The sequence below is a fragment of the Entelurus aequoreus genome, linkage group LG15 (genome assembly GCF_033978785.1).
Source record: "Entelurus aequoreus isolate RoL-2023_Sb linkage group LG15, RoL_Eaeq_v1.1, whole genome shotgun sequence".
Lineage (NCBI taxonomy): Eukaryota > Metazoa > Chordata > Actinopteri > Syngnathiformes > Syngnathidae > Entelurus > Entelurus aequoreus.
This window is the reverse complement of record NC_084745.1, coordinates 24733560-24805648: the sequence shown is the minus strand read 5'-3', so window position 1 is coordinate 24805648 and position 72089 is coordinate 24733560. Positions and strand designations below refer to the sequence as shown.

Here is a 72089-nt window from a genome sequence, read left to right as displayed (position 1 = left end):
CAGCTCCGGCTGAATACCGGGAGTTTGCCGGGAGAAAATCTCTGCCGGGTGGTTGTCGGGAGAGGCGCTGAATACCGGGATTTTCCCGCTAAAAACGGGAGGGTTGGCAAGTATGCGTGCCTGGTAAATAACTTTAACAAATAGAACATGCTATACGTTTACCAAACAATCGGTCACTCATGATCGCTAAATCCGATGAAATCTTCTTCCTTGTTGTCGCTCCTGATATGCGCCGCTAGCGTCCTTTCTTTCTGCTGCTCGGTCGCCGTTCTCTGCTGCATATTTCACTACGTCCAGCTTGTAATCTGCAGTATATGATTCCCTTTTTGGTGCCATTTTTGTTCAGCCCTTCTCAGTTTTTATAAGTTACCGCCAATGTTGAAATAATCAATTTTAATAGCTACCGCAGTAGCATATAGCATATAGCAGTTAGCATCCTATGACCCACAATGCACTTCTGCCATGACCCTGCCCCGCCAAATTCTTATTGGTTGACGTGTGAGTGACGATTGCTGACATTTGCTTCGTCTTTTCCGTGAATTAGATAAATAATATTATTTGATATTTTACGGTAATGTGTTAATAATTTCACACATAAATCGCTCCGGAGTATATGTCGCACACACAGCCAAACTATGAAAAAAACTGCGATTTATAATCCGAAAAATACGGTTTACATAAATATTTTTTTAATGATATTCATTTTTAGTTATTAGTTTTTAGCTAATAGGTACATGTGTGGACGCCTTAAAGGTGGTGTTTTCCTCAATCCTCAGTGCCATACAATGTCTTGTTATTGTCAATGGTGATGTGTGTGCGTTCGTTGTCTTTTTTTCCCTTTTAACATGCTGATGCAACAAAAGTGCAAATCAAGTTTAATTGACTGATTTAATTATTTTCTGAATACGTAGTCTATATATTTATAGAAACATGCAGACATAGGTTGCCCATTTCTGTCCCTCGAGGTGGAATAATTATATCAAAATTAATGCTGTTAAAATGACATTAAAACAATAACATTAGTAGCCTAAAATTCTTCCGACATATAAAATATGCATATAATGATGAATAAATCCTAGGGATGTAACAGTGTTGTAGATGCCGCCGTATTGCGAATTCAAAGTCTTCACAATATTGTTGTGACGTGTAATGACGTGTACTTGTTAAGTGTAGTTTTTTTTTCTGACGCTTTAGTGTTGGCCGGGTCTGAAAATCAACTATATCTCCCAGAGCCCTCTGAGCAGCGCCGTAAGCAGGAAGTGAAGTGTGTTCGTACTTGTAGTACAAACCCCGTTTCCATATGATTTGGGAAATTGTGTTAGATGTAAATATAAACGGAATACAATGATTTGCAAATCATTTTCAACCCATATTCAGTTGAATATGCTACAAAAACAACATATTTGATGTTCAAACTGATCTTTTTTTTTTTTTTTTGCAAATAATCATTAACTTTAGAATTTGATGCCAGCAACACGTGACAAAGAAGTTGGGAAAGGTGGCAATAAATACTGATAAAGTTGAGGAATGCTCATCAAACACTTATTTGGAACATCCCACAGGTGAACAGGCAAACTGGGAACAGGTGGGTGCCATGATTGGGTATAAAAGTAGATTCCATGAAATGCTCAGTCAATCACAAACAAGGATGGGGCGAGGGTCACCAATTTGTCAACAAATGAGCAAATTGTTGAACAGTTTAAGAAGTTTCTCAACCAGCTATTGCAAGGAATTTAGGGATTTCACCATCTACGGTCCGTAATATCATCAAAGGGTTCAGAGAATCTGGAGAAATCACTGCACGTAAGCAGCTAAGCCTGTGACCTTCGATCCCTCAGGCTGTACTGCATCAACAAGCGACATCAGTGTGTAAAGGATATCACCACATGGGCTCAGGAACACTTCACAAACCCACTGTCAGTAACTACAGTTTGTTGCTACATCTGTAAGTGCAAGTTAAAACTCTCCTATGCAAGGTGAAAACCGTTTATCAACAACACCCAGAAATGCCGTCGGCTTCGCTGGGCCTGAGCTCATCTAAGATGGACTGATACAAAGTGGGAAAGTGTTCTGTGGTCTGACGAGTCCACATTTCAAATTGTTTTTGGAAACTGTGGACGTCGTGTCCTCCGGACCAAAGAGGAAAGGAACCATCCGGATTGTTATAGGTTCAAAGTTGAAAAGCCAGCCTCTGTGATGGTATGGGGGTGTATTAGTGCCCAAGACATGGGTAACTTACACATTTGTGAAGGCGCCATTAATGCTGAAAAGTACATACAGGTTCCGGAGCAACATATGTTGCCATCCAAGCAACGTTACCATGGACGCACGCCCCTGCTTATTTCAGCAAGACTATGCTATGCCAAGCCACGTGTTACATCAACGTGGCTTCATAGTAAAAGAGTGCGGGTACTAGACTGGCCTGCCTGTAGTCCAGACCTGTCTCCCATTGAAAATGTGTGGCACATTATGAAGCCTAAAATACCACAACAGAGACCCCGGACTGTTGAACAACTTAAGCTGTACATCAAGCAAGAATGGGAAAGAATTCCACCTGAGAAGCTTAAAAAATGTGTCTCCTCAGTTCCCAAACGTTTACTGAGTGTTGTTAAAAGGAAAGGCCATGTAACACAGTGGTGAACATGCCCTTTCCCAACTACTTTGGCACGTGTTGCAGCCATGAAATTCTAAATTAATTATTATTTGCAAAAAAAAAAAAAAGTTTATGAGTTTGAACATCAAATATGTTGTCTTTGTAGCATATTCAATTGAATATGGGTTGAAAAGGATTTGCAAATCATTGTATTCCGTTTATATTTACATCTAACACAATTTCCCAACTCATATGGAAACGGGGTTTGTAGATAATAGGAATTCTTTTTTTGGACAATTCCTGAAAACGTCATCAAAATCTGTCAATAACTGTTTGAGGTATGTTGCTAACAAACAGACAAACCCTGGCAAAAACATAACCTCTTTGGCGGAGGTAAGAAAGTCTTCGTTCTGCAAAGCAAAGCGCGCCACTTTAGTATTGAGCGTTTTCAAGGCGACACAGCCAGCCGGTCATGTCACACCGCAGGGAGGGACATCACCAATAAAAACTGTACACCGCGGGAAAAACGGGCAGAAGGCAAGGTACATCCTGGACAAGTTGCCACCTCATAAAACGTCACCCAGAAAATATATTTGAAGCCAGCGAAGCCAAACCTCATTTGATGCTGAGTGCCAAGCAGGGAGGTAATGGGTCCCATTTTTATAGTCTTATATGCAAAATACGATAAGGGTATCGCAACTGGCTCACCTTTACAGGTACTCGCCCCTGCACCATCTGTGAGCCTGTGGCCTCGCTCTCTTCATCTCTCCTTCCATCAAGGCACCGGCGGGACTCTGCATGGCAGGGACGTCCTCCTCCCTGAGCCAAAACTAAGCTTGACCGCATACCTCAACTGGACATGAGTTGGTTGGCATCAGCAGATTCTCAAATGGGCACCCCCCGTCATCAACGTTTCGTCGAATTAAGCCCATGACGCTTCGGAGGGGCTCGACGGCAGATCCAGCGTCCTGGATCTACCCCCGCTGAATGCCACCCAACTCTATGTCCCTAGTCCTTCAGTAGGTCGGCTCTGCCATCGCACCTTTCTTTGTAACCAAATCCAGCGCGATGCTTCCTCTGCCCTTTTAGTGATGTTGGCTACCAGCCGCTTCCTAGCCAGCCCCTCGATCCCTAGCAGTCCGAGTGCTCTCCAGAGCGACCGCCCCGCAAAGCCTCTACAGCCCACCTCCACCGGTAGGTTCCAGGCCTTCCATCCATTGTGCTGGCTCTCGAGGATGAGGGTTTGGTACTTCTTGAGCTTGCGTTCGTACGCCTCCTCCATCCTCTCTTCCCAAGGTACTGTCAGCTCGATAAGCACCACCTGTTTGGTTCCTCTAGACCACAGAACAATATCAGGTCTCAGGGTAGTGTGGGCTATCTCCTCTGGGAATTTGAGCTGCTTCTTCAGGTCGGCCCGCATCTCCCAGTCGTTTGCTGTGGCCAGAACTCCTTTGTTCCTCCCTCCTGCTGCTGCGCTTTCACCTGCCCTGACGAAGTGGATGAAGCGTGGCCCATTAGAGAGCTGCCTTGTCCTCTTCCTGGCCTGCTCAACACCTTCTGCCAGCTGAGCAAGGATCTGGTCATGACGCCACCGGAACTTGCCATCTGCTAAGCTTGAGTGACAAGAGGAGAGGACATGCTCCAGGTTAGCTATCTTCCCGCAGAGTGTGCAGCTGGGGCTCTCTACCATTCCCCAAGTATGGAGGTTTGATGGGGTGGGCAGGACATCATATGTAGAACACAGCAGGAACCTGATCCGGTAGCCTTCCATGCTCCAGATGTCCTGCCAGGTTAGAGATCTGTCTTTTACACTCTCCCATCTAGTCCAGCTGCCCTGTTTTTTCATGGCTACTGCCTTGACATACCGGCTTTCCTCCTCAGCCTTTCGGACCTCCCTCTGCACCAAGCCTCGCCGCTCCTTTGGGTCAGCTTTGTTCCATCTTGTTCTGGATGAGCAACCCAGACCAAGTCTTCCCTGGGCTACTGATCCCACAATGTCCGTGTGATGCAGTCGATCCTCCGCCTCCCTCAGTGCTTTGCTGGCTAACCACTTTCTGCCTGACCTGACGACAATGCCTGCCTGCCGTACTCGCTTGTCTTTGCTGTCTCGTAGCATCATGGCCTGGCGTGTTTTTGTCACCTTGTACTCCTCCACCACTGATGTTATTGGCAGCTGTAGCTTGCTTCCTGTGCTGTACAGTCCAATGGAACAGAAGCTTCTTGGGACACCCAGCCATCTCCTCAAGTAGGTGTTCAACTTTTTCTCCAGACTCTCAACTGTGGATACAAGTACCTCATAAACCAGGAGTGGCCAGAGCAGACGGGGGAGAACCCCATGTTGGTAACCCCAGGCCTTATACTTGCCCGGGAGGCCGCTCTTTTCGAGGGATGTCATCCAGGCTTCTGCTTGGCTAAGCATTTCTCTCACACTCAGCCGGTCATTGAGGTCTGCCCTATACCACTTCCCCAAGCACTTCACAGGTTTCTCTTGGACAGTTGGGATGATGTTCTCCCTGATCTTGAAGCGAAACTGGTCCTGAACACGCCCTTTCTTCAGAACTAGGCTTCTGGACTTTGCCGGTTTGAACTCCATCCTTGCCCAATTGGTGAGCTCAATCAGGTCCTCCAAAATCCATCTTCCTTCTGGCACTGATCTTGCTGTGATGGTAAGGTCGTCCATGAACGCTCTAATGGGCAGCATCTGGATTCCGCTTGCAAGGACTGCGCCTCGACCTAACTTCTCTGCCGACTTGACAAGAAGATTCATGGCTGCAGAAAATAAAATCACTGAAATTGTGCAGCCAGTGACAATGCCCACTTCGAGTCTCTGCCAGTTGGTGGTGAATTCTCCGCAGGTGAATCGCATGTTGAATCCGTCAAAGTACTGACGCAAGAGTTTCTGGAATCGCTCTGGTATGTGGTAGGTCTTCAAAGTCAGCTCCACTAACTTGTGGGGTATCGTTCCATAGGCATTTGTTAGATCAAGCCACAAGACTGCTAGGTCTCCGTGGTTCCTCTTTGCATCCTCGATGATCTTGGATATTACGCTGGTGTGTTCGAGACAGCCAGATACCCCTGGAATGCCACCTTTTTGAACTGAAGTATCCATGTAGCCATTATCCAACATGAAGGTGGTTAACCTCTTCGCCAGAATCCCCAGGAAGAGCTTAGCTTCCACATTGAGGAGGGAGATGGTACGGAATTGCTTAATCCCTGAAGAGTTTTCTTCCTTAGGGATGAAGCACCCCTCAGCCACCAGCCATTCATCAGCAAGGAAGTTCTTCCTCCACGCCACCGTCAGCAGCTTCCAGAGTCGTTTCCTGAGCCTTTCGCAATGCTTGTAAACATTGTACGAGATGCCGTTCGGCCCTGGGGCTGATTTTCCTCTTGCCTTCTTGAGGAAGCTGTTGACTTCTTGCCAGCTTGGTTCCTCCGCCTTAAAAGGAATAGTTGGTTCAGCTGGTTTAATGAGCCTCTCCATCTCCTCCAAAGTGTCCTCCCTCCTGGGATCGCTGTGGACCTGCCGAAGGTGCTCCTCCACCTCTTCCTTTGTTGCTTTCAACTCTCCTGATCTTTTGTCACCCAGGAGTTTCGACAGGTAGTTGAATGGGTTCTTTGTGAAGGCCACCCTTTCCTTCAACCGCCGCTTCCTGTTCCTGCGGTGACACTCAGCTCGTCGCAAGATCTTAATGCGCTCCCTCAGGCCGTTTCGCAATTCTGTGAGAGCTGGTTTCTCATCTGCTGTTGCTTCACGAAAGGCCTTCTTAAGCCTACGCAGATCTCCTCTAAGGATTGCTATCTCCTTCAGGCGTCTGTTTTCCTTGGGCTGGATGTTTACTCTGTCTTTTTGTTGTTTCTTTCCGAAGCGATCAGCGCCAATACTCCAGATTATCGAGGACATGGCCTTGAGCTTCTTTCCCACGTCTCCTGCGATCGCCGCTTCCAGCACCTGGTCGACATCACGGTCAAACATATCCCATTCTTTCCTTTCAGCTGCAGTTGGCCAGTTCACTCGCTCTTTCCGAACGCCTCCAGCACAAGTGTTCTGGCCATGCCGTCTGGTATCCTGAGTGACTTCCCTCTCACTGTGGTGCCTTGCTGCCTCCGTCACACCAGCGATGCTACTCCTGCCCCCATCTCCATCATGTGCCTGGAGATTCTGGGGACTGTGGTTTGTGTCCTGCCCCAGCCTCTCCTCCGTCTCACCAGGTTTCCCTGTGCGTTGCACATTACTTTCAGGTTGCATCTTGTGCATCTTGGTTTGGTGTATCTTGAGACCTTTCTCATTTTTGCATATCTTCCCACATCTGCAGACCCGGGATAAATCGCTTAGCTGTTCCGTAGTCGATTGTCCGTCGTTGATGGTCATAACATTGGTCTGGCCTGTGGGTCGATCATCCTCCCCCGCTCTCGCCCGACCCCGGGGGTATCTTTTAGTATACCTTTCCATAGCGATTGGTTTTGGGTTCCTCCTCACGGAGGGTGTGCTTTGGCCTGCCAAGCCTCCACACCCCTGCTCTAGTCTTTCCCAGATGTCAGCAGTCTTTCCTCGCTGTCACCGTTCTTCCTCGGTTGCCAACTTGTCTTTCCAAGTGGTCACTGGGTCTACCAGTGGTATGACTCGGCCAGGGTTTGAACTCATGACCTACCGATCTCAGTGCGGACACTCTAACCCAGACCTGGGCATTCTGCGGCCCGCGGGCCGCATCCGGCCCTTTGTACGTCCCTGTCCGACCCGCATGAGGGCAATCATAAATTACAAAATACATTTTAAAAAGTATCTATTTCGAGTGTGCAATACAACAGTGCTGCTTTTGTTTTGAAAAGCGTTATTTGTATGACTTCCGTGTGGACGTATGCTCGTGCGCGCAGCGGCAATCACAAATTACAAAATAAATTTAAAAAAACATATATGTCGTGCGTGCAATACAACTGTGCTGCTTTTATTTTGAAAAGTGTTATTTATGGGTGTATGTCCTGTTAGTGAAGGCGCACAGCGACAAGTGATGCCAGGTTATCCCCGAGACGCTAAAAAAAGAAAAGGTGATGACGAATGGCGTGTTTTCAACAAGACATGGACTGCCAAGTAAAGGTAAAGCCGTCTGCTTAATTTGTGGTACACATGTTGCTGTGTTTAAAGGATATAGTGTAACGACCTGCTGAAGTTGATGTTGTCTTCTTGAGTTGCGTAAATGAGGAGTGAGGATAAACGTGAGTGTGAAAGGAACGAGATAAGTTGAGCTGTGTTAGTATAGGTTGCTCAATATAAGTTTAAAAAGAGCGTCAGACTTGGTGTGCACTTCTTCTGGATGCTGCAATTGGTGGCAGAAGTAAAACTTTGCGCATACTGCACTGCTTAATTGTGTGCGCAGCCTGCTACATCATCAAGAGGTACGTGCCACGTGAGTAGCTCGCCGCAGAGAGAGAGAGAGAGAGAGAGAGAGAGAGAGAGAGAGAGAGAGAGAGAGAGAGAGAGAGAGAGAGAGAGAGAGAGAGAGAGAGAGAGAGAGAGAGAGAGAGAGAGAGAGAGAGAGAGAGAGAGAGAGCAGTGTCTACAGGTGCAGTTGTCACGCCAATTTTCTTCCCATCACAAAAACCTTCCTAACCCCCATTTACTTCCGAGGTCAATTCCGCTTATGTCAGTTCCTCTTACGTCATTGACAGCGATCGATAGCACTTCGTTTGACTCTTTTTTATAATACAGCGTTAACAAAACGTCTGAATTATCAACAATAATGTTGATTTAAAGTACAGACATTTAACATTATATATTAATTAATATTAGTGAAATGGTTTCAACAATAATGTTGATTTAAAGTAGTACAGACATTTAACAGTATTATATATTAATTAATATTTTTTGCACGTTACCACGAAGACAGAAGTTCGCAGCAGCGGCCCTAACACTCCGCTTGAAATGTTGCGAAGCCTGCTGGTGTTTGACATAAGTCCCCTGGGACAGATAAAGACGAATATCATCCAGTGACACCACCATTTTCAGGAGATTTGGATTTATCGATCGCTGGCAATGACGTAAGAGGAAATGACGTAAGTAAGAGGAACTGACGTAAGCGGAAATGACCCCGGAAGTAAATGGGGGTTAGGAAGGTTTTGGTGATGGGAAGAAAATTGGCGTGACAATGCACACGCTGCTTGCCATGGGGGAATTCCGCCCTCAATGAAGACTCCCAGGTTTGATGGCAAGGCGAACTGGGAGGCATTTCATCCCACTTCTGACATCAATTGTAGCGTCCAGAAGAAGTGCACACCAAGTCTGACGCTCTTTTTAAACTTTTATTGAGCAACCTATACTAACACAGCTCAACTTATCTCGTTCTTTCCACACGCACATCTATCCTCACTCCTCATTTCCGCAACAGCAACGCTTCCTCCTTCTTCGCCAATCACCTTACAGGCGTGCTACGTTCACAACAAAGAGGCGGCAGGATAAAGTGACAGAAATGGACATTTTTGCATTGTTTACACATCAGGAAGTGTTGTGTAAGAAAGTGTTAAAAATAAAACCATCAAAAGCCATTTGCTTTTGTATAAAGATAAGTTAGGTTAAATGAAAATATTATTATTTTTTATCTTACGGAATATCAAAAATCATTTAAGCCAAATTGAATTGAAATATTGTCGGTGTGGCCCTCCAGCAGTGCTCGGGTTGCTCATGCGGCCCCCGGTAAAAATGAATTGCCCACCCCTGCTCTAACCCCAAGGCCACTGAGCAAATTATATTGTTAGTAAGTTTTCTGAAAAACAGACTGATATAAAAAATGTCCTCTGTAGTGGATACTGCTTCTTGGAAAGTATAAGTTGAAAAGGCACTAAAGTGAACATTATTGTTTTACACTGGATGTTTACATTTTCACTTTAAAGACATTAAATGTAAATTATTTTTTAAGATATTTTCTTGAAACAGTGGATGTTCCTGCACAATTTTTTGCACTTAAAAATACATGTTTGTAGTAGGGTTGTACGGTATACCGGTATTAGTATAGTTCCGCCATACTAATGAATCATTTTCGGTACTATACCGCCTCTGAAACGTACCGGTCCCGCACCCCGCCACGCCCGGGTCGAAGTCATGTCGAGTCATTTCTGGTTTACGAGCAGACGAGCATGTTCAGTAGCACACAATCACAGAGTACTTACAAGCAGACACAGTGTGTAGACAGAAAAGGGAGAACGGACGCATTTTGGCTTAAAAACTAACGATAAAGGTGAAGTTATAACACTGAAACGCCCTCAGGAAGAGGTGCTTTAAGACATGGCTTGCTAGCTAGCGGCGAACGTCCATCAGCCATCGGCAGTGTTTTAGCTACTTCTAAATCACTAATCCTCGCCTCCATGGCTACAAATACAAGTATCATCCCTGCAGGACGAGGAATAGCTAAACATGTTTCACTACACACCGTAGCTCACCGGCGTAAAAATGTAAACAAACGCCATGGGTGGATCTACACCTGACATCCACTGTAATGATAACAAGTACAGGAGCGTATCTAGTCGATACTACTATGATTACATAAAATCTTCTTTTTTTAAAATTTTAATTCATATTATGTTTATAAACACATGAAATATGTCCCTGGACACATGACGACTTTGAATATGACCAATGTATGATCCTGTAACGACTTGGTATCGGATTGATACCCACATTTATGGAATCATCCAAAACTAATGTAAAGTATCAAACAACAGAAGAATAACGGATCATTACATTTTAACAGAAGTGTACATAGAACATGTTAAAAGAGAAAGAAGCAGATATGAACAGTAAATGAACAAGTAGATTAATAATTAATTTTCTACCACTTGTCCTTATTAATGTTGACAAGGTAATAGAATGATAAATGACACAATATGAATGTTGTCTGTCTATCTGTGGTGGCCCTGTGATGAGGTGGCGACTTGTCCAGGGTGTACCCCGCCTTCCGCCCGATTGTAGCTGAGATAGGCTCCAGTGCCCCCCACGACCCCGAAGGGAATAAGCGGTAGAAAATGGATGGATGGATGGATGGATGTTACTGCATATGTCAGCAGACTAATTAGGAGCCTTTGTTTGTTTACTTACTGCTAAACATATGTTTAATGTACCCTAAGATAGTTTGTTAAAATAAAGCCAATAATGCAATTTTTTTGTGGTCCCCTTTATATAGAAAAGCACGGAAAAGTACCGAAAAGTGTCAAAATAATTTTGGTACCGGTACCAAATTATTGGTATCGGGACAACACTAGTTTGTAGTAATAAATATGATTATAACATTTGAGCATTATATTTGTGTTTTGTTACAGTAAGTGTTTATCCTAAACATTCCTGACACTTAATTTGAAACACTATATAACATTTTGCCAAGTTCTTTTTTGACATACACCACAATAATACCGTAGCTTGGCCTTAATACTGTGATAATATCACTACATCTCTAATAAATATCGATTTCATCATTTAATGACAATAATGCCATGATAATACAATAAAATATAAACTTTTTTTTTATTCATAAGAATTAAAATCACAAGTTCAAGTCGTACAAATATCCGAAAAAATTTGTAATGAATACAATTGTTAGTGATAATAAATGATGGTGTTAATATTTTGAGATATCTTGTTTACTTACTGGTTCTAACAGTGGCCTTGTGGTTAGAGTGTCCGCCCTGAGATCGGTAGGTCGTGAGTTCAAACCCCGGCCGAGTCATACCAAAGACTATAAAAATGGGACCCATTACCTCCCTGCTTGGCACTCAGCATCAAGGGGTTGGAATTGGGGGTTAAATCACCAAAAATTATTCCCGGGCGCGGCCACCGCTGCTGCTCACTGCTCCTCTCACCTCCCAGGGGGTGATCAAGGGTGATGGGTCAAATGCAAATTTCACCACACCTAGTGTGTGTGTGACAATCATGGGTACTTTAACTTTAATATTGCAGGGAAAACAGTTTTAAGAGAAAAAGTTGTTTTACAGAACATAGAAAAGAACATTAGACAAAAAACATGTTTGTCCCTCAAAATACAGTACCTGTATCAAAATGGATGCTCTAAGACATTAAAACAATAACATTACAACCTAAAATGATTACTGTATGTACAAATATGCATATAATAATAAACACTCATGTCTTAATTTAATGACAAAGCGATAATAATAGAAGAAAAAAAAGTAATGCTCAAATATTGCTCAAATAAAGTCATAATAAACATGTATTCTTAGATTCATAAGAATTAAAATTTAATGTTTAAGTAATAAAAAAACATTAAAATGTGTAATTAATACAACATTCACCAAATAAAAATGATAGTCCTTGGATATCGCCTTGGATATGGTTCTAATATTGCGAGGAAAAACAATATACTATTAAGAGAAAAAGTACTTTTACAGAAACATAAAATTACAGGAAAAAAAACATTTCACGAGAATAAAGTACATCAAAAGGGTAAAATTATATTCTGTATACAGTCGTCCTTTAGCACATCATCCTTCAAAGTTTGAGGCTTTATTATATCGCAATTTTGTTTGGTTACTAAGCATATTCTCTGTCTTTTTGGTCAAAAATAAGCATTTTCAAGCATAGAAAAGGCTATTTATCTACAAATATCAATTCTCTACTACAGTAGTATTGGCCACTACAGAGCCACTACAGAACCAATCAGCGCGCACTGTTCAGTATCATGGCCACTGATTGGCTCAGCCTCAGGCAGCATTACTATATTGGATCAAAGGAGTGTAAATGTGACTAAAAGGTGTTATTTCATGTCTACAGTAGGGATGCAATGATTATAGATTTTGACTGGACTGTACAGTTATATCAATCAATGTCAATCAATGTTTATTTATATAGCCCTAAATCACAAGTGTCTCAAAGAGCTGCACAAGCCACAACGACATCCTCGGTACAGAGCCCACATACGGGCAAGGAAAAACTCACCCCAGTGGGACGTCGGTGAATGACTATGAGAAACCTTGGAGAGGACCGCATATGTGGGTAACCCCCCCCCCCCCCTCTAGGGGAGACCGAAAGCAATGGATGTCGAGTGGGTCTGACATAATATTGTGAAAGTCCAGTCCACAGTGGATCCAACACATCAGCGAGAGTCCAGTCCATAGTGGGGCCAGCAGGAAACCGTCCCGAGCGGAGACGGGTCAGCAGCGCAGAGATGTCCCCAACCGATGCACAGGCTAGTGGTCCACCCGGGGTCCCGACTCTGGACAGCCAGCACTTCATCCATGGCCACCGGACCTATGCAACTCCCCCTCCCAAGGGACAGGGGAGAAGAGGAGAGAAGACAAGAAATGGCAGATCAACTGGTCTAAAAAGGGGGGTCTATTTAAAGGCTAGATTATACAAATGAGTTTTAAGATGGGACTTAAATGCTTCTACTGAGGTAGCATCTCTAACTGTTACCGGGAGGGCATTCCAGAGTACTGGAGCCCGAATAGAAAACGCTCTATAGCCCGCAGACTTTTTTTTGGCTCTGGGAATCACTAATAAGCCGGAGTTCTTTGAACGCAGATTTCTTGCCGGGACATATGGTACAATACAATCGGCGAGATAGGCTGGAGCTAAACCGTGTAGTATTTTATACGTAAGTAGTAAAACCTAAAAGTCGCATCTTAAGTGCACAGGAAGCCAGTGCAAGTGAGCCAGTATAGGCGTAATATGATCAAACTTTCTTGTTCTTGTCAAAAGTCTAGCAGCCGCATTTTGTACCAACTGTAATCTTTTAATGCTAGACATAGGGAGACCCGAAAATAATACGTTACAGTAATCGAGACGAGACGTAACGAACGCATGAAAAATGATCTCAGCGTCGCTAGTGGACAAGATGGAACGGATTTTAGCGATATTACGGAGATGAAAGAAGGCCGTTTTAGTAACACTCTTAATGTGTGACTCAAACGAGAGAGTTGGGTCGAAGATAATACCCAGATTCTTTACCGAGTCGCCTTGTGTAATTGTTTGGTTGTCAAATGTTAAGGTGGTATTATTAAATAGATGTCGGTGTCTAGCAGGACCGATAATCAGCATTTCCGTTTTCTTAGCGTTGAGTTGCAAAAAGTTAGCGGACATCCATTGTTTAATTTCATTAAGACACGCCTCCAGCTGACTACAATCCGGCGTGTTGGTCAGCTTTAGGGGCATGTAGAGTTGGGTGTCATCAGCATAACAGTGAAAGCTAACACCGTATTTGCGTATGATGTCACCCAGCGGCAGCATGTAAATACTAAAGAGTGCAGGGCCAAGAACCGAACCCTGGGGAACTCCGCACGTTACCTTGACATAGTCCGAGGTCACATTGTTATGGGAGACGCACTGCATCCTGTCAGTAAGATAAGAGTTAAACCAAGACAAGGCTAAGTCTGACATACCAATACGTGTTTTGATTCGCTCTAATAAAATATTATGATCGACAGTATCGAAAGCGGCGCTAAGATCAAGAAGCAGCAACATAGATGACGCATCAGAATCCATCGTTAGCAATAGATCATTAGTCATTTTTGCGAGGGCTGTCTCCGTAGAGTGATTTGCCCTGAAACCGGATTGAAAAGGTTCACAGAGATTGTTAGACACTAAGTGTTCATTTAGCTGCTGTGCAACAATTTTTTCGAGAATTTTGGAAATAAACGGAAGGTGGGAGACCGGTCGGTAGTTTACCATGAGGTCAGGATCGAGGTTAGGTCTTTTGAGCAGAGGATGAATACTGCTTTTTTGAATGCTAGGGGAACAGTGCCGGACGAAAGTGATAAGTTTATAATATTTAACACTGATGGACCTAATAATACAAACAGTTCCTTGATAAGTTTCCCAGGAAGTGGGTCAAGTAAACATGTTGTTTGTTTTATCCCACTTACACGCTGTAATAATTCCTCTAATGTTATTTCATCAAAAATAGAGAGACGGTTTTGAAAGGGCGGTATCCGTCGTATATACAGTCGTATTTGTGTTAATAGAACCCAGTTGTAGCTGGGATGCATTGTCTTTAATCTCCTTTCTAATGAGTTCAATTTTCTTATTAAAGAAATTCATAAAGTCATCTGCCGAATGGGTGGAGCTACTGGGAGGAGTCCCTTGTTGGGTTAGCGATGCTACTGTACTAAACAGAAATTTAGGATCGTTTTTGTTGAGGCGGATGAGATATGAGTAGTATTTAGCTTTAGCTAAGGTAAGCATGCGTTTATAAGTTATTAAACTATCACTCCATGCTTGATGGAAAACCTCAAGTTTAGTCGCGCGCCATTTGCGTTCCAGCTTTCTACATGATAATTTATGAGCTCTAATTTCTTCTGTAAACCATGGGGTGCGCCTTTTAGGGGCCCTTTTTTGCTTTAGCGTTGCTATACTATCAATAATTTCGCGCAAGGCATCGTCAAAGTTGTTAGTGAGGTTATCAATAGAGCCGACATAATTTGGGAATTGTGCCATTACCGAAGGCAGTAGGTCAGCAAGAGTCATCGTTGTGGCAGCATTAATGTTGCGGCCGCTATAGCAGTTATTATTATTATTAGCTTGTTGACAATGAGTCAAAACTTCAAATTTTATAAGGTAATGATCGGACATTACTTTAGTATATGGAAGTATCATAACTTTGGAGGTGGTGACACCCCTGACAAGCACTAGATCTATTGTATTACCGTTGCGATGCGTGGGTTCATGTATTATTTGTGTAAGACCACAGCTATCAATTATGGTTTGGAGTGCCACGCACTGAGGGTCCGATGGGGTATTCATATGGATATTAAAGTCCCCCATTATGATTATATTGTCGGCGTGCGTCACTAGATCAGCAACGAACTCTGAGAATTCACTGATAAAGTCCAAATATGGCCCAGGGGGGCGGTAGATAACAGCCAGGTCGAGAGGTAGCGGTGTGACAGACCTCATAGTAAGCACCTCAAACGATTTATATTTATTATTTAGGTTAGGGGTAAGGTTGAAATTTTCATTGTATATTAGTGCGACACCCCCTCCCCTTTTAAGAGGACGGGCAACATGCGCATTTGTATAGTTAGGAGGAGATGCCTCATTGAGCGCAAAAAATTTGTCTGGTTTGAGCCAGGTTTCGCTAAGACCAATGACGTTAAGATTGTTGTCTCTAATGACCTCATTAACTAATAACGCCTTGGGAGACAATGATCTTATGTTTAAAAAGCCCATAGTATAGGTATTGGGCTGTTTTGACAAATTTTTGTTAAGATTATCCGTAGTAGCAATATTAACAATGTTGCGTTTATTATGCGTAGTGCACTTTAAATAGTTTCGACCATATCTAGGAATTGATATGACGGGAATTTTCCGATTGTTTGCTTGGTGCTGCAATAGACTGGACATATCATAATTTGCCACCTCAGTAGAATGCATGTCCACCTCTGACACAGACACAACAGAAAAAACATTATGTGAATTGTGTATTATTCTAAGAGAATTGCCATGCGTACATGGATTATCCAGCCTGGCGCTGGCTAGTTCTAGCTTAACTGACTCCTCACCCGGACTAACAGACATTGTAATTGCCTGTCACCGGGCTTGCTCTAGTGTAGTCAGTCAAGTGAGACTTAAATAGTAGTCTATGTTTCTAGACAGGATGATGGCGCCTTCCTGGTTAGGGTGAAGGCCGTCTCTCATCAGCAAGCCTGGTTTGCCCCAGAAAGAGGGCCAGTTATCAATAAACGTTTGTCTCTGTTGCCTACAGAAGATAGCCAGCCACTTGTTAAGCGAGACTAATCTGCTATATCTCTCATCATTGCCTCTCGCAGGCAGGGGGCCAGAGACAATTACTCGATGCCTGGACATCTTTCTGGCGAGATCACAAGTCCTGGCTATGTTTCTCTTTGTAATCTCTGACTGTCTCATTCTAGTGTCATTGGAGCCAACGTGTACAACTATATTCGCATAATTAGTGGTGCGATTAGCCTGTCGTACGTGTTTACTAGGCCTGTTGCGAGTTAGCTCCCTAAGATTAGCTTCAATATCAGGTGCTCTGGCCCCGGGGATACACTTTATTGTTGCTGGTTTGCTAAGCTTTATGTTTCGGGTGATGGAGTCCCCTATGACTAAGGTGTGGTGCCCGGTAGACTGGGGTGTAGGACTAGCTAAAGAGCTAAATCTATTATGCGTCTCAACCGGTACACCGTAGCTTGTATGCCGCTTAGGACTGCTACAAGCTGGGCTAGTTAGCTCGCTACAGCTAACGCTAGCAGATGTGTCCGCAACATCTAAAGTTACGACATTACTCTGCTCTAACTGGCGGACACGGCCCTCTAGCAGAGCCAGCCTCTCCGTGAGTAAGGTGCAAGACGCGCAGGAAGCCATTACTTACGGTGTTTTCTGTCACCGAGTGAAGTTCCTGCTGTCCTCAGGGAAGTGGTCGCGGTCTGCGGGAGTAGCTTCCTACTTACCTTCTGACCGGCGCTGCCTTTCTCCGCGCTAGCTTAGCAGCTAGCTAGCTGAGGAAAGGGTGGTGGGACAGAGATCGGGTGATTTGCAAGTTAAATAGTACCACTAAATATGTTTGAGAAATGATAAAGAAAGCTGTAGAACAATTAAAAGCACGCAGATAGAGCGATACTTAGCCTTTTTCGCAACAGCGAACAGACGGCGAGCAGTCACGCACGGTGAACCGGAACCGGTTATAATTTGAGTAATATTCACAGTTTCACAATTATTATGTATTGATTAAGTTCACAACAACAATGGTATAAAATCACATATTCCTAAAATATTTTGAAGTGTTATTATTGCTGACAATATTAGTAAATAATAAATAAACATAATTATAATTATTAATACATACATGATATTTCCTAGCAATTAATATGAGACCAACTTTATTAAACCCCCAGGGAAAATGCTACTCACTAGGAATAAATCATGTAAATGTATTATTGTAATCAACAGTCCTCATGCCTGTTAATCTACTTTATGCTGTGTTAATAACTGGAATGCACATAATGAGATCCCATGGTGTAGTGTTGTTTTTCTACAAGCTCCTGATGTTATGTTAGTGTTTTGCCCCTTGCTAGATTAATTTACAATGCCTATAGTTTATTCAACACAAACAGGAGGAAGCACTCTTTGACATTAAATGGTCCCCTGTTGCTGTTTGTTTACAATGAACTGACTCAACACATTTATATTCAACTACCTTCCAACACATTTTTTCATGAAGTAACTTGCCACTGACATAATTGAACTCTCTTACCTTTACTTTGGCGTGTAAAGCTGGATGGAAGAGGTGGGACGAAGTCATTGTTTTGCAAGTCACAAGTAAGTCTCCAGTCTTTGCCCTCAAGTCTGGAGTCAAGACAGGCAAGTCCCGAGTCAAGTCCAAAGTCAAGACTGAAAAGTCTCAAGTCAAGTCCCAAGTCCTGCATTTTGAGTTTTGAGTCCTTTCAAGTCCTTTTAACCACAGACTAATATATTTACACAGATTGTGTATGCTTTTAAAACGCTGTATTTATTTATTAAAACAAGTGCATTTGAAATTGCAGGAAAAAAAATAGTGCTGACATTGCACTTCATAACAGCACTATTAACCAGTCATTTTAAACATTTAACTCATTCCTTTACAGAATAAACACATTTGAAAAAACAAGTGCAACTGTACTTATTTGCACAAAAGTATTAACATTGTATTTCCATGGCATATTGCATTGTAACTAGTTCCACAGCAGTTTCTATTCTGTTCTTACCTTATCTCATTGATCTCATCTCATACTGTATGTGTGTTGATGTGTGCGTACACTTGAAAAACATAACAAATACATGAACATAACAATGAACAGAGTTGTACTTTTTAGATGTCAGGGCCCTATGCAATATGTACACATATTCTTAATATAGTATACATTTTAACTGACCTTTATTTGACTATGTTTGTCTTTATTTATGTGGCTAAAATACGCACTGAGTGGAGCAGATCCCCACTCCAAGATGGCGGCCCCGCGTCTTGTCAGCGCCAGTAGGCAGTAGCGCTCGATGCTGCGTCTACTTATAAGATGTCTATGGTTATAACGTTAGCAGTGAGTTTACAGCCTCACTGATTTAACTACACAGCAAATAAAAGTTACGTTACTTAGCCAATAAACGTTAGCTTACATTCAAAACTTACCGTTCTTTGTGCAACTTCAAATGTCGAACATAATTGGAAGTTGTTGCGTCTCCGTCTGTAATATTCAAACTGCATGTTTAGCATACTGAAATTTGTTTTTTGTTGACCAAGTCGTAGTTTTTATACCCGAACAAACCAACTTTGGTATAAATCTTTCTCACTGGCGCGTTGTTTGACAACTCTTGTTCGGTGGTTGTCCTGCAATTTGATTGGATAAATGCTGTGGGATGAAAACAACGCAGATCTACCGGTAATTTGATTGGCTATTGTACTGAGAGCACACACGCTGATAGACAGACACGTACAAAATGAAAGATACGGAGCGCTCCTGATATAACTTTTTAATCTTTGGGTTTCGGGGAAAGTAGCAAGTCATGTCAAGTCAAAAGGCTCAAGTCCAAGTGAAGTCACAAGTCATTGATGTTAAAGTCTAAGTCGAGTTGCAAGTCTCTTTACATTTTGTCAAGTCGAGTCTAAAGTCATCAAATTCATGACTCGAGTCTGACTCGAGTACAAATCATGTGACTCGAGTCCACACCTCTGCTGGATGGTCCATCCATCCATCCATTTTCTGACGCTTGTCCCTTTCGGGGTCGCGGGGGGTGCTGGAGCCTATCTCAGCTGCATTTGGGCGGAAGGCGGTGTACACCTTGGACAAGTCGCCACCTCATCTGGCTGGTGATCCTGGAAATGCTATATCAAATTTGGACGTATTAAACCCTTTAGCCGCAAATTTCTTTTGGCAGGTTCTACCCAAACCTGGCAAAAGTCATCTTCAGTGACTCCTTGGTCATTTTTCCCAAATACCCAAAATGTTCCCACGCTGCCGACTTTGGCTTTGTTGCTTTGTCCTGGTGCCATTTTAGCATAGCAGTAGCTAGCTAGTATCATGCTAGCACGTCACTCGATACAGTAGGTGTGTATAAGCGCGTGCGCTGCTGGTGTAACTTTGTTTTCGTTCCGTGTAGGTTTTGCCGAAAATAACGTGTCAGCATATTGTCTGCTTATAGCGAGTGAGGAGGACTGAAGCACACGGTTTTGTGGAGCCTTTGCAATTAAATAACCGTGATATTTTTAATCGCGGTCAATAGTAAAACTGGTTAATCATTACGTCCCTAATCTTGAGGGCTCTCATAATGTTAAAGACGTGTTTAGAAGGTCGTAAACAGGCGTTTTATGCTGTAAGCCAGGGGTATCAGTGGCGGGCCGTGCCACCTAGGCCTTCAGTGATGTCCGACTTCAATGATTACCTCTCAAAATACCATTATTTCAGGGTTGCAGGTTCGATCCCCGCTTCCGCCATCCTAGTCACTGCCGTTGTGTCCTTGGGCAAGACACTTTACCCACCCGCTCCCAGTGCCACCCACACTGGTTTAAAAATGTAACTTAGATATTGGGTTTCACGATGTAAAGCGCTTTGAGTCACTTGAGAAAAGCGCTATATAAATATAAATCACTTCACTTCTACACTACATAATGGGTTATTTTCTGGCGCATTTAAAAACCAATAAACCCGCATCAGCAATGAAAACATATCTTATGTGATACTGTCAGAATTTAAATTGCCAGAAACATATTAAACGTGAAAAAATAAAGAAATAGAATATCTGAACTCAATCTGTAGAACCCATTTGAGCTTCCGGGGTTGGCCGACATTGTCTCACAAGATGTAGTTTCTCTTTAAATATCCTTCTTGAAAATGGCCTTGCAAATATATGTGTTGTCTTGTCTCATCATAAAAGATGCAGACGAGGCGTGTTGGCTGAGTTCCTAAAGTTTACTCCACAGCAGACCTGGGCATTCCACATCCGGCCCTTTGTGCGTCCCTGTCCGGCCCGCGTGAGGCCAATCATAAATTACAAAATACATTTAAAAAAGTATCTATGTCGAGTGTGCAATACAACGGTGCTGCTTTTGTTTTGAAATTAGTTATTTGTATTACTTCTTTGTGGACGTATGCTCGTGCGCGATTGTGAGTGAATGTGAACAGCTGCAATCACAAATTACAAAATAAGTTAAAAAAAACATCTATGTCGTGCGTGCAATACAACTGTGCTGCTTTTATTTTGAAAAGTGTTATTTATGGGCGTATGCCCCTGTGTAACCTGTGAGTGAAGGTGCACAGCGACAAGTGATGCACGGTTACCCCCGAGACGCTAAAAAGAGAAAAGTTGATGACGAATGCCGTGTTTTCAACAAGACATGGACTGCCAAGTATTTCTTTATAGAAATTAAAGGTAACGCCGTGTGCTTTATTTGTGGTACACAGGTTGCTGTGTTTAAAGAATATAATATGAATCGCCACTACACGACGAAGCACAAGGAAAAACACCGGAATCTGTCTGATGAAGCACGTGCAAGGGAGGCTGATGCGTTGATGGTAAAACTGCAAACCCAACAAGAACTTTTAGCCAAATTTCACACCCCCAGGGATGCAGCTGTCAGGACAAGTTTCGTCATTTCTCACAAAATCGCCAGAAAAAGCAAGGCGTTTTCTGACGGAGAGTTTATTAAGGAGTGCTTATTGGACTCTGTTGCGCTGATATGCCCCGGAGAAGAGGGGTGCATTTGAGAAAGTGTAACTCTCCCGACGCACTGTAACGAGGCGGGTTGAGACCATCGCTGGAAACTTGGAGCTTCAGCTGAAGAACAGAACGGCCGACTTTGACTGTTTTTCGCTGGCTTTGGATGAGAGCTGCGATGTACGTGACACCACCCAGTTGCTCATCTTCTTACGTGGGATAACTGCAGACTTTCAAATCACGGAGGAGCTGGCAGCCATGCAGTCAATTAAAGAGACAACCACAGGTAATGACTTGTTCACATAGGTAAATGCGTGTTTGGACATGTTAGGACTGAAATGGGACAAGCTGGCAGGTGTGACAACAGATGGTTGTCCAAATCTGACGGGGATAAATGTTGGACTTTTAAAGAGGATGCAGGATAAAGTGACAGAAATTGACATTTTTGCATTGTATTATACATCAGGAAGTGTTGTGTAAGACAGTGTTAAAAATAAAACCATCAAAAGCAATCTTCTTTTGTATAAAGTTAAGATAGGTTAAATTAAATTATTATTATTATTATTATTATTATTATTATTTGTCTTACGGTATATCAAAAATAATTTGAGCAAAATGTAATTGAAATATTGTCGGTGTGGCCCTCCAGCAGTGCTCGGGTTGCTCATGCGGCCCCCAGTAAAAATTAATTGCCCACCCCTGCTCCACAGCGTGCTCATCCAAAACATCCCGCTGCCGGCATGGCTGAACGTGGCTACTGCACATGCTCTTCACTACTGTGGCATGCTGGGTAATGGAGTTCTTATGTTATAGAGCTCATAACATCACAATATATAACTGCCATTTGGCCAGCTAGAAGGCCTTACTGACAACCACTCGTGATCTGATAGGCTATCTCAAATGTCTATCAACTGTATGTCCCCGTTCACTTACAGTGCAGAGACGCCAGCATTGTTGATTCTGAAGTCTTCGGGCAGATTTAGTACAGAATGGCAACATAAGCTAGCTGAATTCTGATTGGATAAAAACTCTATAAGCGCTGGAAGGAGCATGATATGACATGGAGAATATTAATTATTTTAGATATTTAGGGAAAGTAAATAAAAAATTACTTTTATCTTTAATTATGATCATGATTTCTGGTTATGTTGGCCAGCAGAAATGGCCTTGCTGGCCATGACGGCACACCACTGAGGGGTATCAAACGTAAGTTCAGAGGGCCGGATCAGGAACAGGTTTTATCTGGCCCGCGGGATGAGTTTGCTAAGTATAAAAATGTACTTGAAATTTTGAATGAAAGAAACAGCTGTTCTAAATCTGTCCAATGGATGTCGTAATCAGTCGAGGAAAATGATCAAACCACATAAATAACATCCTGTAATTTGATTTTGATATACTTTTTTTATCTTGATAGATTAAAAATGAACACCAATGAGTTTACTGATGAGCATTATCACATCATTTATTCAGAAAATATAAAGAACGACAAATAAAATATATATACTATTAACCGCAACAGGTTATTGTAAAAAAAACAACAACAACAACAACGTTATGATTTCAGAATGTGCTTGTTCTATTTCTAAATAAAGAAAACAATCTGAAGTTGTCTTTATTTTTAAGTTATCGTGTCGTGATTTTACCAGTACGGCCCACTTGGGAGTACATTTTTCTCCATGTAGCCCCCGATCTAAAATGAGTTTGACACCCCAGCTCTAAGCTCTGAAAATATTTGATTTACGATGAATAATTTGTATTTTGCAGCTATTCATTGACCACGGTCGGGCCGGTTGTTTGGTGGGGTGGGGGGCATTAAAGCAAAGAACCGGCACAGTAAAATTCCAATATTTTCTTTTACTAGTTTTTACTGCACTTATTGAAGATAATCCTGTACACGTGAGTCGAAAGTAGATCTTTTACTGATGTTGGGGAGGCAACATTGCACCGTAGATGCGTGATAAAGTGCGCAAGGGAGCGAGGCCTTCAAAAGCAGTGAATGAATGGACTGAATGAGATAATAAAATGAAACCGCGTCGTCCCAGGGGGTCATCTTTCTCGTTTTCATGCCAGCAGTATTTGTCTTTGTCCTCCCTTCTGGCCCTGTGACGTATACCTTAAAGAAGGGCGCCTTCGTCATTTGATCGCCATCGGTGAGTGTGGGAAGTTGGGGCGGGGGGCAGGGAGATAAACTCTGAAGTCCATCATGGATATTGAATGTTTGAAGGCTTGAGGTCTGGGCCCCACGGGCAGTTTGGGAATTTAATTAACGTCAGAATGAAGAAACTGCAACAGCTCACCACCAGGCGGCTGCTGATTTTTATTTTTTTTGTCTGTCTTGAAAAGATTCCCAGTCTGCAATTTCAGGCGGGGGAAAAAGTAGTTCAAGTGAAGATAAGAGTATGCAAAATGAAGTCTGGGCTAAATGAAAAGAGAAATAAAGGCACTTATGCAAGCACTCAAGGAGCGTGTAATCCTGGAACGTCACAGTAGGGGACAACTGGCACCATCCTGTGTCCACACACTGAAGCGGAGAATGCACTTCATAAAAGAATGTATGGAATATTCATTATAGCTGTATTGCTTTAAAGATAAACTATATTAGATAGGTGCATTAAACCCATCTTTTTTCACCTCACTTATGGTTTTGATTGATGAAGTAAAGTACACTCTGCAACATAAAACATTAGCAGAAGGCAATTTGTTCTTTTAGTCGCATCTTCAGTTTCAGGGTGACCTCAGCAGCTCCCTTGCTGAACATTATGTATGTTCTAATTGCATACCTGGATCTTATTACCAGTCCATTCATTCATTACACGTGCTACACATATGAATGTGCACACGAGAAGCAGTGCATGCATATTTACGTGTAGGCGTTTTATAGAAAACAAGAAGCAAAAAAGTAAGTATATTTTTATAATAAACATTAAAGTTTTATTAATGTGAGAAAAAAAAGTTATCACTACACCCACTACTCAGGGCGGCCAAACTCCCTCTAAGTAATGTTTACATTTTCAACACCAAAAGGCAAGTATGCTTGGTAGGAAACGCTCAAATGTAAAGTAAGGTTCTACTCTTCCAAAATGGGCTAGCTTGATGTTAATTTATAATGGATTTTCCATAGGCAGGCTACAATTCCTCGTATTCCGACATAAGACTTCTTCCTGGAAGTGAAAACCAGTGGTGGTCAACAAAACCAAGATGGCTGTTGAACAACAAGCAGCGTGCAAACTATCTGAGTACAAAAGTGTCATGATCTGTTTATTTTTGGACTCCCTCAGTTCCTGTTTTGTGCACCCCTGGGTTTGTTTTAGTTGCCATGGGTGCAAATTATTATCACCTGCCTCTGATTAGTGTCCGGGATGCTCACCTGCTGCCGGGCACTAATCAGAGAGCTACGTATTCCCGTTTCTCGCCACGCTCGGCCTGGCTTCCTTGTTTGCTGAATGCAACAGTTACGTTTGGATATATTGCTGGTTCTTGATTTTTGATTCCTGTGCTAAGTTGCTACCTAAGCTTCTGCGTGCAATCGGCACGCATCCCTTTTGTTTGTTTCCTGTGTGCTTGTATTTCCGTGTATGAATTATGAGAAATAAATCATATTCTTACCTGCACGCTTCGTCTGGAGTCATCTGTCTGCATCCTGGGAGAACGACCCCGCATAAACATGCGACCCAACCGTGACACAAAAGAGGCTTAAATCTTCCTGGGCTTATATGTCAGTCGTGTCCCCAGACATATTGAACGATTGGGCTCCAGACGCCATTTTACACAGCAAGACAAATAGAAACTGGGAAAAGCATGGAGGTCTACAACTTCTTTGTGTATCCCGGATACATGTGCATCGTTTTTGGTTGCATTTCATGATTTAACTTTGCGTCTACTGATGTGCCGTTTACGAGTAACGTGTTTTTCCCTGTCTTTATCGAAGTATAACTATAGATGTCAACATTGCGTGTGTGCTGAAAGCTTCATTTATGATTGCTGCCTTTGGTAAAAACTTAACTCTTAGGTTTTGCTGACATTTGCTTTCTTTTATTTAGACTCTCCGAGCTGGTGGTTTTCGAAACACTCGTAGCAAACGTGTTAAAAGAAATGCAAATATTAAGATAATATCTAAATGGGAAATAATAAACATAAGTACCGTATTTTCTGGACCATAGGGCGCACCGGATTATAAGGCGCACTGCCGATGAATGGTCTATTTTTAAAAATATTTTTTCATATACATGGCGCACCGGATTATAAGGCGCATTAAAGGAGTCATATTATTATAATTTTTTTCTAAATTGAAAACACTTCCTTGTTGTCTACATCAGTGGTCCCCAACCTTTTTGTCACTGCGGACCGGTCAACGCAAGTACATTTGTCCCACGGACCAGGGGTGGGGGGTGGGGGGTATTTTTTTTTTTTTTTTTTGGCAGAAAAAAATACAATCTTGTGTGCTTACGGACTGTATCCCTGCAGACTGTATTGATCTATATTGATATATAATGTAGGAACCAGAAATATTAATAACAGAAAGAAACAACCCATTTGTGCGAATGAGTGTGAATAAGTGTAAATGGGGGACGGAGGTTTTTTTGGGTTGCCGCACTAATTGTAAGTGTATCTTGTGTTTTTTATGTTGATACAATTCAAAATATATATATATACTATATATATATATATATATATATATATATATATATATATATATATATATATATATATATATATATATATATATATATATATATATATATATATTTTTTTTTTTAATGTTTTAAATTATTTCTTGTGCGGCCCGGTACCAATCAATCCATTGACCGGTACCGGTACTGGTCTACATAACATGTAATGGTGGTTATTTGGTCAAAATGTTGCATAGATTATGTTTTACAGATCAACGTCAAGCCACTTTCTGACAGTCGCTTCCGGATGCGTCGTTTTGTGAGCGGTCTTATTTACGTGGCTCACCTTTGGCAACATCTTCTCCCCGTCATCTTTGTTGTACCGGTGTAGAAATGGCAACAGAGGAAGATGAATGCCCCATAAGAAGATAGAGAAAAAGAAGAAGCTTATCGACGCCGTCGGCATGGACTACAAATGCGGATGCGCGCAGTTTTTCAGGATCTATGCCGATCTCAATTACAGATCAGCAGGTACCAAAAGGTAAGAAAAGTTGCTTTTGCATAACATTGCAAAACAAAACAAGATAATATGTTTTACCTTATACACACACCATAATAATACTTGTACGTTGAAGCACATCAAACTGTGCAGCCTACACTTATCTCTTATGTTTGACTGCCATCTACTGGTCACACTTATCATTACACCATGTACCAAATAAAATTGCTTCGAGGTGGGTAAGCCCAACCAAACTTAGTCCTTACATTAGGCGCACCGAGTTATAAGGCACACTGTCGAGTTATGAGAAGAAAAAAATGATTTTAAGTGCACCTTATAGTCCGGAAAATACGGTATATCAAACAAACCTTTAACAAAGTGATCACTGCAAACTCATGCTTTTCTCGTCGTTTCGTAAAATCTTGCACTCTTCCTCCTTTTTTAATTACTTCCCCAGGAACTCTGAAGAAACGGGAACAACAGGGAATTATTTTATCAACACCTGCTTTTTATGTCTTAAACAAGTCAACTATGTTTGCAGTGCAAGATGCAATACAGTTGTTATGTCATTATTTTGTAAAGACCACACAGATCCATCACTGTGTTTCTGTTCATTAATTTCACTCAATATATCAATCTATTCATTTTCTACTACTTGTCCGTACAATAACATATACAATTATAGTAATAAAGTAATAAATAAGGTAAAATAATATTAATGTATGATATTCATGTTCATTCACAGAACATCAAATATATTTAAAAAATAATACAATCAATTAGCATATTAGGTGAGTGTGCATTTTGTAAAAAATAGGAATTATTTTTCGTGTTTATGTTACACACATTTGAGTGATGAATCGCAAGCTAGTAATGACAGCTACCAACGTATATGTGACTGTGTCGTGTGTGTATTATATAAATAAAATGTTTTTTGAGTAGATTAATATTGGCCTGTGGATTACTGGATTGCTAAAAGGCTAACTTTGTCTTGGAAGTGCAACTGCAAGGCTAATGAAACTCTAAATTTTACAAGAAACAAGATATATGTTGTGTTTTTAGTGTTTTCCTGCCTTCTCCTCTTGTCTGCACCTGTGCTTTTAGTGATTTGTCCTCGGCGAGGGGCGGACCTTGTGGCACACCTGCTCACAATTAGCACTCCGGTATTTAGGCACGTCACTGTCAGCTTGGCCTCGCCGGTTATTGTCTCCTGCACCTCCCACGTGCATGTGCCTGCTTCACTTCGTCAGTCCCGATATGTAGCCTCTCCTTATTCCTGTAATCCCTCACCTCTTTGTGTTTGCTTCCTAGCCCCCCTGAGGTAATGCGGATTTTGTGTTGGACTTTTTGCTGTGTTCAGTGCGCCCTGGCCTTTTCCCTGCCTACCACTGAAGAACCTGTTTTTGTTTGTTTATTCATGGTGTGCACTTCTGCCCCATCGCCTTTTGTTACTCTTTTTGGACTAATTAAATATTCCTCTTTTTGTAATTCAACCTTGCCTCCCATCTCTGCATCCTGGGATCCCCTCCTTGATCAGGTCCTAACAATATAACAACAATGTCATTTTATCATCAAACACTGGGGACCTTCGTATTGTGAGGCACATGCACTAACCCCTGTGCCACCGTCTGCCGAGACTGAAATTGTATTTGGAAAAAAAATGTAATAGAAGGACAAAAAATATGAATTTTCCAGAAAAAAATTATATTTCTATGAAAATGTGAAGGTAATTTTATTATACATTTTTTTAAATGACTGTCAAATCACTTTGACAAAAATAATAAAGTGCCATTTAATGAAAGCTACGGTAATTTACTATATTGCAAAAAAAGTCCTATTACTGTAATAGTTTAAGAAAATGTTTAAATGTCACACAAATGAGCTTCTATTGCAAAACAATGTTGCAATATTTAGAGATTACAGTTGTATCTTATACAAATAAAGTTGTAATAATAGTTGTAATTAAAATCATTATTATACAAAAATCCAGTTTCAGTATTACAAGAAAATTGTATAAAAATGAATAATTGCCTAAAATTATGGAAAGAAGGTTGAAGTCAAATTGGTATGGTTAAAGAGTGGATTGGCTACAGGTCTTCTGCTTTTCATCTTTTCAGTGTACCACAAAAAATATGAACAGGTATGAAGGATATTAAATACGAGACGATTCATATTTTTCATAAACTAAAAAAAAATATGAAACAAACCCAACAACAGAAAATAGCAAGCCTGACTTGCACCACACCATAATTATCCTCCTCATTAGGGAGGTATTATTCTTTCTTATCAATCTCAGTAATGCAGATTCCCTTTCTCATAATGAACCCACAATATGGCAGCGGAACTCATTAGACAGAATTGGAAATGCACACATCCATCATGTAAACACTTCTTCCTGCTGCAAAGTATCGCAACGCCGTTGCCATTTTTCACCTGAGAAACAAGGCAGGTTGACAAGAAAGGAGGACACGTGGGTGATCGTTTGTGTACTACAATATACAAGATAATTAATATCAATTAGCGGCGCTCTTCTGCACAGAGTTGAAAAAAAATGGGAGTCTATTTGTGTTGTAATCAAAGTAGACACAAAGTGTGTCGTCAGTAGTTTGTTAACAGTGTACCACTTTGCAAAAACAAGGCGAGGAAAAGCTTGTTTGCTTTGAGCGTGACCTCCTGAAGTCCCCATTTCCACTTTTCCCATCTCTAGAGGTTTGATGTTGGACGAGATTAAAGCAAATATCTGAAGACGCACATCAAGGGTGTACAAGAACTCGTGTGAAGTTAAGTGCCTCTGAAAGCAAAACCTGTAACAAGACTTCTGAGTGACTTAGTGGATGAAAGTAGTACTTATGTTTGAGACCAATGTGTAAGGAATGTGGTACTGTTTGGTGTTTTTAACTAGGCTATCTTCGATTTAAGATTATTAATAGTTCAATCTGATTCCTTTCAAATTTTAGGGCTGTGCCGATCGTTCTGCCACCGATCAGAATCAGACGGTTTTCATGAAAAAGAATGTTGCCGATTAATGCCATTTAATGCCGATTACTATAGCTCTTGAATGTAAACAAAGGTGGGCGTATCGATACAACTTGACAGTAACGATAGAGTAGTATAGTATCAGGTCGATACCACAGTGGTCCATCGTGTCAAAAGAGTGGAATTACATCTGAAAACTTTTGACACGTTGACTTCATTTGTAAGATATGCAGAACAGCTCTGAAATACGCTGTATATTTACTTTTTATTGGCTGGACTCAGCCAAAACTTCTGTTCTATTTTATTTGTATATTTTATTTGATTATTTTTAATATGGTAAATGGTAAATGGGTTATACTTGTATAGCGCTTTTCTACCTTTAAGGTACTCAAAGCGCTTTGACACCATTTCCACATTCACCGGCGGTCACTCGAACGAGTATGACGATCCTCCTGGTAGGGGTGTATCCCTTTATGGAGGATGCCTGTGCGTGACTTTGTTTTACGTAGGGAGACTGGTGCACAGACAGTCACCACACGATCCTTGACAGAAATCGGGTCAGGGTCCAGTGGCATGGAGTCCAAGACGACTGGGGACCCTTTTCTGCTGCAGGCTTCTTCCGCCATCGCAGCCGTTGTGGTAGTTCTTAAATCTACTGTCTTCCGCCTGCTCCGCCGTTGAGGTCTTCACCGTATCCCTGGCTAGGGGGCAGTTAGGTACTAGGCCTTTGCCAAGGGCCACCTGGGGTAACAGTAGTAAAGGGGTTAACCTCCTAGTGCCCCAAGACCCCATAGAGGAGTCTCCACTGCCGGATGCACTTTAAAGGCCTACTGAAACCCACTACTACCAACCACGCAGTCTGATAGTTTATATATCAATGAGGAAATCTTAACATTGCAACACATGCCAATACGGCCGGGTTAACTTATGAAGTGGAATTTTAAAATTCCCGCCACACTTCTGGTTGAAAAACTCCTTTGGATATGATTTATGCGCGTGACGTCACAAAAGCAACGGAAGTGGTTGGACCTCATCGGACCCGATAGAAAAGCCTCTTGTTTTCTTCGACAAAATTCCACAGTATTCTGGACATCTGTGTTGGTGAATCTTTTGCAATTTGTTTAATGAACAATGGAGGCTGCAAAGAAGAATGTTGCAGGTGGGATCGATCGGTGTCTTAGCGGCTAAGTACAATACGTACAGCAACACAACAAGGACTACTTACTACGCCTAGCCGATGCTTGCCGCCAAACCCACGGATGAAGTCCTTCATCGCGCCGTTGATCGCTGGAATGCAGGTGAGCACGGCTGTTGATGGGAAGATGAGGGCTGGCTGGTGTAGGTGGAGCGCTAATGTTTTATCATAGTTCTGTGAGGTCCGGTTGCTAAGTTGCTAAATTAGCCTTAGCGTCGTTAGCAACAGCATTTTTAAGCCTTACCAGGCTGAGAATTTTTAACTGTGTAGTTACATGTACATGGTTTAATAGTATTGTTGGTCTTCTGTCTATCCTTCCAGTCAGGGGTTTATTTCTTTTGTTTCTATCTTCATTTGAGAACGATGCTATCATGTTAGCTCAGTAGCTAAGTGTGTCACCGATGTATTGTCTTGGAGATAAAAGTCACTTTAAATGTCCATTTCGCTTGCTCGACTCTCATTTTCAAGAGGATATAGTATCCGAGGTGGTTTAAAATACAAATCCGTGATCCACAATAGAAAAAGCAGATAGTACATAGTTCTGTGAGGTCTGGTTGCTAAGTTGCTAAATTAGCCTTAGCAACAGCATAGTTAAGCCTTACCAGGCTGAGAATTTTTAACCGTGTAGTTACATGTACATGGTTTAATAGTATTTTTGATCTTCTGTCTATCCATCCAGTCAGGGTTTTTTTCAATTTAGTTTCTATCTGCATTTGAGACTGCTATGCTATCACGTTGGCTACGTAGCTAGGTTAGATTCTATTTTTTTAGCTTCGAAAAGCTGAATATTATTAATCGTGTATTTACATGTTCATGGTTTAATAGTATTTTTGATCTTCTGTCTATCCATCCAGTTAGGGTTTTTTTTAATTTAGTTTCTATCTGCATTTGAGACTGATGCTATCACGTTGGCTACGTTGCTAGGTTAGCTTATATTTTTTTAGCTTAGCAAAGCTGAATATTATTAATCGTGTATTTACATGTTCAGTCACTGTGAATGTCCATTTCGCGTTCTCGACTCTCATTTTCAAGAGGATATAGTATCTGAGGTGGTTTAAAATACAAATCTGTGATCTACAATAGAAAAAGGAGAGAGTGTGGAATCCAATGAGCCAGCTTGTACCTAAGTTACGGTCAGAGCGAAAAAAGATACGTCCATCACTGCCTCTCAAGTCCTTCACTGTAACGTTCCTCATCTACGAATCTTTCATCCTCACTCAAATTAATGGGGTAATCGTCACTTTCTCGGTCCGAATCTCTCTCGCTCCATTGTAAACAATGGGGAATTGTGAGGAATACTAGCTCCTGTGACGTCACGCTACTTCCGGTACAGGCAAGGCTTTTTTTTATCAGCGAGCAAAAGTTGCGAACTTTATCATCGATTTTCTCTACTAAATCCTTTCAGCAAAAATATGGCAATATCGTGAAATGATCAAGTATGACACATAGAATGGATCTGCTATTCCCGTTTAAATTAAAAAAATTCATTTCAGTAGGCCTTTAACGTCATGCCCAGGACATAATCACCCATTCACACACACATTCACACACTGATGGCGGGAGCTGCCATGCAAGGCCCGAACCAGGACCCATCAGGAGCAAGGGTGAAGTGTCTTGCTCAAGGACACACCGGACGTGACGAGGTTGGTAGAAGGTGGGGATCGAACCAGAAACTCTCAGGTTGCTGGCACGGCCACTCTCCAACGCGCCATGCCGTCCCCATCAAATATCATCCCATCAAACAAAATATGTTAATTCAGCAAGTCTTTTTTTGGTCCATGTCTAAAAATAAATACAGTCGTGCTCATAAATTTACATACCCTGGGAGAATGTATGATTTCTTGGCCATTCTTCAGAGAATATGAATGATAACACAAAAACCTTTCTTCCACTCATGCTCAATGGTTGTGTGAAGCCATTTATTGGCAAACAACTGTGTTTACTCTTTCTAAATCAAAATGACAAAAGAAAGTACCCAAATGACCCTGATCAAAATTTTACATACCCCAGTGACTTTGATCTGATAACATACAGAAAAGTTGACACACACAGGTTTGAATGGCTAATCAAGGTTCAAATCGTCACCTGTTTGTTTGTAATTAATGTGTGTGTATAAAAGGTCAGTGAGTTTCTGGGCAGACCATTGCATCTTTCATCCAGTGCTGCACAGATGTTTCTGGATTCTGAGTCATGGCGAAGGCAAAATAATTGTCAAAGGATCTACGAGAAAAGCTAATTGAACTGCATAAAACAGGAAAGCGGTATAAAAAGATATCCAAGGAATTGAGAATATATTGCGCTCTACCACGGTATCGAGCACTATTTTTTTGGATAATCTAATTAAGACATATATACATATATATATATATATATATATATATATATATATATATATATATATATATATATATATATGTATATATATATACATATATATATATATATATATATATATATATATATATATATATATATATATATATATATATATATATATATATGTATATATATGTATATATATATACATATATATATATATATATATATATATATATATATATATATATATATATATATATATATATATATATATATATATATATATAATATAATATAATATAATATAATATAATATAATATAATATAACTAATATAATAATATGTTATTATTTGATGCCTGCTATCAAGGGGATTTTTGTTGTACAATAGAATAGAATGCTTTATTGTCATCAAACATGAGAGCATGATGAAAATACAGGCGGCTACTCTGTTAGGTGCAGTTGAAATACAATATAAACAATAACATTTTAAAATGCAGTATTATGATTCGAGTTGTAAATAACGATTATATTGATAGTCAATTAGTCAACGATTATCCTAATTAGTCGTATAATAAAGCGTACACATATTTAATGGCTCTGATTGTACCATCGACTTCTAAATGCAGCTTTAGTTAATTTAGGCATGTGCTTACGAACAACAACAAATACTAATTAATTCATGAATATGTATTCATACTGTCTGTTACTGTGTTGCTCATTCAGCGGTTACAAACATTTTAATCACTTTTAAGATGTTGTCCATTTAAAAGAAAGGAAAGGCAAATTGCTAAAAAAAAACAAAAACAAAAAAAAAACATTGTCTATGTATTTTTTTTAAAACTGTTAAAATAGCAGCAATAAAAACAAACATCCATCCATCCATTTTCTACTGCTTGTCAACAAAACGCTTTTTTTTTTTCTAGATATTGACATCATACCTCCGCTTTAAATGCTCACCTATCACAGATGTACTGCCATAAAAAACAATGTCCGCTTTTCAAAACGAGCAAGGTATTCATGTTTTTAACAAGAATAAGAGGAAATGTTCTCATACTTTACATCTTATCCCTAGCAAGGATTTTGCGAGTAGCGCCCGGAAAAACACGAGTGATGACTTCACGACTATTGTCGACAAATATAATTGCCGGTGACAAATTTAATCGTCAACAATGTCGACTAATCGTTGCAGTCGCTAATTATGATTCAATTAGGGACTGCTTTTAATTCAAAAATACCTTATGACTCGTTATGTGTACATACATATATACTAGGGCTGTGAATCTTTGGGTGTCCCACGATTCGATTCAATATCGATTCTTGGGGTCACGATTCGATTCAAAATCGATTTTTTTTTCAATTCAACACGATTCTCGATTCAAAAACGATTTTCTCCCGATTCAAAATAATTCTCTATTCATTCAATACATAGGATTTCAGCAGGATCTACCCCAGTCTGCTGATATGCAAACAGAGTAGTAGATTTTTGTAAAAAGCTTTTATAATTGTAAAGGACAATGTTTTATCAACTGATTGCAATAATGTAAATTTGTTTTAACTATTAAATGAACCAAAAATATGACTTATTTTATCTTTGTGAAAATATTGGACACAGTGTGTTGTCAAACTTATGATATGCGATGCAAGTGTAAGCCTCTGTGACACTATTGTTCATTTTTATAAATGTCTAATGATAATGTCAATGAGGGATTTTTAATCACTGCTATGTTGAAATTGTAACTAATATTAATACTGTTGTTGATAATATACTTTTGGTTTGTTTTGTGTCGTGTTTGTGTCTCCTCTCAATTGCTCTGTTTATTGCAGTTCTGAGTGTTGCTGGGTCGTGTTTGGTTTTGGAATTGGATTGCATTGTTATGGTATTGCTGTGTATTGTTTTGTTGGATTGATTAATAAAAAAAATTAAAAAAAACAATTAAAAAAAATTTAAATTAAAAAAATTAATTTATAAAAAAATAGATTTTTTAAAAATGAGAATCGATTCTGAATCGCACAACGTAGAATCGCGATTTGAATTCGAATCGATTTTTTCCAACACCCTTAATATATACATATATACACATATACAGTGTTGGCGCTAAGAATTTTCAAAATGGGGTCTCAGGGACCCCATTAAGTCATAAAAATGGGGTCCCACAGTAAATGTTTGGGGTCCCATTTTCTTGTAAATGATAAATGTATGCATTATCCTGTTATATCTCACATTCTATATTGTGTTTTGGAAAAAGGTTGTCATAAACGTTATTTAATTCATAAAAAAAAATTATACCAAAAGAAAACACATTTTTATGCATATGTAAATGTATTCAGTTATAAACATTCATTCACTTTCTTCTTTCCTTCATGGATCTAAACTTTACCGCTGCTGGTAGTTTCTTCTATATTTGTATCTAATAATGTATTTATTTCAGTATTAAAGTGTAAAAAGTTTTTTGCTTCGGTCATGAAATTATGATAATCGTGTGCCAGGGCATACAAACATTATTTATTTAACGCATAAATCTCTAGAGTCTACATCAACTTCAGATCTATCTGTCAATTCTAAGTTTTTATAATGTATTTTTAATGTTGTTTTTTTGTTTTCTGCCCTTTTTGTTAAAGAAAACTATATATATATATATATATTTTTTTTTTTTTGGCAAACACAAAATATGCAAAATCTTACACCAAAAATATTTTTCAAAGTGGAATATTTGATGTGAAGTAGTCGGAGCCTTGGATAGGTCAATAATTCATAAAAACATTGATTTTGATTAAATACTAGGTTTTGAGCAATGCCAGTTTTAAAGAAAAAAAACCAGCTTTGTTTTATTAGTCAACATTGCAACTTTTTCTAAATTACACTTCACCTGTAAGCTTTTTTATTCCACTTTTGTTATGTTTTTGTTTATTTTAATAGTATTTTTAGAAGGTGCCGTGGGCCTTTAAAACATTAGCTGCGGGCAGCAAATGGCCTCCGGGCCACACTTTTGACACCCCTGCTATAGATAATAACAAATTAAATCTGAGAATTCTATCGATAAAAGCAGAGCCTGATGAAGCATGCGCGTTTATCATAACGCACAGTCAGCACCTCTGCTTCAGTAAACAATGACGGTGATGACGTCACTGTCAGCGATGCTAACTTGTCAGCCACTTCTTCAAGAGACTCCTTTTGAACACTCCTCGCACATTAACACTTCAAAAGGCAATTATTTTCCCCGTTTGTTGACTTGCAAAGTATGTTTTTGGGGTGGAGGAGTCTGGTCGGGTGCTTGTTAGCTTGAAGCTAACAGCTAGCCTGTCTCCAACCTCGAATGATGTCGATCCAGTGGGAGATAAATGTGAAGTTTCCATGGACTCACAAAGACTAAAACAAGTCATTTACTGGAGGCATGGCACCGGATGAAGTTAAAAAGGTTGACTTTGCACTCACCTTAGTGTTTACCATGAAGTCTTTCTTTTGACAGCCGCTCACGGTAAAGTTGTCCGAGTGCGAACTGAGGCAGTATTTGTCATTGATAAAACTTTCAGTGAATCAAAATTTAAGAAATTGTACCGTAAAGTTAATTACTTTGAAGACGACCAATAAAAACGCAATAATCAGGGACGGAAAATATAAACTAGACAAAACACAGGCGGAAAGCGATAATCGATAAAAGAAAGCAAGCAAACCGGAGTTTTGATCCGGAGAAGGTGGGTCGGTAAAAAAACAAAAACATTCAGAGTCCCGGGGACGCGCGGACTTCCGGAAATGCGCGTCCTTTCTGATTTCAATGCGTAAAAAGACACAAAAAGTGTGTTAAAGGCCTACTGAAACCCACTACTACCGACCACGCAGTCTGATAGTTTATATATCAATGATGAAATCTTAACATTGCAACACATGCCAATACGGCCGGGTTAGATTACTAAAGTGCAATTTTAAATTTTGCGCGAAATATCCTGCTGAAAACGTCTCGGTATGATGACGCCTGCGCGTGACGTCACGGATTGTAGAAGACATTTTGGGACAGCATTGTGGCCAGCTATTAAGTCGTCTGTTTTCATCGCAAAATTCCACAGTATTCTGGACATCTGTGTTGGTGAATCTTTTGCAATTTGTTCAATGAACAATGGAGACAGCAAAGAAGAAAGCTGTAGGTGGGAAGCGGTGTATTTCGACAGGCTGCAGCAACACAAACACGTAGCCGGTGTTTCATTGTTTACATTCCCGAAAGATGACAGTCAAGCTTTACCATTGGCCTGTGGAGAACTGGGACAACAGAGACTCTTACCAGGAGGACTTTGAGTTGGATACGCAGACGCGGTACCGTGAGTACGCAGCTGCGGCTTCCAAACATTTGATCGCTTGCCCGTACGGGCGTGTCGCTATGTGCATGTCACGTACGTAACTATTGGGACTTTGGGGAAATATATGTGATGTATGAACTTTGGGGAGGTGAACGGTACTTTGGGCTGTGGGATTGAGTGTGTTGTGCAGGTGTTTGAGTTGTATTGGCGGGTTATATGGACGGGAGGGGGGAGGTGTTTGTTATGCGGGATTAATTTGTGGCATATTAAATATAAGCCTGGTTGTGTTGTGGCTAATAGAGTATATATATGTCTTGTGTTTATTTACTGTTTTAGTCATTCCCAGCTGGATATCAGGTCCCACCCGCCTCTCACAGCATCTTCCCTATCTGAATCGCTTCCACTGCCCTCTAGTCCTTCACTCTCACTTTCCTCATCCACAAATCTTTCATCCTCGCTCAAATTAATGGGGAAATCGTCGCTTTCTCGGTCCGAATCGCTCTCGCAGCTGGTGGCCATGATTGTAAACAATGTGCATATGTGAGGAGCTCCACAACCGGTGACGTCACGCGCATATCGTCTGCTACTTCTGGTACAGGCAAGGCTTTTTTATCAGCGACCAAAAGTTGCGAACTTTATCGTCGATGTTCTCTACTAAATCCTTTCAGCAAAAATATGGCAATATCGCGAAATGATCAAGTATGACACATAGAATGGACCTGCTATCCCCGTTTAAATAAGAAAATCGCATTTCAGTAGGCCTTTAACACCAACAGTGCATATATATTATGCACAAGGCAGTTCTAAACATTGCACATGGATTGCTGGAGATTTACAGAAATAAATATTGACCCTCCTGAGAAGTCATTGTTAATTCATGCGCGGAGGAAATGAGATGAAAGGCTTTTGAATTCACAGGCTGGCCATTCCCACACTTTTTTACACACTTATTGGCAACAATTAGGCACACCTGCAAAAGATAATGTCGTTTTTGAGAGTAAGTCTACAGTGATGTGCATCATACAAAGCAGTGTTTTTTCTAATATCTCAAAATCAGATCGCATCCCTTTATAAGGTGCAGATGTATCCTGTGCACTTTATGGTGACACAATAGCAGAGCTAACTTTGGCTTGATGGCTCCCATCTAATTGATGACTTAGTTGCCCGGAAGCGCCGTCCCCATTCCCCAGTGACCCACTGGCATCGTCAATTGAGGGATTTGTCTCAACATTTCCAACCGTGCCATCCTATTCATTGCCTGTGTGGGCTCCCCCTTTACAGAGCGTGAAGCATGAGATTGGATTTACAGTGTAATGAAATAAAGCACATTGTTTCCAAGCTGTGTGAAAAGACGAGAGGAGGAGATAGAGCTCAGACTTACCCAACTGGAAAGTTGATCAGAAAGCTCCGCACACAGGAAAGGAGTCGAGCTCAGACTCTTGTTAGCTTGACATTGTTATTGGTCCTGAAAAAAAGAGAGAACTGTATTGGGTTTTTTTTCAACAAACATGCAATGTAGTTAACTAAGTCACATGTTTTAATTAATGTCACCCCCAAATTGCTTTCTTTCACCTTGTAGCACTTTGACTCTCCCTTAGCAAAATACAGTACAACAACAAATATGGCTGACACTACATGCTCAAGGGTCGAGGGGTAAGTATGGATGTTGTACCTCTACCGTTTTTCTGTCAATCAAACATGTACGTTTAAAAAAAGACGTCATAAATATGTGTACAAGATAAATGTTGTCGTGAAAGTTCACAAATAAGGTTGTTGCATCAAATTAAGTGTATCCAATACTAACTTCACCCCCTGTCAAAAATGCAAAATGGTTTGTTCCATTTGGATGGCGGCAAACCTCTTTCGAAGTTGGAACGCTTCACTTCAAAGCTCACCTTTAAACATTCACACAGAGAACCAACATTTTTGAACAAGGATAAAATGATACAAAAAGGTAAAAAAATTGATAAATCTATTATGGCAGCGTCAGAGAAAGTTATGTACAAGTTCCACTTTGAGTTGAGTTTGTGTTTATTTGGATACATACAACATGATACATTCAACATGTTCGAAAAGGAGTAGGAAGAAGCAGAGCTTCCAACCCCTTTCCGTTAACATAGCAGTTGCTAAAACTTTAGTTCACTTCCTGTTCTCAATTTATTCACAATATACTCCATAACTAATAACATTACAAATAAACAAATAATAATTAGTGAAGTAACTTATATTTCATATGGTGAGATAAACAAGATTATCTAGAAAATTGATGGATGGATGAAATAAATTCAGAATGTTTATCATGGTTCTTCTTCTTTGTACTTTGTAAACACTTTAAGTTTGAAGAGTTTCTTGAAGTGGATCACTTTAGCATCTCATTGCCTAATAAATGTGGTGCGTTCAAAAACCATCGAATAAAGTTAGTAAAACAGTGTTAAATACAAGGCTAGACTTAACCCCCAGGAGATGCACTAATAATAATATAATCATAATATTAATGATTTATTATTATGATTTGTATTATTCATGATAATATTTGTGTATCAGCTAATCACTGCTTTAGACTCTGAAGTACTGGAAAACTTAACAGATTGAAAGGGGTTATACTATGTTTTTTTCCTAAATGTAAAACATTTCCTTGTGGTCTACATAACAGGAAATGGTGGTTCGTTGGGACAAAATGTTGCATAGGTTATGTTTTACAGACCATCTTCAAGCCGCTTTCTGACCCGTCTCTTCAGGATGCACCATATTGTGGCCGGTCTTATTTACCTGGCTCAACTTCAACGGCGTATTATCCCCAGCATTTTTGTTGTAGTTTTTAGAGCTTCCATATGGAGTCTACTGACTACTAAGTCTACTAAGTTAGAACTATACGCTACTTTGTAGTAGAAATTGCAACAGCGGAGGATTCATGTGCATGTATGAGCCAGTCTGCCCCACAACAAAAGGATAGAGTAAAAAAAGGAACTTATAGACTTCAGCGTCGTTTTACAATGGCAGACTCGCACAAAGCTTTTCAGGTACATTTTTACCATATATGGAGATGGCCGTTGATGTCACAAATTGTGCAAATTTCTAACGGCTCGTTTGGAGGAAGTATGAAGGAAGACGACATTATTTTCTCCACCATGTCTCCATTGTATGATTTCAATTTTTTCTGGACTTAACACCCTCAAAAGTATCAAAATGTAGTACCGTTGAGTACTGGTGTCGATTCCCAGGTACCGGGAATTGGTACAAATGCAAAAAAATACCCATACCTAATTACCATACATACCCAAATATAAGAGGACCCCTCTTCATTGAGACTAAATAAAAGACAAAAAACATAACATTTTTGTTTTAAAAAACAAAATGCAACCAAAAAACTATCATATTCTCAGTTTCTCGAAGTTAGCATCATAACGCCTCGTCTTTTGTTTGTTTACTTGCCCAACCCCTGCTGGTGTGTGTGAGTGAGGAAGAAAAACTCTCGCTTGGAAAGAAGTCGTTTCGTACCACGTATTGATTGTACAAATCTATAGACGATATCAGACCACTCATCTTTTTCAGATTTTTTTAAGGGAAACATACAATTTATATTGGAGTCCATTCAATAATTGACATACATTTCAAGGGAACGTTACACACTCTCTTGTATGTTTAATGTGTCAACTCATCATAATCACAAAAAATTAGCGCACTAATCATGCATAAATGCAAATTAATCACGCTATTTATTTGGACTGCACATCTCATTTACCTTAAAGGGGTACTGCACTTTTTCAAGAATGTTTCCTATCATTCACAATCTTCATGTAAGGTAAAAACACGTATGGTTTTCTTTTTTTATGCATTTTAAATAGTAAATAAATGCAATCAAAAGTCAGCTTATAATGGAGTCTACGAGAGACTCTATTCTGCCTATAAAGCGCCTAAAAAAACTTAAATCAAGGTTTTAAATACACACACTGAAATTATATATATGTATATATATATATATATATATATATATATATATATATATACATACATACATACATACATACATACATACATACATACATACATACATACATACATACATACATATATATATATATATATATATATATATATATTTCAGTTTCAAATTGTGTCGTGTGCATTTTAATCACAATTCCTGATATTTCAGCACATAAATTGAATAAATCATCAAATACGTCAGCCAGGTGCATTGTTGCAGCCTGTACCAATAGAGAAGCTGCCGCACCTAAAAAAAAATAGTGTTTTTAGGTGAAAAAACATTTCAGTAATAAATTGTATAACTAGAAATAAATGGCCTACTATTTGTGTACTGTAGAGTCACCAAAACAGCACTGCCAAAACAGGATGTGATGACGTAACCGATTGTCTGGAGCGGAGGCAGCATGTCTGCGATGTGGACATACTTAAATATATCTGAGATATACCCGCTAACAACAATCAAAATGTGCAATGTGAAAATATTAAGAGGAGAGTGGCGGAAGCAAAGAGTCTCTAAACACAAGTACAGTCTCCAATAACACCAGATAAAGATGCTACATTTGTTGCTAGTCGTTTTTAATTTTAAAAAAGTCACTAAAAGGCTTGGAAAAGTCTCTAGAACTTGAAACATTCTCATTGAAAATTTAAAAATATAGCAAAACAATGTAATAAAAGCAAAAATAAAGGTTAATACTAGGGTGGGGGAAAAAATCGATTCGAATTTGAATCGCGATTCTGACGTTGTGCGATTCAGAATCGATTCTCATTTTTAAAAAATCTATTTTTTTATTTTTTATTACTTTTTTATTTTTTTTATTAATCAATCCAACAAAACAATACACATCAATACCATAACAATGCAATCCCTCATTGACATTATCATTAGACATTAAAATAAAAAAGAACAATAGTGTCAGAGTGTCTTATACTTGCATCGCATCTCATAAACTTGACAACACACTGTGTCCAATATTTTCACAAAGATAAAATAAGTCATATTTTTGGTTCATTTAATAGTTAAAACAAATGTACATCATTGCAAACAGTTGATAAAACATTGTCCTTTACAATTATAAAAGCTTTTTACAAAAATCTACTACTCTGCTTGCATGTCAGCAGACTGGGGTAGATCCTGCTGAAATTCTATGTATTGAATGAATAGACAATCCTTTTGAATCTTGGCAAAAATCTTACCCACACGATTATCAAATGTAATAGGAAAATTAATTCATACTGACCAAACTGGCTTCATGGAAGGTCGACAATCTTCAGACAATACAAGGAAATTGTTTAATGTTATTTACTATGCTAGAAGTCTCCCTTATCCCACAGCAGTATGTACTGTTGATGCGGAGAAGGCATTCCACCGCATAAACTGGTCATTTATGTTTTGCACATTACGTAAATTTGGATTTGGAGATAATTTTATACAATGGATTAAGATGCTTTATACAAGGCCCATGGCATCAGTCAAAACCAATAATCATATTTCAGAACCTTTTTTGTTAAAAAGAGGAGTAAAACAGGGATGTCCTGCGTCTGGATTATTATTTAATTTGGTTATTGAACCCTTAGCTGCAAAAATAAGAAGTGAAAATAATATTCATGGTATAAATATTGGCTCTCAGTATAATAAGCTATCGATGTATTGTGACGACATAATTTTTTTACCTGTCACATGTTAACTCCTGTCTTCTTTATATAAATAATGTCATCACTAAATATGGCTGTTTATCAGGGTATAAAGTTAATTGGGACAAATGTGACATATTACCACTTAATAAACACTGCAAGAAATTACAAGTTTAGAACTCCAAAAATAAATTGTATTGCATTATTATGGTATTGTTGTGTATTGTTTTCAACAACAACAAAAAAAATCGTTTTTGAATCGAGAATCGTTTTGAATTGAAAAAAAATCGATTTTGAATCGAATCGTGACCCCTACAATCGATTTTGAATCGAATCGTGGGACACCCAAAGATTCCCAGCCCTAGTTAATACTAATTAATAATAACACAGATTCGTTTTTAAATGTACACATAACATTTCTAAGCCTTTTTAAAGAGAATATATGCATCAACTTTCTATCCATCAATCCATTTTCTACCACTTGTCCCTTTCGGGGTCGTGGGGGGTGCTGGAGCCTATCTCAGCTGCATTCGGGCGGAAGGCGGGTTACACCCTGGACAAGTCGCCACCTCATCACAGGGCCAACACAGATAGACAGACAACATTCACACTCACATTCACACACTAGGGTCAATTTAGTGTTGCCAATCAACCTATCCCCAGGCGCATGTCTTTGGAGGTGGGAGGAAGCCGGAGTACCCGGAGGGAACCCACGCAGTCACGGGGAGAACATGCAAACTCCCCACAGAAAGATCCAGAGCCCCGCACTAACCTCTGTCCCACCGTGCTGATTATACAAATGATATGATAATGTCAGATTTACCACACCCACATCACTACAGGCAATCTGAGGTAAACACTAAAGCAGCCTGGATACATCCCCAAATGATGGGAATATGACGAAAGTATGGACCTCTCAAGTCAAATTGACTTGTGCAAAATGGGACAGACCAGGTAAGAGGAGCCTAATTTGCAGCAATCATTTTAATGATTCTGACTATCAAAAAAAAAGGGTTTTTGTCCAAGTATGATGGAAAACAATTTAAAGACTCCCGAAAATCAAAAACACTCTCAAAGGGACGAAGACTGAATCAAAACCTGCGGAAAAACGAGAGAAAAAATTAGGTAAGTTGCTAGTATTCTTTTCCGCGTCCTCTTCTACTGATGTTTTCCTCAAGATACTTGAGAAAATGCTGAAAGAGAAGAAGGAAACACAGGCTATGGTGTCTATAGAATAGGAAATGGAAGAGCAGGGAAGTCCAGAAAATGTTTTTGCTCTTATTAACCATATTTGTTTCGAAGTAATAATGGACCAGGTGACAAAAGCATGCAAATTATGTGATCAAAATAATAGTTTTATATGCCTTTATCCACACTGTTTATGCGGGGAAATGGGCTCCAGTTCTGTAGATGACGTCACACCAAGACGGGGCGGCATATCGAGTCTGGTCATGAAAAGGGGGCGTCCAAGTACACTTATTAACGACCCATTACTCAAAAACTAATTGATATTATGGGGAAAAACTGCCAGTAGTGATGTGCGGATCAATACTGAAATATCGACAGTGTCGGTACCAGATATTAATGCTGTATTACCTATTCTCAAATCAAAATATCGATACTTTTGATACTTTAGTTATTTGGGACAATGTATATCATTAACAGGAAAACAGTGTAAAAAGAGTAACTAAACTTGTGAATGAGGCAATGTGTCAATGTTGGATGCTTTTTTTTAGCGTTATTTACATGTTCATTATTTTCATGTAACTGAATTGTGAATTACTTTGTTCTTAATGAGTGTATGTTAATGCTTTTATTTTATACTCATTTTCTTTTTTATGGTTTGAAACCCCATTTTCGTGCACTTTGAATGATTTTGTATGTTTTTTTCTGTTTTATTAGCTTGACTACATTGTTATTCTCGCCACTATCGTGATATACTTCAGAGTTTGAAGTAAATAAATAACTCCCTTTGTATCCTTTATGCTATGAGACATGTTATTATTTGAAATACGCAACTTTTTAAATGTTATCAGACATATTAGGTATATTTGCATTAAGTATCGCTACTCCTTAGAATCACTTGCCATTTTTTCAAACGATTCCCTTCGTTCTTTGGGGTGAGGATGACATCATTACGCAACGTCTATAGTGACCTTAGACAGCAACATGGCGTGCCCGGGCGGAGGAAGCGCACCAAAGTTTGCCGACATTTTACAAGAAAAGATTGCAACAGCGCTACTAATAATAAATCCAGGGTTGCTATTTCATCAAGGGGACATACGAGCAATATGCTGAAACGTTTGAACATACAGAATGCAATAACTATAAATGAAAGTCACGTTTTTGAACCACATCGATTTCATCCCAGGCAGCAGGCAACAGGTACTAATACTGCCTATCATCCATCCATCCATCCAATTTCTACCGCTTGTCCCTATCATGTTAGCGCTATTACCTGTTACATAGAAATGAATGTCATCTCAGTTAGATGAGCGTGAGGAGACATATTCAGACTGGTTTGGAGGCGGGCAGTAATAGCTGCAGTTCATGTCTTCGGCTAGTTTTCACCACGGCATGGAGGAGTACCCCTCGGCCAGAAACAACAAATGTCACGATGACTAAAGTTTGTGGTCAAACAATTTGCCACATAGGTGCTCCTTCGGTGGGTGAATGTTCAATTATAGTCAGAGGAAAGTTGCATGTTTTTACTCCAACAACGTTTTTACTCGGTCATTATAGGATACAGGTGGAACTCATAAAATTACAATACCTTCATGTCAGCAATTCAACTTCAAATGTGAAACTATATGGTATAAACTCATTACATGCAAAGTGAGATATGTAAAGCCTTTATTCATCATGTTGGTGATCATGATTTACAGTTTTTGAAAACCCCTAATTTTCTGAGATTTTCAATTCAAGGTTTTCATAAACTGTAAGCCACAATCATCAACAATGTATCAAAAGAAGGCTTGAAATATCTTGTGTTGCATGTTGTGAGCGTATGTCCTTGTTTTACCACTGTACGGTATATTGCAGAGTATATTAGAAATGTTGGATTCTTGTATTAAATTTCCACATGTGTTATTTTGTTTAATTCTACAGATTTTTTTATTTGTATTTATTTATTTATTTTCAAAGGTTTTCCTATGCTATGCACCTCTTAAGACCTCACTGTTGGCTTTCTAGGATCATGTTAGCTTTAAACTAAACTGAATGTATGCTAATCCACCTTTTTGTTATCTTTTTTTCCAAATAAGAATCGATAAGAGAACCGTAAAGAACCGAATTGTCAAGCAGAATCTGAACCGGGAAAATCTTATCAATTCCCATCCCTATTAATCTGATTTGAAAAATAAAAAATTTGGCAGCACTAATGTGTTTTTTTGTGGAATATTGCTATAATATATCATGTCCATCCATATACACTATATTGCCAAAAGTATTTGGCCACGCATCCAAATGATCAGAATCAGGTGTCCTAATCACCTGGCCCGGCCACAGCTGTATAAAATCAAGCACTTAGGCATGGAGACTATTTCTACAAACATTTGTGAAAGCATCAATGGGCCACTCTCAGGAGCTCAGCGATTTCCAGCGTGGAACTGTCATAGGATGCCACCTGTGCAACAAATCCAGTCGTGAAATTTCCTCGCTCCTAGATATTCCAAAGTCAACTGTCTGCTTTATTAAAAGAAAAGTGAAAAGTTTGGGAACAACAGCAACTCAGCCACCAAGTGGTAGGCCACGTAAACTGACAGAGAGGGGTCAGCAGATGCTGAAGCGCATAGTGCAAAGACTTTCTGCACAGTCAGTTGCTACAGAGCTCCAAACTTCATGTGACATTCCAATTAGCCCACGTAAAGTACGCAGAGAGTTTCATGGAATGGGTTTCCATGGCCGAGCAGCTGTGTCTAAACCATACATCACCAAGTCCAATGCAAAGCGTGGGATGCAGTGGTGTAAAGCACATCGCCACTGGACTCTAGAGCAGTGGAGACGTGTTCTCTGGAGTGATGGATCACGCTTTTCCGTCTGGCAATCTGATGGACGAGTGTGGGTTTGGAGGTTGCCAGGAGAACGGTACATTTCGGACTGCATTGTGCCGAGTGTGAAATTTGGTGGAGGAGGAATTATGGTGTGGGGTTGTTTTTCAGGAGTTGGGCTTGGCTCCTTAGTTCCAGTGAAATTAACTTTGAATGCTCCAGGATACCAAAACATTTTGGATAATTCCATGCTCCCAACCTTGTAGGAACAGTTTGGAGCAGTACACAAAGCAAGGTCCATAAAGACATGGATGACAGAGTCTGGTGTAGATGAACTTGACTGGCCTGCACAGAGTCCTGGCCTGAATCCAATAGAACACCTTTGGGATGACTGAGAGCCAGGCCTTCTCGACCAATATCAGTGTGTGACCTCTCCAATGCGCTTTTGGAAGAATGGTGGAAATTTCCTATAAACACACTCTGCAACCTTGTGGACAGCCTTCCCAGAAGAGTTGAAGCTGTAATAGCTGCAAAAGGTGGACCGACATCATATTGAACCCTACTGGTTAGGAATGTGATGGCACTTCACGTTCATATGTGAGTCAAGGCAGGTGGCCAAATACTTTTGGCAATATAGTGTGTATATATATAGCTCATTACAGTTGCTTTTTCCTCATTTTAAAACAAGTGGAACATTTGCTGGCATGCTTTAAATACTTGTAGTGGGAAAGGCGCATGTATCGTATTAAGCCAGTCTTACAATCTGTTTCAAATTAGTTGGAATGTTGCCAAATATTGTATTCAGCATGCGTCTATTCTATCAATCTACGCCCCATCAACAACCACTCGCCATGGCACTCTGTCAGGGGCTATTTTGGCCAATTCAGTCCAGTTGGTCACATGACATGGGTCAATTAGCCAAGCAATGTTCCTGTTGAATGAATGATGACATGTTCTGGATTCTGCAAAGACAAAAAGAATGAATCCAAATCAAAGGCACCGAATGCAAAAAACACATCATAGCAAAAATAGAAACAGTTGAACATTGTAAAGAGGCGAGAAAGGTCGCGCAAACAAAGGCAGGATTTTTTCGTTATTGTTTTAATCTGATGTATTATTAGAGCCAATGCCTGGCATCTGCATGTTGATGAACATACAGCAAGACAGCGCAGGAGTGGACTCATCCCTTCTAATTACTCTGATGCAGAGCTGATGTGAAAACACGCACACCTTGAAACCCAAATCTAATCCTCAGCTGTCTGCATGCAAACATCCCAAGAGTGAACCCTGGCAGTGGAAGTGGGAACAGCAGCGTCTCCGAGCTGATTAAGAGCTACTCAGGCTGATAGGTAAGGTCCAGCTACAGATCTTTTAAGGCTACATTCCGACTAACAGAATCCACGCGTCGCCTCGGTGATGGCGATGGCGTGCGATGGCAGTCTTGGCACGTGAAGCAGAATCGTGCGGCGACGATGTGAACGGGTCAGACCGGCTGTCATCGCTAGTGAACACACCCTTGAAGATTGTGAAGAAAAGAAAGAAAAAAAAGATCCTCTGAAGAAGCTCCAGGAGCTTCCTTGCCAACCTGACTCCAACATCAGGACTCAATTCTCATGTAAATCCCCAGCCAGGCTGATGAATGGCAACGTTACAGAGGATTTATATATTTATATTTATACTCTATTATAATTCAATACAGTGGATTTATAGTTATAATGTATTATAATACAATACAGTGGATTTATATTTATACTGTATTATAATACAATACAGTAGATTTATTTTTATACTGTATTATAATACAATACAGTTAATTTATATATTTTATATTCATACTGTATTTTAATACAATACAGTTAATTTATATATTTTATATTCATACTGTATTATAATACAATACAGTGGATTTATTTTTATACTGTATTATAATACAATACAGTGGATTTATATATTTACATTTATATTGTATTAAAATACAATTCAGTTGATTTCTAAATTTCTATGTATACTGTATTATGATACAATACAGATGATTTATATAGTTATATTTATACTGTATTATAATACAATTCAGTGGATTTATATATTTATATTGTATTAAGATACAATACAGTGGATTTATATATGTATACTGTATTACAGTATAATACAGTGGTTTATATATTTATACTATATTATAATACAGTACAGTGGATGTATATATTTATTTTCATACTGTAATAAAATACAATACGGTGAATTTATATATTTATATTTATACTGTGTTATGATAAAATACAGAGGATTTATATATTTATACTGTATTATGATACAACACAGTGGTTTTATATATTCATACGGTATTAAAATACAATACAGTGTATTTTATATTTATATTTTATTATATTACAATACAGTGGATTTATATATTTATACTGTATTCACAATATAATACAGTGGTTTTATATATTTATACTGTATTACAATACAATACAGTGGAGTTTAAAAAGTCAAAACCCGCAAAGGTTTAACTGACCATGTGCTTTGTAATTAAGGGTGTATGAAAACAATCAAACCCATGTGAGGAATAATGACGTGAATCCGATAAATCCGCTAACTTTCAAAAAATAGCTCCGATAATATAACGAGGCGAGAGTACTCATACTGTGCTGTAGGGAGGTTGGAGTGAACAAATCAAACGCTCCTCTTCTCCTACCTGGTAGGAAGTCGTAAACGCCCACCGCGCTCATTCTAAACAAACATGGCGTCGATCGCGTTGGACTTCTTCACTGTTTTAGAGGAAGACATTTTGTGTACTATTTTTGAATAAAAAACAAACAAAAAAACATCATGCCTAAACACATCAAACTTTATCAGCGATGGGTCACTCTTTCACTTCCGATATTGGAGCCTTGAGTGTTGGCTGATACTTATGTTATCTGATACGATATCCGCAGGAATCAAAGTACATCATTTTATTATTCTGTAGTGTGGAATGTTAGAAAAAGGTTTGACCAAGTGAAATTATTCAGAGAAAAATGGTAGGTATGATGATTTTTTAAAGTACAGTTCCCCTTTAAAGGAAGTGGAAGTTTGCCTTTGACCATGTTCTGAATCTGGGAACATATCCTTCACGGATTTGTTGAAAACATCCGCAAATGAGAACGAGATGTTGCTTGCAGCTATCAGCATAGCCATATTTGTCCCAGGCCATGACTGTCTCTTCCTCGTTCTTCTGCTTCGTCTCTGTTATGTTTTTGGACTTTACTACGTGCCGTAGTTTTGAAGCAATGCATGATGGGAATCCGGATGTTGTGTGTCAGTGTATTAACGTGCCGGCTGGAATAAACACACGCTGAGAAATAGCCCCGTGCCTGCCTACTTTATGGGTTATAGATAAACTATGGATAATGGAGACATATACAATAGTCTCCTTTTCAGGGGAGAGACTACGCTAAAGGCAGTGCCTTTAAGGCACGCCCCCAATATTGTTGTCTGGCTGGGAATTGGGAGAAATTCGTGAGAATGGTTCTCCCGGGAGATTTTTGGGAGAGGCACTGAAATTCGGGAGTCTCCCGGAAAATTCGGGAGGGTTGGCAAGTATAAATTAATGTGCTGTATGCATGTACGCTGTATGCTTAAAATAAAATGTGTAAATATTACATGTTATTATTAATGTGCCTGTTACTACATCACATATTACAGCGTGTATACAAACCCCGTTTCCATATGAGTTGGGAAATTGTGTTAGATGTAAATATAAACGGAATACAATGATTTGCAAATCATTTTCAACCCATATTCAGTTGAATATGCTACAAAGACAACATATTTGATGTTCAAACTGATAAACATTTTTTTTTGTGCAAATAATCATTAACTTTAGAATTTGATGCCAGCAACACGTGACCAAGACGTTGGGAAAGGTGGCAATAAATACTGATAAAGTTGAGGAATGCTCATCAAACACTTATTTGGAACATCCCACAGGTGAACAAGCAAATTGGGAACAGGTGGGTGCCATGATTGGGTATAAAATTCCATGAAATGCTCAGTCATTCACAAACAAGGATGGGGCGAGGGTCACCACTTTGTCAACAAATGCGTGAGCAAATTGTTGAACAGTTTAAGAGAAACCTTTCTCAACCAGCTATTGCAAGGAATTTAGGGATTTCACCATCTACGGTCCGTAATATCATCAAAGGGTTCAGAGAATCTGGAGAAATCACTGCACGTAAGCAGCTAAGCCCGTGACCTTCGATCCCTCAGGCTGTACTGCATCAACAAGCGACATCAGTGTGTAAAGGATATCACCACATGGGCTCAGGAACACTTCAGAAACCCACTGTCAGTAACAACAGTTGGTCGCAACATCTGTAAGTGCAAGTTAAAACTCTCCTATGCAAGGCGAAAACCGTTTATCAACAACACCCAGAAACGCCGTCGGGTTCGCTGGGCCTGAGCTCATCTAAGATGGACTGATACAAAGTGGAAAAGTGTTCTGTGGTCTGACGAGTCCACATTTCAAATAGTTTTTGGAAACTGTGGACGTCGTGTCCTTTGGAACAAAGAGGAAAATAACCATCCGGATTGTTATGGGCGCAAAGTTGAAAAGCCAACATCTGTGATGGTATGGGGGTGTATTAGTGCCCAAGACATGGGTAACTTACACATCTGTGAAGGCGCCATTAATGCTGAAAGGTACATACAGGTTTTGGAGCAACATATGTTGCAGTCCAAGCAACGTTATCATGGACACCCCTGCTTATTTCAGCAAGACAATGCCAAGCCACGTGTTACATCAACGTGGCTTCATAGTAAAAGAGTGCGGGTACTAGACTGGCCTGCCTGTAGTCCAGACCTGTCTCCCATTGAAAATGTGTGGCGCATTATGAAGCCTAAAATACCACAACGGAGACCCCCGGAATGTTGAACAACTTAAGCTGTACATCAAGCAAGAATGGGAAATAATTCCACCTGAGAAGCTTAAAAAATGTGTCTCCTCAGTTCCCAAACGTTTACTGAGTGTTGTTGAAAGGAAAGGCCATGTAACACAGTGGTGAACATGCCTTTTCCCAACTACTTTGGCACGTGTTGCAGCCATGAAATTCTAAGTTAATTATTATTTGCAAAAAAAAATAAAGTTTATGAGTTTGAACATCAAATATCTTGTCTTTGTAGTGCATTCAATTGAATATGGGTTGAAAAGGATTTGCAAATCATTGTATTCCGTTTATATTAACATCTAACACAATTTCCCAACTCATATGGAAACGGGGTTTGTATAAAAGGTTAATGGAAGTTTTTGGAAGTTTTTTAGAGCGCTTTATTGGTGAAATAGAGCGAGTCCCATTACCTCCGTTGTTAGCTGACTTTTGCTAACATTTATTTACGAGTTAGAATGCATGCAATGTTCTTGTGTTGCATAAGAATTGTGAATGATAAGCAAAATTCCAAAAGAAGTGCATTTCCCTCTCACGTTCACCGTAGTCTTTTTGAGACTTTGTCTGTAGAGGGCAACAAATAAGCAGAGACCATAAATAAAAATGAATCTTTTTTTCCCCCTCATCTTAAAGTACCAATGATTGTCACACACACACTAGGTGTGGCGAAATTATTCTCTTTCTTTGTGGCACCCCTATAGAAAAGAGGTAAAAGTGTCACTGTATCTCACCTGACTTCTGATTCAAGACTCCTCCTTGACGTTGCCGCGTATTTTCTCCAAAGTGTTTCTGGAGCTGACTGCTGACAGAGGCGTCCTGGTAATGTTGGCAAAGATGGATGCTTTGCTCCACAGGCCACCACAGTGACGACTGACAGGTGCTCCGGGAGGACCAGACTTTCTAATTTTCACCTTTCATCCTCAAAATGAAGCCGCCAGAGGATGGAAGTCGCAAACTCGCTTGCCTGGAAAGACGACTTTCCATTTTGGAGCAAAAATAAATTGACTTTAGGGACTGAGAAAGTGTATTTTTTTGTACAAAAAAACATGCGGCAAAGAGTTGAAGGTAAAACCAATGTTTGTGGTACAAATTAAAAATAAAGCAATTTGCTTTTTTTGTGTCTAAACACAAGCCTGCGTGCCACAAAGTCCTTGAGAGTCAACCTTCATATCCTTCTTTTGACTCTACCTTTGACAGGTTTCAAGGAAATCATAGCAATTTTCTCAGCTGGGCTGAAGCAGAAGAGAGAAAACGTCCCTCTCCTGCTCTGCCTGATCTTTGCATAGTAGTTTAGAGACGACACAAGTAAACAAACCACGAGACAAAACCAATCAAGAAAGAAATACAACCTGCGGATGATGACCAGCTGCTGGAGAAGTGAAGCTAATCAGCCAGTCTGCAGCGGAATCAGCGCACGCTGGTGTTTATCATGCACGCCTTGGATTTGTCTCCTTCAAACTGGATTTGGGAAATAAAGCAAAGAAAAAGGCATTAAAAGTGTGGCAGGTGCACATCTGTAGTGCCTGCATGGAGACAGAAAATAACAGTAACAGAAGAATGGACTATACCAGTGTTTTTCAACCACTGTGCGTGAGATGATGTCATTTCACTTATTTGGGTTAAAAATATGTTTTGCAAACCAGTAATTATAGTCTGCAAATGTGCCGTTGTTGAGTGTCTGTGCTGTCTAGAGCACGGCAGAGTAACCGTGTAATACTTTTACATCTCAGTAGGGGGCAGCAGGTAGCTAATTGCTTTGTCATGATCCCAATATGCAGAGCACAGCGGGAGGCAGTGTGAAGGTAAAAAGGTATCAAATGCTTAAACCAAAAATAAACAAAAGGCGAGTGCCGCTAAGAAAAGGAATTGAAGCTTAGGGATGGCTATGTAGAATGAAACTAAAACTAAACTGGCTACAAAGTAAACAAAAACAGAATGCTGGACGACAGCAAAGACTTACAGCATGCGGAGCAGAGAAGGCGTCCACAAAGTACACCCGGACATGACAAGACAATCAACAATGTTCCCACAAAGAAGGATAGCAACAACTTAAGTATTCTTGATTGCTATAACAAAGCAGGTGCTGGGAATAGCGTCTAAGGAACACATGAAACTGCAACAGGAAAACACTAACTATACAGGAAAAGTCACCAAAATAGGAGCACAATACAAGAACTAAAACACTGCACACAGGAAAACAGCAAAAAACTCCAAATAAGTCACGGCGTGATGTGACAGGTCGTGAAAGTTCACCTACTTTGAGACAAGAGCTATAGTGATGCATGGTTGGTAACGGTTTAAAGTCGTATCCAACAATTGTGACAATGACTTTTTACTGTCTACTGAGTTTCGTTTTTTAATGATTTCTGCTGGTGGTGTGCCTCCGGATTTTTTCAATGAAAAAAATGTGCCTTGGCTCAAAAAAGGTTGAAAAACACTGGACTATATCATGAAGCTGGAGGAGATTTGAAAGCAATAATACAAATAAAAAACTGCTAAAAAGAAAAAAAGTGTAGATTTTAAAGGTAAAAAACTTAACTGTAAAATATACAGCCAATTACTGTAAATAGAAAAACAGCATCATTATTACTTTCACGGTAAAAAACGAGCAATTGAAAGGACAGTGTTTTACTGTAAAATCTATGGCCTTTTTTTACAGCATCAATCAATGTTTACTTATATAGCCCTAAATCACGAGTGTCTCAAAGGGCTGCACAAGCCACAACGACATCCTCGGCTCAGATCCCACATCATGGATCCATCCATCAGCATCCATCCATTTTCTACCGCTTGTCCCTCATCACAAGTTTTTACAGAATATTATTGTAAATAGAAAAACAGTACTACTGTAATGTAAACGGTAAAATTCTGGCAACTGAGCTGCTAGTTTTTTTTACTTCTAAATCTATGGTCGTTTTTACACCCGATGGTGTAAAAGATAAAAGTGAAAAATGAAAATGTAAAGTGAAAAAAGGTACCAGTGGAATCTGTACTGTCAAATTCTGGCGACTGAGCTGTCGATTTTCGCCGGGAAATTTAGGATCTTTTTTACAGTGAATTACTGTGAATGGGAAAACTTTACAACTGTTATTCTACGGTAAAATTATGGTATGCCAGTTTTTTAACGTAAAATTTACAGTTGTTTTTACAGTGAATTAAAGTAAATTGAAAGTCTCAGTATGGTGAGATTGAGGACTGAGCTGACAGCTATTTTACCGCTAAACATCTACTGTAGTTGTTTTTTACAGTATAATATTGGAAACAGAAAACGTTACCACTGTCTGTAAAATTCTGGCGACTGAGCTGGCAGTTTTTTTAATGTAAAATGTACTGTGTTTTTTTTTGTGTTTTTTAAAGCAAATTACTGTAAACTAAAGAAAACATAATTTTAGTGTTAAAAGTTTTATTTTTACCGTAAAATCTACGGTTGTTGTTTTTATGGCATATTAGTGTAAATTGAAAATCAGTACCACTGTTTTTACAGTAAAATTCTGGCGATTGAGCTCTCAGTATTTTTACCGTACAATTTACGGTGTTTTTGACAGCGACCTACTGTAAACTAAAAAACGGTACCATTGTAATTTTAACGTTAAAATATTAGAGACTGAGATGGCAGTTTTTTTGTTTTTACCGTAAAATCTATGGTTATAGTTTTTACAGCATGTTACTGTAAACTGAAAAATGGTACCATTTATTTTAACGGTAAAATTCTTGCGACTGAATTGACATGTCTTTTGTTTTTTTACAGCAAAATCTACAGTAGTTGTTTTTACAGCATAGTGTTGTAAATAGAAACATTAGCATTGTTATTTTAACTGTAAAAGTCTGATGACTGAGCTGGCAGTTTTTTTTATTGTCAAGTTTAGTGTTTTTACAGCAAATTACTGTAGACAAAAAAAAACAGTACCACTGCAATTTTAACGTTAAAATATTTGTCTGTTTTTTTACCGTAAAATCTATGGGTGACATTTTTACAGCAAATTACTATAAACTAAAAATTTTATTTTGTGTCTGGGCTGCCAGTTTTTGTTTGTTTGTTTGTTTTTTTTAATACCATAAAATCAATGGAAGTTGTTTTTACAGCGAATTACTGTAAATTGAGGGGGGAAAAAAGGTAACACTTTTCTTTGTACGGTAAAAATCTGGTGACCAAACTGCCAGTTTACAGTGTTTTTACAGCAAATTACTCTAACCTAGTGGTCCCCAAACCTCTTGACTCGGGGGCCGCATTGGGTTAAAAAAATTTGCCCGGGGGCTGGGCTGTATACATATACATATGTATATATATATATATATATATATATATATATATATATATATATATATATATATATATATATATATATATATATATATATATATATATATATATATATAAACTGTATATATATATGTATATATATATGTTCCGAGCGCGATGATGTCACATTATTGATGGAAAAATGCATTTTTAGACAATATGGTTTGCTTGAGCGGCTAGGAGACAGAGAGTAACAAGCGATAAGAAAAGACAGATAAAAAATAAAAAATAAAAAATAAATAATAATAATATATATAAATATATATATATATATATATATATATATATATATATATATATATATATATATATATATATATATATATATATATATATATATATATATATATACATATATTTTTTTTATTTTTTATTTTTTTTAATTAAAAAAAAAAAATCGAACTTGAGACTTCCCGCCGGCCGGATTTTGGAAGCTGGTGGGCCGGAAACGGCCCGAGGGTGGTAGTTTGGGGACCACTGCTCTAACCTAAAAAAAACCAGTAACATTGTCATTTTAACATAACAATTTTAGCGACTGAGCTGTCAGGTAATTTTTTTTCTTTCTTTCACCGTAAAATCTACAGTTGTTTTTACGGTGTATTACTGTAAACTGAAAAACAGTAACATGGCGACTGAGCTGATTTTTAAGGTTTCTTTTCTTACAGTAAAATCAGCTGTTTTCACCGCGTAACACTGTAAATGGAAAACATTACCACTGTTATTTTAACTGTAAAATTCTGGCGCCTCAGTTTTTGTTTACCCTAAAATCGACATAATTTTTTTACGGTGCAACAATTACATGTACAAGAAGAAATAACAACCACTGTTATTCCTAATATTGCAACACCTTTATGTTACTAACTACATACTGCAGCCTATGTGGGGCATATCAAGTAAAATGCATTTATTATTTGATACATTCTCACACTTCAATCGCACATCACAAAGTGTATTTTACCCCCATAGTCACTGCATAGCACCCTCTAGCAACACAACAGCACATATTGTGCAAGGTATGCCGGAGGTGTGCAGAGTGTGCTACGTCTGTGAAAGAAAACAGCATAAAAGAGGTAAAGCTCTATTTTACATGAGGACGTAAAGGCCACTTTGAGCGTACTTTGCTCCATTAAATGCGTCTGCTTAGCTGGAGACGCTTGAACCTGAAACGCAAATATTCACGTTATGGTGTCACTAAATGGCATATAAATAATGTTATGTCATGACAACAGAGCATCTCTTCACATGAGAAGAAAGAAAAAAAGTCCAAGGTACAAAAAGGTTTCAATGTGGTAATAATCAGTGGAAAGACACTGCCCTCTAGTGGAGCATGGACGGAAGTGAAATAAATTATTATACTCTTAGAATTGGGTATTAACGTGTTTTAAGCTCCGGACCCCCCAAACTGATTGAGATGGAGCTTGTATAAAACTGTTTTTCAATAGTTAAATTATATTTTTTCAAAGTCATATGAACCAACAAATTCACAAGACTCCTGCAGTAATTTAAATTACAAACCCCAAATCCAGTGAAGTTGGCACGTTGTGTAAATCGAAAATAAAAACAGAATACAATTATTTGCTAATCCTTTTCAACCTATATTCAATTGAATAGACTGCAAAGACAACATACTTAACGTTCGAACTGGAAAACTTTGATTAGTTTTTTGCAAATATTAGCTAATTTGGAATTTAATGCATGCAACATTCCAAATGTTCCAAAAAGGCTGGCGCAAGTGGCAAACAAGACTGAGAAAGTTGAGGAATGCTCATCCCTTATTTGGAACATCCCACAGGTGGACAGGCTAATTGGGAACAGGTGGGTGCCATGATTGGGTTTAAAAGCAGCTTCCATGAGATTCTCAGTCATTCACGTACAAGGATGGGGCGAGGGTCACCACTTTGTGAACATGAGCAAATGGTCAAACAGTTTAAGAACAACATTTCTCAACCAGCTATTGCAAGGAATTTAGGGATTTCACCATCTACCGTCCGTAATATCATCAAAAGGTTCAGAGTCTGGAGAAATCACTGCACGTAGCCTTGAACACCCGTGACCTTGGATCCCTCAAGGGGTACTTCATCAAAAAACAACATCGGTGTGTAAAGGATATCACCACATGGGCTCAGGAACACTTCAGAAAACCGCGGTCAGTAACTACAGTTCATCGCTACATCTGTAAGTGCAAGTTAAAACTACTATGCAAAGCGAAATAAATTTATCAACAACACCCAAAAACACCGCCAGCTTTTCTGGGCCCGAGCTCATCTAAGATGGACTGATGCAAAGTGGAAAAAGGTTCTGTGGTCTGACGAGTCCACATTTTAAATTGTTTTTGGAAACTGTAGATGTGTCCTACGGAACAAAGAGAAAAATAACCATCCGGATGGTTCTCGGTGCAAATTTGAAAAGCCAGCATCTGTGATGGTATGGGGGTGTATTAGTGCCCAAGACATGGGTAACTTACACATGTGTAAAGACACCATTAATGCTGAAAGGTACATACAGGTTTTGGAGCAACATATGTTGCCATCCAAGCAACGTTATCATGGACGCCCCTGCTTATTTCACAAGACAATGCCAAGCCACGTGTTACAACAGCATGGTTTCTTAGTAAAATAGTGCGGGTACTAGACTGGCCTGCCTGTAGTCTTGACCTGTCTCCCATTGAAAATGTGTGGCGCATTATGAAGCCTAAATTACCACAACAGAGACCCCGGACTGTTGCATCAAGCAAGAATGGGGAAGAATTCCACCTGAAAAGCTTAAAAGTGTTGTCTCCTCAGTTTCCAAATGTTTACTGAGTGTTGTTAAAAGGAAAGGCCATATAACAGTAGTAAAAATGCCCGTGCCAACTTTTTTGCAATGTGTTGCTGCCATTAAATTCACAGTTAATTATTTGCAAAACAAAAATCAGGTTTCTCAGTTTGAACATTAAGTATCTTGTCTTTGCAGTCTATTCAATTGAAAATAAGTTGAAAGGAATTTGCAAATCATTGTATTCTCTTTTTATTTACAAATTACACAATGTGCCAACTTCACTGGTTTTGGGTTTTGTATAAATAAATAAGGTACAACAGATTACACTGCACTATGACGGCCTCAAAACAAATAAACAGCACTCATGAGCAATAAGAACAATTTAATACAGAATATGAATCATCCCCCCACCCAAAAAAGCCATAAAAAAGCCATCCCCATAAGTCACAAAGCTACAACCTGAAGAGATCTAATTAAGGAGCCATTTAGGGAATGGACATGAAGTTAAAGTGGACGTAGGTGATGGTAATGTAAGCTACATTTTGCAGTTGCATCTCTCCTTTTTTTTTTTCTGAATGATTTGTCATCACAATACAAAACAGTCATTATTATATTAGAACAATTTAAACCGTTGATTCTCTGGTAAAAGCAAACAGGCCACCCAAAAACAGGACGACCACATTTTGTTTGAAAAGCAGTGACCAGGAAAAAAAACAAAAAACACAAGCATAAAAATAAGTGGATATCATGTGGATATTTTAAAAAGCTGCAAAAAAAATTTTTTTGGTTTGTTTTGCTTTTTGCAATAATGATGCAAATGGAAAAAAAAGCCCTTGATCACGTCGGAGCGATCATTGAGTAATTTCGTTAAGAGTGATGACCTTCAAAACGAAATGACAATATTAGGTGTATAATTTTTACCGTTGGCATGGTAACCTTCCAACATACATTGTCCACTTTGTCTCATGCAGAGGGAGTAGACAAGCTATTAGCTGGTCAGTGGAACTCCTGAGACAGCTTCACCACAAATCACAGCCTGCAAAATGCAATAAAAAAGTAGATTAAAACTGCATTGGTTCGAGCTCGCTGTATTCAATAAGAGCACCTTGGTAAATTAAAAACAAGATTATAGTCATCGCTTTGGACAGATAGCAATGACACTTTATGTCAACACATATGCTGTGTTGTTCAAAGAAATGTACATTTGCAGATTGTTGCCTTTATACACCACCATGATGGATTTGATTGGAGTGTAGACTAAGTTAGTCTTAATTTTAAAAATGACAAACTTTACCTTTGAGCGCCTCAAAATAAAAATATTCTACATTTAAAATGTGTGCTTATTAAATACCATATTTTGGTGAAACTGTTTAGAATAAAAGTACCCGATTATACAAAATTTACTTTTACAACAGTAAAATGTGTTGCAAAAGCCCATTTATCAGCAATAACATGTGAAAAAAACCAAGTGTTTTGATGTTTGGGGCTATGGGCCACATGGGTGTCATTCTCTAGGGGGTAAAAAAAATAATTTTATTTGTCCGGATGTGTGTGTCAAATGGGCGCTCTTAGCATGAGGTGTGCTCAAAAAAATGTATTCACAGCCAGAGTGCGATTGATTTTTTTTACAATTGTAATTTGATTCCGAGTTTTCAAAAAATTATATATATATAAACACATTTTTTTTTGTAAATAGACAGGTTTTTTAGGCCATTCCCATGCTTACTCACTGCACATATACGACATTAGTCAGAAGCCAAGGTTTAAAAAAAATATATATATATGTCTTTATACCAAATAATATATCGCAACAATCATGTTGACTCGAGAATCGATTCTGAAACGGATCAAATCAAACTGAGTTTTTGTGAAGATTCCCATCCCTACTATGCAGGTCGAAGGTGGGTTCTTGCACAGGGCGCCATTATGGCTAGAACTGTCACTGGACATGCTAGGTGAGCCCACCTGGTTTATATTAATTGTTTTTGGTGCTAAAAAAGAAAGGTTTAAAGTCATCCAACACCTTCAATCACTGTCCCTGAAAACCTCAAATAAAGCCAGAAATCTTGGGGTTATTTTAGATTCTAATTTACATTTCGACAGTCACATCAAACAGTAACAAAATCGGCCTACTATCCCCTCAAAAATGTAACAAGACTTAGAGGGCTCATGTCAGCTCAAGCGTTAGAAAAACTTGTACATGCCTTTATTACCAGTAGGCTAGACTATTGTAATGGTCTCCTTGCAGGTCTTCCCAAAAACCTGTCAGGCAGCTACAGCTTGTTCAGAACGCTTCTGCTAGAGTTCTAACAAAGACCAAAAAATGTGAGCACATTACACCAATTCTTAAATCCTTACATTGGCTCCCTGTACATCAGACTTGATTTCAAAATCCTCCTGCTCACATATAAATCACTACATGGTCTAGGGCCGAAGTATATCACAGATATGCTCCCACTATATAAGCCCTCTAGATCACTAAGATCTTCTGAGACCTGAGTAAACTCAAATCAAGGGAGAGCATCATTCAGTCACTATGCGGCAAATAGCTGGAATAAACTTCCTGAAGATGTCAGACTTTACCCAATTCTGACTACTTTTAAAACTAGACTGAAAACTTTTATGTTCACCTTAGCTTTCAGCTAAATCTTTTAATCTTTTAACTTTTAACGTCCGCACTGTTTTTTTTTTATTGTCGGCATTTTAATTTTGCTTTTATTTTCTTTCATTTCACTTTGTTGTATCACATGTTGTGCTGTGAAGCACTTTGAGTCTGCCTTGTGTATGAAAAGTGCTATACAAATAAAGTTGCCTTGCCTTGCCTATATAGTTAAAGTACCAGTAGAATGTAAAAACAAGTTGCCTCTATATTGAAGCTATTATCATATATATCTGATTAATAACACAGAAAGACTTACAAAGTTTGTGAGTAAATACATATGATCAAAATAGTAATAATCTCACAGAGATTCCCGAGCCATTTTGAGAGATAATGAGCATGATCCGTGACGTAAATGTGGGAACCACAGATCCCTTTCACATCAACAACAATGCAAATCATGCAGACTTTGTGAAAACAATTACTTTGGGACAAATGATGATCCATAACCTTCTATTTTTTAATATAAGGAGGGTAAGCTACAAGTTTTAGAAGCTTTGTGCTAAACAGATCCAGCTTTAGTGAAACACTATAGCATCATGGAGCAGTATTGCTAAGTGCTAATCAAGAAATACAAATTATGAACATAATAAAGCGATCTGCTTTTACGGCGATGACGACGGATGGAATGTTTATAACTTCCCGTTTAGATGAAGAATGAATCATCATCTACACGAAGGGTTAAAAGGAAAAGTTGCTGCCTGCAGACACCGTCTTCAGTTGTGTGACTGTCCCCATCGCCAAGTATGAATTGAATGTCACAGATCAACAATTTCTAGATTTAGGGTTTTAATCCTCCTATTATCCAAATAAGAGGCAAGATTTATAATGTAGAATAACTTTTGACAAGCTGAAACACGAAGCAGCAGGACTTCGACCGGCGTATAGTACAGCAGCAAATGGCTGATTAGCTGTTTGTTACCAATGCACCGCTAAAATAGTTTCAATCAGTCAAAGTTTAACTATATAGCCCTTAATCACAAACATCTCAAAGGGCTGCACAAGTCACAACGACATCCCCGCTAACGTAGACAAACCCTGGTGTGGGATCCGGCACAGATCCCACACCAGGGTTTGTCTATGTTAGCGCTTTTAATAACACTATCGCTAATATTTGGTTTATATTCAAGTTACAAAATGTAAATAGAGTATTTTTGGCAGGTTTTGGATAGTTTAGATGGTTTTGTGGACGGAATAGAGAGCCCCTATTGACTCTATTGATAAGGGGCTTTTTATGTTTGTTTTTTTATTTACGACTTAGAAGGCATAAAAAAAAGAACACGTGTTCATTTCTTGGGAATGATAAACAGCACGTCTTTTTGTGGGCAGCGTAGCTCGGTTGGTACTGCTGCCGTGCCAGCAAGATGAGGGTTGCAGGTTCGATCCCCGATTCCGCCATTCTCATCAATGCCGTCATGTACTTGGGTTAGACACTCTACCCAAGTGTGACTCACACTGGTTTATATGTACCGTAGCTTAAAGATGTAGATAATGTGTTTCACTATGTAAAGCGCATTGAGTCTCTGGAGAAAAAGCGCTATATACTTCACTTTCTAATTTTTGCATATTTCCAGTATGTCTGATCTGCTGATATGCTCGGAGTGCAGAAGCGTTCCCATCCTGATGTCATCCTACCCCAAATCTACGGAAATTGCCAAAGACATTTGGAGCGGAATATTCAAAATGGCTGTCTGAAATTGTGGCATTTTGTAATCACACATTTTGCGGATTGGAAATACAGTTGGATATTGTTTGAGACACAATGAAATACAATTAAACATATTAAGTCAACTTGTTTTTCCACTCTACTGGTACTTTAAGGCTTCACAAAGGACAACTTTGTGTAAAAGCAGGCTTCACCAAGCATCTTAAAATAAAACCTGAAGCTCTGCCAACCAAACACCAGTCAGCGGGCAGGCAAACTTAGCATGATGTTGCTGTTAAAATGTGAGTGTAATGTTAGCTCTTTAGCTCACATAGCTCTGCTAGTGTTGCTAATGTTTGTCTTCACACTGCTATATGGTAGTTAATGAGTATTTACACCACAGACACTACTAAATTCCGACATCTTCTCTTCATGGGACATTCAAGACTCAATTAAAATGGTTCAAATTGTACAATATGGGACCTTTAACGTGTAAAGCTAACATTTTTACTACTTAATTTGATTTCAAATCCAGTATTATGGAGTATAAAGGCAAACTAAGTTGATAGTTACAATGTCTCCTCCTCTATTACTTTGTTGTTGTTGACATACTCTAAAGAAGTCACTGTGACCAAAACTGTGACTGTTACTAAAGAAGGGTCTTGTGTTTGCTAATTTCTTCAAAAGATGTTCCAACGGAGGCGTGAAATGTGCTGCGCTAAAGCTACACTTGGAAGCGTGTTTCATTCTGCGAATCTCTTAAATGTGCCAGCCTGACAGTGCTGGAGATTCATTGAAGTTTGGGCTGTCACGCTCGTGGCAGCTGCTGAGGCACACAGGCTTGTGGAGGTCATCTGGTATGATGGAATTCATTAGATGACTAGAAAAGTAGAAGGGGGCACACTCGTGTTTGCTCCCGTGTGACTGAGAGCAAGGCTGGCAACGATCTCTGAGGTTTGTCTGGAGCAAGGCAGTTTTGTTTTGGGGAAAAGGCAAACTGATATTGAGATAATCGACTAGACGGGCCTGTTCTCAGAGCGTGGCTCTGTGCGGCCCACAGGGACTTCTTGTATGTCGGAATGGGGCGGGGGTGACGGCGTGTAAGGGGGCGGGGCCTCATTGACACCACTCAGGTCCCCTCCCTCAGAGATGTGATGGGAGGGACGGGCCGCGTCCGTCTGGTCAGCGTCGGCACACTCGCTGTAGGGAGGGGGCTTCAGCTCGTCCTCTGAAAAGAAAGCAGAGTAGAGATGAAAGACTGCGTTGACTCCTCTTTTGTGAAAATCCTTTTAAGACAAAAAAAAAAGACTAAATATTCAACATCGAGTAAATACCCTATTTTTTGGATTATAATTCGGACTTCAATCATTTCATTTTCTCAAAAATTTACAGTGCGCCTTATGTACAGTCGTGGTCAAAAGTTTACATACCCTTGTAAAGAACAATGTCATGGCTGTCTTGAGTTTCCAATCATTTTTACAACTCTTATTTTTTTGTGATAGAGTGATTGGAGCACATACTTGTTTCTCACAAAAAACATTCATGAAGTTTGGTTCTTTTATGAATTTATTATTGGTGTACTGTAAATGTGAGGAAATCTGCTGGGTCAAAAGTATACATACAGCAATGTTATTATTTGGTTACATGTCCCTTGGCAAGTTTCACTGCAATAAGGCGCTTTTGGTAGCCATCCACAAGCTTCTTGCAAGCATCTGGTTGAATTTTTGACCACTCCTCTTGACAAAATTGGTGCAGTTCAGCTAAATTTGTTGGTTTTCTGACATGGACTTGTTTCCTCAGCATTGTCCACATGTTCTCAATGGGGTTTAAGTCAGGACTTTGGGAAGGCCATTCTAAAACCTTAATTCTAGCCTGATTTAGCCATTCCTTAACCACTTTTGACGTGTGTTTGGGGTCATTGTCCTGTTGGAACACCCAACTGCGCCCAAGACCCAACCTCCGGGCTGATGATTTTAGGTTGTCCTGAAAAATTTGGAGGTAATCCTCCTTTTTCATTGTCCCATTTACTCTCTGTAAAGCACCAGTTCCATTGGCAGCAAAACAGAGCATAATACTACCACCACCATGCTTGATGGTAGGCTTAGTGTTCCTGGGATTAAAGGCCTCACCTTTTCTCTTCCAAACATATTGCTGGGTATTGTGGCCAGACAGCTCAATTTTTGTTTCATCTGACCACAGAACTTTCCTCCAGAAGGTCTTTGGGGGCGGTATAGCTCGGTTGGTAGAGCGGCCGTGCCAGTAACTTGAGGGTTGCAGGTTTGATTCCCGCTTCCGCCATCCTAGTCACTGCCGTTGTGTCCTTGGGCAAGACACTTTACCCACCTGCTCCCAGTGCCACCCACACTGGTTTAAATGTAACTTAGATATTGGGTTTCACTATGTAAAAGTGCTTTGAGTCACTAGAGAAAAGGGCTACATAAATATAATTCACAATTCACAATTATCTTTGTCCATGTGATCAGCAGCAAACTTTAGACAAGCTTTAAGGTGTCGCTTCTGGAGCAAGGGCTTCCCTCTTGCATGGTCGCCTCTCAGTCCACGGTGATGCAAAACACGCTTGACTGTGGACACTAACACCTGTGTTGCAGCAGCTTCCAATTCATTGCAGACCAGTTTTTTGGTGGTTCTTGGTTGACTCTCGATCATCTTGACCAACTTTCTCTCAGCAGCAGGTGATAGCTTGTGTTTTCTTCCTGATCGTGGCAGTGACAAAACTCCGCCATGCACTTCATACTTACGAACAATTGTCTGCACAGTTGCTCTTGGGACCTTAAGTTGCTTTGAAATGGCTGCAAGTGACTCTCCTGACTTGTTCAAGTCAATGATTAGTTTTTTCAGATCTGTGCTGAGTTCCTTTGACTTTCCCATTGTCGCGTTTGTGACCGAATCTAATGACTGCATCACATGAGACCCATTCAAATGGGCTCAGAGAAGTCAACAGGTGTCGTCAATCATAGTCACTCACATGAAGTTAAGAGGCCATGCCATGAAGCTAATTTGATTTAATTGTAACTTTTCTACATCACCAAAATTGATTATGTATGTTGCTGTATGTATACTTTTGGCCCAGCAGATTTGGTCACATTTTCAGTAGACCCATAATAAATTCATAAAAGAACCAAACTTCATGAATGTTTTTTGTGAGAAACAAGTATGTGCTCCAATCACTCTATTACAAAAAAATAAGAGTTGTACAAATTATTCGAAACTCAAGACAGCCATGACAATATGTCCTTCACAAGTGTATGTAAACTTTTGACCACGACTATATGTATTAATACCGGTTGTGCGTACTGACATTGAACCTCCTTTATGTGATACACGGTATGATGTTAAGTGTGGTGGTGGCAGCAGATGGCAGTCACACACAAGAGATGCGTGTGGTGCACTGCAGTTATCTGACCAACTGATGTTTTGTTTCACCCTATTATACAAAACCTATTTTTCTTACATATAGGTACCTGCTGGTGTGTGCTTGGGATCTGCATAAGTCCCAAAAATTTGAGATCAAACCATAAAGGCATTGCGGAAATATTTATAAAACAATATTGCTTGCTTTCATACTTCCTCAACAACTGCACAACCGCTGACGTCACCAGTTGAGAAATGTCACCAGGTTGTCCATATATGGTATACATTTACCAAAAGTGCCTGTGTGCTTCCGCCATTGTAGCCCGCGCTGCAGACAATACACTCCTTATTCTCGATCCTCTTGTTGTGGGGCGGACTGGCTCGTACATGCAGATTCATCCTTTGTTGTTACCATTTCTAAGACGAAGTAGCGTATGATTCTATCTTATTCTGTCAGTAGACTTGCTATGGAAGCACTAAAACTACAACAAAATGACAGGGAGAAGACTCAGTCGAAGTGGAGGCACGTAAATAAGACCACCAAAGCCCACCAAAGGGCGCATCCTGAAGAGACAGTCAGAAAGCGGCTTGGAGATGGCCTGTAAAACATAATCTATGCAAAATGTTGACCAAATAATTACTATTACATGTTAAGTAGACCACAAGGAAGTGTTTTAAAAGCAGAAATGAATCATAATATGACCCCTTTAATTTGTCTTATAAGCTGGTGCGCCTTATGTATTAAAATAGACCTGAATAGACCCATTCATCGACAGTGCGCCTTATGTATTAAAATAGACCCATTCATCTACAGTGCACCTTATAATCCGGTGCGTTTTATGTTCCAAAAAATACGGTAGTATTTATTATAGATTCATTGTGGTGGTCCACCACAAATAGATTTGGCGATACCTGTTCGCTCACTCCTTCACAAACACATTATAATGGGACTATCAGTAAATGTAGATTGTTGTTACAACTCTGTACAGTCGGTGGCGGTATGCATCGTTACTCCGCTAATAACAAGCCGCATACGCACTCAGTGTGCCAGAGAATAACCAGACCAGGCTGTTTAGCGAGTAATCAAACACCCATTAGATATTATTTGTCATTTTCATATTTTTATCAAAAAGGCAAACTGCGACAATCTAGTGAACAGACTTTTGAAGAATGACATAATGTGCGTAACACTGTTTTAAATGCCTCCCCTGCCCTTTCTAAAAGTACTCACAGGTAGGGATGGTTACCTTTCACAGTTGAGATCGATACAGTGCCAATTTTCGGTACTTTTGTCTTAAGTGTTAATAAATGGTAATTGTTTAATAATAAAAACTAATTTTGCTGAGCTGATTATGATAACTGTTCTGTCCAGTTGTTATATCTTGTTTTCTTACTACATCATCATGTCTCATTTGAAAGTATTATATCATAGATTTTGTTGCAATTCCAAGACATTAGATGGCAGTAGTGTATGGACTAAGGTGTGTTGCCCAGTCAGGAAGTAGCCTTTGCCGTTAAGTTAAATATATGACAGTCTAGTCTTTTGTTGCGCCCTACAATGTGTTTATACCAGGGGTGTCGAAATCATTTTAGCTCAGGGCCCACATGGAGAAAAATCTATTCCCATGTGGGCAGGACTGGTAAAATCATGGCATAATAACTTAAAAATAACTTCAAAATTGTTTTCTTTGTCTTACTTTAGCTAAATACAGAACCAGCACAATCTGAAAATGTACATATTACAAATAATCTTGACAAAACACTTCAAGTTAGTTGAAAATTCTGAGAAAAAAATTGGTGCAGTAACTACAAAGCCATTAAATTAAACAAAACAATTACCAAAATGACACCATAGCCAAAATCAAGGTAACGTAACTACAAACTTAACCAATGTGAACGTGGACGATTTAAGCATAAAACAAAATAAAACAAACAACGAACGTAAAAACATTCAGGGTGCGCATGGTGCCATCAACCAATCGTGTGCGCTGGACGGAACTCTAACAACTACACAGATGATGGTCACTGATCATGTTGACAAATCTTTGCATCTTACCGTTTTGTTATTTTATTCGTTGAGTGGTTAATTTACAATTAAATAGGGGTGTAACGTACACAAAAATGTCGGTTCGGTACGTACCTCGGTTTAGAGGTCACAGTTCGGTTCATTTTTGGTACAGTAAGAAATCAACAAAATATAAATGTTTTGGTTATTTATTTACCAAATTTGTAAACAATGGCATAACATACATATACACACAGGGTCCATTGCCAGGGTTAATGTGGTCAACATATATAAAATAAAAACTAAATAAGATAAGGTTCAGAATGGTTTCTTAACAAAACCTTTCTACATATGGAGTGCTTTTTTTGATTGATTGATTGAGACTTTTATTAGTAGATTGCACAGTACAGTACATATTCCGTACAATTGACCACTAAATGGTAACACCTCAATAAGTTTTTCAACTTGTGTAAGTCGGGGTCCACGTTAATCAACATTAAACTGCCTCAAGTTGTTGTCAGATTAAATAAAATGACAATCTTCTACATATAAAAAGTGCAACATTAAACAGTTTCAAGTCAACTCAGCCTCAGATTAACCCCCCCCCCCCCAGCCTGGCTAACTTGGCAGTAAGAGGATATATGGGCTCATTGTTCTTCCACCATAGAAGTGGGTCAAAATCTAGTTTTTAATGCAATATGGACTTATATCTGCTGCTATAAAAACATTTGTTATTGCTTTAGCCCTGCCTGACTCGCCGAGGAGAGGCTGCTTGAATGCCGTAAATGATAGTTTTCTCCTCATAATGTAAACAAGCTAAGAATACAAACTGGAAGGCTGTTCTTTACTCGGAAACATAATTGCCATTGTTTTAAAATTAAATTATCTGAACATTTAACACATTATGACTTATAAAAAATAGATTGGTATGATCATAACAATAATGCTTTGTGTAATATTGAAATGAGCCTTTTAAGTTTAAGTATTGGGTCTATATTTCTTCTATAAACATTTCCCCAAACTTCAAAACAATATTACATATGGAAAAATAAATGAATAATATAACATGTGCAGACATTTCTTATTCAGCATGTGTTAACTTTATACCGAATAGCAATGGATTGGGATATTTTTCTTTAATATGTTCAATATGTGGCTTCCAACATATTTATGATCAATTATTATTCTCAAGAAGTTAGTTCATATACTCTGTCAAGTTACTCTTTCTGGTAAAGATTTAGTCTTATTAATTTCTACATATTGAGATCTATTACTTAAAATAACTACTTAACAACTGTTGTGAAACACTTTCTAATTTATGGGAGTATTGGGATAGGATTGAGGAAGATGTCTGCTGTGGTGGTGGTTAGTTTGGAAATCAATTTAATAAAAGTAAGTTTAAGTCAGGTAACTTTAAAGTGCAGTCGGACATTTTTAGTTTGGAGTAATTTATATTTTTATTTAGACATTGCAGTACACCATACTTCTGGATGTTGAGCTAGAAGAGGATAATGGCATAGCAGAATAAAGTTAGAGTTAAAGTTGGGGTGCCGGTGATTGTCACACACACACTGGGTGTGGTGGAATTTGTCCTCTGCATTTGGCCCATCCCCGTGATCGCCCCTGGGAGGTGGGGGGAGCAGTGGGCAGCAGCGGTGCCGCGCCCGGGAATCATTTTTGGTGATTTGGCTCCAAAATTTTTTATAGTCTTTGGTATGACTCGGCCGGGGTTTTGAACTTGCGACCTGACGATCTCAGGGCGGACACTCTAACCACTAGGCCACTGAGATGAAAGAGGCAAACCAAATCTCAACAGCTTTCAGTTAGCTATAGATTTTGAGAGTATAATGCGAATAACTATAACTTTACAACTGTTTGGTGTGAATAGTGTTGAATAATAATTACAAATAACAGCCTACATTAATAATTAGAATAAGAGCCGATATATAAAGTGTTAAAAAGAGGAGAAGTGTGATTAGGCCTGGCGCTTAGAGCATGGCCTTGTGTGTTTGTTGTGACTAGGTTGGATAACCAGTCGGAGACAGGCAAGGCAAGGCGGGGCAGCTTTGTTTGTGTGGCGTTTTTCATGCAACAAAGTGAAATGAAAGAAAATAAAAGCAAAATTAAAATGCAGACAATAAAAATAAACACAGTGCAGACGTTAAAAGATTAAAAGATTTAGCTGAAAGATAAGGAGAAATGTGAATAAAAAAACATTCTTTTGTTTTGGAGAATATCACGCACAGCGGGAGGTCAGAGTGCAAGCATGAAAGCTTGCTCGCGGCTACTGATAGACAAATGATAGTTTAAATTAAGTTATAGATAATCTTTAAGTGAATTAAAAGGGTACTTAAATACACATGAAGTAGTACGTATAATCTTTGAATTAGGGTTATTGATTAGCATTTAATGGGATAGTTAAGACTGTAATTTTAAAACGTGATATGCAAAATTGAACTAACCGAGAGGATATGAAAATGATGGGTGTACATGTTTTGAGTTCCAAATTCTGGAGGAAAAAACCACAACAAAACGTAAAACCATACAGACGGACTTGGGTGGTAGCCACGGTTGTGCTAGGTCAAGCGAGGGTGGAAAGGATATGCAGCAGGGGGACTGCCAATCTGAACAAGACAAGCTCCAAAGTTGTAGCCAGAACATGCTCACAAAAAATACAGGTGTGACAGCAGGACGAACAGCAGGATACAAACAGACCCCTGCTGGACATAAGTGTCAACGGACAATGTTCAACACAATCTTTGAAGCATTCCTTTGTGGTCAACCTGCACACACCTTGTAATGACCTGCTTACGAACTGTGCCCTGACAATTCAATACCGCACAGAAGGAACTTCCTGATGTTGCCTGACAGCACGACATCAGCTGACAACTACTGGGGACGCCTCCCAGGAACGAATGGAGGACGGGGACTGCTCTAACTGTCCTAGCACTGGCTGACTGAGGTGCGTCCGTGTGTCCTGCCACCCAAACCGCCAAAGTGTATGATCACCAATTAGACGACTCATAATAGGAGCCTTTTGACTCTTATATATGGTGGGACTCAAGGTATGGCCGCTCATGTGAACTATCCTTACAACAATTAGAATGGTATAAGATGGACAACTAATGACCCACATTGTTCCTTTGCTCTCTGTCCTGCCTACGAAACCAAACATTTAGGTCAAATGATAAAACAGGGCGTAGCTGCCGCTGATTGAACCGATACGCAAATACCACATTTTCAATGATTTCGGTTGTCTGTTAAAAACATAGGCTTCAAAGAGCTAGCAGCTACACAACAGCTGAGCTAAAACAAAATTTAAGCATATCAAATAATTGTAGTTGCTTATTACATACACAAAGTCGCAGAGAGACAGAAGTCTGTAGAAAGTATTCAGTAACAAACGTGTCCGCATTATTAAATGTTCTACCACAGGAAACATACTGAACAAATACAGCAGTTACTGTCAGACTCTAATCCGGATTACCGTGTCTATCAGAGACATGGTTAAAACCCACAACAACTTTCGTTCTAATTAATGTCCCGGGGGACAAGATTACAGAAAAGACAGATCGAGTGACAAAGGGGGGAGGAATTATGATTTATGAAAGGGAAAACATTAAAAGTAGATCAATTTGAGTATGTTGAAATTAAAATCACATTTTCCTCAGAAATGTATTTCAAGGTAATTGTAGTATACCGA

At 39.3% G+C, this 72089-nt stretch overlaps 2 protein-coding genes across 4 annotated transcripts in view; both read right to left on the bottom strand.

Moving 5' to 3' along the window:
• Window positions 1-14212: 14212 nt before the first annotated feature.
• Window positions 14213-38725, bottom strand: LOC133630418 (uncharacterized). The gene is made up of 3 exons (XM_062021999.1): window positions 38694-38725; window positions 38503-38586; window positions 14213-17044 (listed from the first exon to the last, which is right to left on the bottom strand). The coding sequence occupies exon 3, from the start codon at window positions 16101-16103 to the stop codon at window positions 14484-14486; it is 1620 nt and encodes a 539-aa protein (XP_061877983.1). The 5' UTR covers window positions 16104-17044; window positions 38503-38586; window positions 38694-38725; the 3' UTR covers window positions 14213-14483.
• A 20232-nt stretch (window positions 38726-58957) lies between these two features.
• Window positions 58958-72089, bottom strand: part of si:dkey-118j18.2 (uncharacterized) — a 32457-nt gene continuing 19325 nt past the window's right edge. For all 3 annotated transcript variants that reach the window (XM_062021105.1, XM_062021103.1, XM_062021104.1), the window contains exon 5: window positions 58958-64237. In XM_062021105.1, coding sequence (XP_061877089.1) covers window positions 64026-64237 — 212 coding nt within the window. In that variant the 3' untranslated portion in view covers window positions 58958-64025. The remainder of the gene's footprint in view (window positions 64238-72089) is intronic.

Coding starts and splice junctions, on each gene's coding strand:
- LOC133630418 (XM_062021999.1), bottom strand. CDS start 16,103: ATGTCTGTTAGTCCGGGTGAGGAGTCAGTTAAGCTAGAACTAGCCAGC.